Here is a 72,089-nt window from a genome sequence, read left to right as displayed (position 1 = left end):
CTTAAGGTCTTTTTAATATCTCTGCCTTGTTTTTTTTTTTTCTCTTCAATAAAATGAGAAGCTGAAGTAAATTTATCTCTAGAAAAATTAGATCTTAACACTCTAACTTAATTCTAGATTAATTACCATTAAAGTACTAATATTCAATGATTTATTTTTTGGTATTTAATAAAATGACAATGTCAGTTGAGCTATCCATTTAATACTCTTAAAAAACAGAATTATCTGTCAGATGAGGGAGTTGGAAAAAATGGCTTTGGAGTTTCCTTCAAATTCTAAATCTATGATCTTCAACTCTCATTAATATGATCCCAGTCACAATTCAAGTATGGCCTACAATCTACTAACATAATATCCTTCTATTTATCAAAATCTGTTGGTTTATATTGAACAACTACTATTCAGCATGTCATGGCAGGAAATACAGGGGTTATACAGAAATTGAACAAGGAGTTTGTGCTCTAAAGGGAAAGAAAATGTAAAAATATGTGAAGAGCTAGATTTAGATAACTTTTCAGACAATAATAGAAGGTCTGACAAGGGGCTATGGTGCAGTAGAAAGAGAGCTCTGCATCCTAAGGAGTTTGGTGTTTGAATCCCAGCTTTACTACATAATTCCTGTAAGAAATTGGTCAAATCATTTGACTTCTCCAGATCTTAGTTTTCCCTTCTGTAATAAGAGAGTTTGCACTAAATGGTTACTATGATCTTTTGATTCCACATCTTATGACATGACCTATTTACTCCAAAATATTGTGAGGAAAGGGATTTATAAAACCACAAAGTCATAAAAAATGAATTACTATGAATACAATTTTTTTTTATTATTGTTGTTTATACTTCATTTTCAGAGACCCATGACATCTGGCCATGACATGGAAATTAATTGGACTTAAGTGAGGGACAACTGTACAAGGTTACTTGTCTTACTTTCCCTTCCACACTCATGTGGGTCCAGTGGACAGATATAGATCAGCACAGCTGGAGATGGTGCTAGATGAAATGAGAAATCATGGTCATTTTAAGTTAAGGTCTTCAACAGGTCAGTTTGAATGAGGCAGCACCTTTCAGTGCTTGAGGATATATAAAAATTGAGGCAAATAATGGCTGCTTTCACTTAGTCCAAAAAAAAAAAAAGTCTAAAAATAGACAAATAAATACATAAATAAATCTGGAATGGGGAAACCCTCAAGGTTTCTGGCTAATACAGAAATGACTGCTATTTGCATCCACTCTGAATCAATTATATTGCCCAATGAATATTATCCAGGCAGTAAAATCTGGTGAATTTAGAAAAGAAAATATTGAATGATCTGGGAAGACTTTACAAAGAAGTTGTGTTATAAAGTGTGTGAGGGTAGCCGATGAAAGTGGGGGAAAATAACTTATTATAACCTGAAGGAAGTAAACTGGTTTGCCTAAAGAAAAGAATCCCTGAGGAAAATAAGGCTGGTAACAGGAAATTATGATAGAATACTGAGAGATTTGAATCCCAGGCTAAAAAATATACTGTCTATCCTATAGAGAGATAGGATCTTTGTGTAATAAGTGACATAAGCTATAAACTATGATGTGTAATACTTAGTAAAATTATAAATACATATACACAAATACACATACACATAGGCACACCTAGATATGCATTGTGTATGTATGGGTGTATATAATATGTGAGTGTATGTGTGTGTATACATGCCTGCATGTATATGCATATGTATATGTGTGTAGTATACTACATGTGTTATAACTGCTTGCAGCATATATACAGCATGCATTATGTGTATATATGTGTGGAATAAAAATATGATGTTTCCTGGCAGTGGCTTTCAAGTTCCATTGAAGAGGAAAATATCAGGAAAGGAAAACTATTAAGCACTATGCTAGCAGACACAGTATGCTCTAATAGGGACCTAAAGCTGCCTACTACTTGCTTTATGTTGCATAGTCACATTTAAACTCAAGTGCTTTATCATGATAAGCTACAAAGTTTCCAGAATTTATGGGCATTTATTTTCGAGAAGAATAAAAATATTTAAAAAATAGGATTATATCTTCCCCATATCATCCCACTTCTATATCAATATGAATTAATTCTACTAAAACTTGAGCTTTTACATTTTATTTGTCACTGACAGGTTTTCTTCATACTTGAGTAAAATAGAAAAGTCACCTGGAAGAGGAGATTGGGAGCAGCACAGCATTTGTCTTTGAAGTTTGTCAGTCCTTTTCTGTGGTTATTCTGTGAAGGAAGATAAACTCGGCTTTGGAAAAGAGGGGGAAAAAGGAACTGAGCCATTTAATCTTCTTATACTGATAATTGCAAGCTGTGATAATTCTTTACACTTGGTGCTTTTAGTGCTTTCCCATGACAAGGCTTAGACAGCTCTGAGTATTTTGGTAAAAATGAAATTTATGTGGCTACAGGAATCTATTTTATGACCAAGGGTGCATTTTGAATTTTACCTTGCAAGACACATAACATAACATCATCATTTTATTTTAGAGTATTATGTGGATACTTTGTCACAATACAAACTTGAAGCATGCAATCCCTACAGATCAGAATTTTTGATTTTTTTATTATCTATTTTTCAAACTTTGTGCTTGGCAATTTTTATATCCAGATAAATTTATGGTGAAGGTTGTAAAGATTTTCTTTTCATTGATTCTAAACAGCAGAGATCAAAAATCAAGCTGCCTGGTAAAGAATGGGAATAGTAGCCTGAGATTATCCTTAGCTTCTTTCCAGGATAAGTTCAAATAGCATTCCCTAAAATTGGTTTTTCTTGATTCTACTGAATAACTAATGTTTTTTATCCCCAAAATAATTTCCATATATTTTATATTTAATTATTTTGAATATATTATTTCCCTTTAAAAAAGGTAAGTTTCTTATTTTATTTTGAGTTGTGTGTGTGTATGTGTGTGTGTGTGTGTGTGTGTGTGTGTGTGTATACATTACGGTTATTTTACAGAGGATATATATGAAGCCTGTAAAGATTCAGTGACTTGGTTGCAATTACATGTGCCTTAAGCAGTAGAACTAGAATTTGGATTTAGACTTTTTTACTCTAATTCTAGTGTTCTTTCAGTTAACCAATTTGACTTTATGTTATGTGATCTACTGTACTTTCACAATACACCTGTTTATTCTATATGGCCAATAATAATCATAACAGTAATTACATAATTTATTATTTAATAATTCTAACTTTTTAGAATTCATAAGTATAAAATCCTTTGATACTTCATTGTGAAATCCTCTGGGTATAAAGCCACTAATCATGAATTCACCAAATGTTTGAAGTGTATTTCAAGAGAAGTAATATAATACCGTCTATAGAGATTGATATTGGATCCAGGAAAATCTGGGGTCAAGTCTATACCACTTTCTAAATTGATGTGAAACCTTGGTTTCAGCCATTGAACTAAATTAGAGGTATATATCCATTGTTGATACTTTATAAAGATGAATCTTGGAATACTACAATTTCAAGGTTAAATCTACACCATTTATATAACACTTGAGATTTTCAAAATCTAAACATTATATATATATATATAGATATAGATGTATATATATATATATACACACACAAACACATGTTCTTATACAATATTACCTTTTAAATATGTTCACATATGAATTCACATATGAATTATAGATTATATTTACATATATTTATATATGGTGTACATTCTATAAATACAAATTGCTGCATGTATATAATATATAAGTATGTATTTGTCTATATAGAGAGGTAGATAAACCTCTCTTTTTATATATATGTAAATATATAAATATATATATATATATATATATATATATATATATATAAACATATATATCCATAATTTCATTTGTTCTGCAGAAAAAATTGGTAGCTGTTATTATTATCCCTATTTTAAAAATGAGAAAACTGAGACTGAGAGAGATTAAGTGAAATTGCTCATGATCATACAGTTAGTAAATAAATAAGGCAGAATTTAAGGACAGCTCTTTCCAGTTCAGTTTTGACAGTCTATCCAGAATGCCATTTAGTCTCCAGGTTAAGTAATTCTTTATGGCTCTGCTGGGGACAATATATGTTGAACCGAATCAAATTTACCGAATGAATTACAAAACTAAATGGTCTTTTTTTAGTATTCAACCTCTGTTGTTATCTCAAATTCCACAAGTCTCAATTCAAGGTTACTGGAGCCAGCTAGATAGTTGAGTGTATACAATGGTGGTCTTTAAATAGGAAGGCCTGAGTTCAAATCCTATCTCAGACACTTAGGGAGGCCTGAGTTCAAATCCTTCTTCAGACACTAACTAGTTATGTGACATTAGGCAGATCACAATTTCTGTTGGCCTCAGTTTCTACATTCACCATTTTTGCTAGGGATACAATCATTTACTTTTCTCTTGAAGAAATCCCTGCATCCCCTCTTTTTAGTAGGAATGAGTGAGCTTTATTGGAGTGAATTTCCCTTATAGTTTCCCTGAGTAGAGACAAAACTAAGTTTGGAGATATATATAGTCTAGTTGAGCCAACATAATTATCAATTGAAATAGAGGAGGAGCAGGGATTATGGAGAAACAGGATACATATTTATGGGCAAAGAATGCCATGCCAAGAGAAGAAAATCACATTTTTTATTCAAAGATTTCAATATGTAATGCATGTGTATATGTATATAGCATGCAATACAAAGTATTCCAGTGTAAGCAATCATTTAATGGTATCAAAGATGGATTTCCCTTCAACTTCACTATTATCTGAAGCTTTAGAAATTTGGCCATCACAAAAATTTAAGTTTTCCCATGTAGTTAAATTCATTCCATATTAAAACATTCTGTGTTGAATAAGAATTTTAAGATAGATATAATATAATAATAATAATAATAGTATTTAAAGTTTGATATTTTGAATTTGCTTTTATTATTATTAACAATTATGTACTGAAAATATTTATCTTCAACACATAAAGTTTGAATAGCTATTATTGTTATTGTTATTATTATTATTTGCATTATTTGCATATTATTTGCAATATATGCATATTGACATGCATATATTATCTCAGATGACATTATTATTTTTCAAAACATATTGCCTTATATTTAAGACAATTTTGAGATCTAATATAATACAAGGAATGAGATTCCAACCCTGAAATAAGACCTGAACTCAAATCCTTCTTTTGTCACATAGTAACTGCAAATTTATTTATATTTCAGTACCTGAGAAAAATCATTAAGAGTATAGATTATAGACAAATTGTAAAATGAGTTACCTCACCAAGAATTCCCATATTGATGAAATCACAATTTGCTACCATAAAAAGGAAATTAAATAAAAACAATAAAGTTATATAATCATAAGACTATATGCAGTTTATCCATAAACCAAGGTTTGTTAAATGCAGTGCTACTGTTAAAAACAATGAATATGGAACACTTAATAAAAAAGGCTAGTTATAATGTTCCATTAATATGATTCAGTAAAAGTCATTATCATTTAGTAAGCACTTGATTATATATAATTTTCTTACAATGCTTTTAAATGCATTATCTAGGAAGCAACAACTCCTTCCCCCCCCCCCCCCCTCGCCCCCCCCCCCCCTTCATGGCTCCTGTGCAATTACAATAAATTTCATTTTCTTTATGTTGGTTTCTACCTACTTTATTTTGTTCCATTTATATGTAATATAAATTCCTCTTCAAGAAATGAATTAAACCAGATTTATTCTGCAGCCAGATATTCTGAACACAAGATAGCTTAAGGGGCACTTAGAGACTTCTGTCTTGTCTCTCAATGGTTTTCAGTTTTCTGCATAACAACTTGTCTAGCGCGGCTCTCTTCAACAATGAGATGATTCAAAGCAGTTCCAATTGCTTAGTGGTGAAGAGAGCCATCTACACCCAGAGATAGGATTGTGGGAATTGAGTGTGGTTGATAACATTTTCACTCTTTTTGTTGTTTGCTTGCATTTTACTTTGCTTTTTTTTTATTGGTTTGATTTGATTTTTCTTGGCCAGCACAATAATTGTATAAATATGTATGCATACATTAGATTTAACATGTATTTCTACCATGCTCAACATATATTGAACTACTTGCCATCTAGGGGAGGGAGTGGGGGAAGGAGAGTTTTTTGCAAGGGCTAATGTTGAAGAATGGTCCATACATATATTTTGAAAAATAAAAGCCTAAAAAAAAAAAAAAACAACAACAACAACAACAAACCCAAAACTTGTCTAGGTATCCATTCATGTATACTACTCAAGGGATTTTATAGAGCTCAGAAGGAAATTCCCCTTCCTATCTCTAACTTGTCAAGTGCCCTAAGCTCTATGGTAATATAAACAAGGACAAATGACAGAATGCATTTTCATTGTCTCATTTTTCAAAATTTTATCTTTCTTACTTTTGATCTTTGCCTTAACCAACCTATGATCTGGTTTGTGCAAAGACAACTAAAACTCTTCCACATTGGAAAGCTATTATTCCCTATATGTTAAGATGTAATAAATTTCTTTTTTTGAGTATGTATGTAATTCTCACCACTGTTCAGCATCTGTGATGATCGCGTTTAGCACCCAGAGTATATTAAAATCAGCCGGAATCAGAATAAGGGAAAATCCTTGATCTTTATTCTTTGCAGAGGTGAAGGGGAATGGCAATACGAAGTGAGAGCAGTTGAGACACCAATGCAGCCAGCAGTGCCTCTGCCTCTCTCACTCCACCCACCAAATCATCTGCAATCTCCTATATAACACAGCCAACTTGCACAGAGTGGGCGGGGCCATTCTTTCTCCAAGTTTATATTAATTGTCCAATTGCTAATCAGCCTCAAGTGCTTGGGACCTCAGTGCAAGGAAAGCTTCAAGAGTTTCAGCCCATTACAAGCACCTCCAAATTATCTTCTTGAAGAAATCACACATACCATGAGGCTTTTTTAAGTTCTAAAAGCCTTTAGATTTTTTGGCTTCTTAATCATAAACCAAATTTATGTCTTATTCTATGTCTGTCTTTGCTTTAATTTTATGGATGTTTTCAAGTTCTTCATAAAATTTCTGTATCTCTTCATCTTTTGTTGGTGATATTTTGATGTTGATGAATAAATAAATAAATTTTATAAAAATATAATTAAATTTCAAAATAGTATCAATATAAATTCTCATCCAGAACTTCAATGCAAACTTAAATATACTACCTATATCATATATAAGCCCAAACAACTGATCTATCTCAGTCAGTCCATGATATATCATGGATATTGGCATTAATCATATTTTAGTGTTTTCAATATATCAGGCATTATACTAGATTAGGAATATAAAACACATACACACATACCTGCACAATCCAATAATTTGTGCCTTCAAGGAAAGCTGGTATTAGGACAATTATCTGGCATATGTTATAAAGGAAAGACTATTCATAAATCTATTTTATCTAAATATACCTGTCAGATTGGCTAAACAAAGAATATGGAAAAATTGATACACAAATTATGAACAGATGGTAATCTGGAATTATATCCGAAGAGTTATTAAACTTGCTATATTTTTTTTTAATCCAACAAAACCATTACTAGGTCTATTTCTCAAGGTGACTAGTTAAAAAAAAAAAAAAAGAAGAAGCAACTCTCTATGGTACCAAAGAAGTAGAAATTTAGGAGATGGTCAATTAGGAATAGCTACACAATATTTGATTGTGATGGAATATTATGCTATAAGAAAGGACAAGATATTTGATTTTGGGAAAAAAAACATGGAAAGAGCTGCATGAAATACTAAAAAAGTAAAATAAGCAGAACTTAGAAAATGTTATATATATAGACATCAATATTGTTTGAGAAATAATTGTGAACACCCAAGTTATTATTCTGAATATTAAAAAATAATCAAATCAACTACAAAGGACTTATGGAGGAAAATCTTATCCATTTCCAGAGAAAGAACTCATAAAAAACCATGCATAGTGTATATGTGTATGTATATGTATCAGTGTCAAATGATGACCTTCTCTAGTAGGGAATAAAGAGGAAAAGAGACATTTTGGAATTTAAAATGTAACTAAAACAAATTAAGTCAATTTATTTTAAAGAAAGGAGTATTTGCAGGAGCCAGCTCAAACATGGCCCCAGTTCCCAAAGTCAGTTGTTAAAATCTCAGTGTGAGAATTTACACCTCCTCAGTCAGCAAAAACTAAAAATCAGGTTTAATTTATTGTTTTGTTGATTGTTTAAAATTTATCCTTAAGAAAGTAGTACCTGTATATGCAAGAATGTTTGTGGCAGCCCTCTTTGCAGTGGCCAGAAACTGGAAACTGAGTGGATGCCCATCAATTGGAGAATGACTGAATAAATTGTGGTAGATGAATATTATGGAATATTATTGTTCGGTAAGAAATGACCAACAGGATGATTTCAGAAAGGCCTGGAGAGACTTACATGAACTGATGCTGAGTGAAATGAGTGAAATTTGCTGTACAAAATAACAGTTTGGACATGTATAAAAAAAAAAGAAAGAAAGTAGTGGGAAATGTTAATAATAGAGATTAAACTTAATAGTATTAGTACTAGGCTGCCAAAGTAGGAGCAAAATTAACTAGGCTAAGTCTTGCTCTTGCCATCTTTCATTTAGTGTAGACCTTTTTAGATATCAAAAGGCAGCTTGGATTTCCTACCCTCTTTCCAACATATACCTTTTATAGGCAATCAAATAGCAGAGCATTTGCTTTTAAAACAGTTTTATCAGAAATAGTGGCAGATGGAGGGATGTTACATTTTTTATTTATTAAAGCATCCCAATAAAGAAGATGTGTTACTATTGATGCTTTAGTAGAACCTATCATATAAAAGTGGGTTTTTTGGGTTTCTACCAGAGAGAGTGACAGCACTACTTTTGTGGATAGCACTGCCAGTCTGGGAGTAGTCAATTGAAAGGTTAGCTGAATGATCAGATTGGAACCACAGATAAGAGGGAACCAGTAAGGAAGAAAAATATAAAAAGTAAAGTAATTTGGCAAGAGAATGCAGGACACACAGCATTTCTCTTGACATTGCTTTAGGTTTAAATTTCTTTCTTCCTTCCTCCCTCCCTCCTTCCCTTCCTTCTTTCCTTCCTTCCTTCCTTCCTTCCTTCCTTCCTTCCTTCCTGCCTGCCTGCCTGCCTGCCTTTTTTTCTTTTCTTTCTTCTTTCTTTCCTTCTCTTTCTTTCTTTCTTTCTTTTTCTTTCTTTCTCTTTCTTTCCTTTCTTTTTCATTTTTCTTCCTTCCTTTCTTTCTCTTTCCTTTTTCTTCCTTCCTTTCTATTTCTTCTTTCTTTCTCTCACTTTTCTCTCTCTTTCTTCTTTCTTTCCTTCCTCCTTCCTTCTTTCCTTCCTTCCTTCCTTCCTTCCTTTCTTTCGTAGAGAACACTCACCATAGAATGCCAGAATTTGAATTATTTTAGAATTAATCTAGCTTAAATCTTTCATTTTCTGAAAGAGGAAATTGAAATTCACAGAAGTGAAAAAGGTTAGTCACTATTAAATAATTAATTAATGAAAACTAAAATTGTAATCCATGTTTTCTTATTGCTAGAATTATTTTATATACCTCTTTGAAGATAGTTCCACTATCTCCATATTCATACATTATCTCTCTCCTTAGCTTCAGTCCTCCTTCAGCTGCCTGCCATGTATATATACATACATACATATACACATATATACATACATACATATACATACACACATACACACACATATATATATGTGTATACATACTTTCCCATAGGAATATTAAATTCAAAATTCTTTAAGCAGAAATTATTATTCCCCTATCTAAACCTACGTCTCCTTTTAACTTCCCTGCTTCAGTCAAGGATAAAACTGCTCTTCTAATAACATAGGTTAACAACCTAAATGATATTTTTGATAATTGATTTTTATTAAATATCCTCTACTACTCTTTAACCCCACAAAATAGGTTCTTAATAAATGTCTTTTGATTAATAAATGTCTATATTTGTTCATTTGCTAATTTTTATTAATAAAACTCAGATAATTAATGAAAGAAGACATCATCCTGTGGCATGATTATGAATTTATTTATGAAATCTTTGTTATGCGTGTCTCTAACCTTCATGAGCAAAACTATAAAAGCAGAACAGTTCTTAAACCTAACTTTCAGGTTTAGAAACGTGGACACCAAAGTTCTTATAAAGAGTAACCTACACTTAATTGGAGTACTTAACTTATGTGTTTCTCTCTGGGTCAAAGTCTTTTTTTTTTAATCAAAAATGTTTATAATTTTTTTTCAGAAATTGAGTTATCAAGGTATAATCACAGTCAAAAAGATGATTTTGGAAACATTTTTATAACTTTGTAGCTCCTCCAGATTTCTTTCTCAGAACTGTATTAGAATTGTCAGAACAAAATGTAATTAAATTCACTTTCAAATGTAATTTTTTTCATTTTTTATTTATTTTTGACATACATTGCTTTATAAATCATGTTGGGAGAGAAAAAGCAGAGTAAAAGGGAAAAACTCTTACAGACTTGCTTAGATTACTGAGAAACTAAGTGCAATGACTCCCATTTCATTACTCTGACTTTAAGGTGAAATATTCAACTGGAAGTAGTCTCACAATTTACTCTTGAATTTATTTGTTGACATCAATGTGCTGGCTGTACATAATTGCTCTAATTTCTTTCTATACATTTCTAATACTCTGTTGGACTATATTAAAATTAAATTATTTCATCTGCAAGTAGTATTGCTTTATTAACAAAACTGCTTTGATACTTTTGGTGCCTTATATATATATTTTCCCATAGGTTCTTTGTTTTCTTGGATTTATTTGAATGTTTTATCTATTTGACTTGAAAAAAATTACTTATTTGAAAAGGATTTTTTATCTCTAATTACTAATTAAAACAATGGATATCAATATCATGCTTTTAAATTTCTTGATGTTTTAGAATCCACTTTCCAGTACTACTTTTAATTTAATTTCTTTTTTAATGAAATAATTTTCTTGGTCTGGGATGGGAGAGTGATAGATGAAGACTAAATTAAGGTTTCCTTTTCTATTGTGATAGAGGCTGAATAATCATCCATTGGTGGATAGGTTGTATTGCCATTTATCTGAAACAAATATTGCTTTCAGGTGCTTTTACTTTTGATACCATCAATTACCATATTCAATTCAACAGTGATTTAACAATTATCTATTAAGCCTCCACTTCTTACAAGGGATCATGCTATACTGCTTAATAATTAACTTTTACTGTCATAATGGTGTATTACTCTTGCTCCAAATATGTATTCAGGCTAACAGGAGGCTGCAGGAAAGCAAGAACTAAAGGTCCTTTTATGAAATAAAGTTTAGTTATGAGGAAAGAGCTTTCTTTAAATAAAGACAATTATTTCCCCAGAGCCCAGAGAAATCATGATTGACAGACTGGAAAGAGTAGGGGAGAAGAATGGGGAATAGAGAGAAGGAGGGAGAGAAGGGAAGAACACAGAGATGGAGAAAGAGAAAGGGACAGAGAGATAAAGAGAAGGAGAGGGAGAATACAGAAACAGAAATAAATAGAGAGGGAGCAAGAAAGAAAGAGATAGAGAAACAAAGAGGTAGAGATGGAGAGAGACAGAGAGAGTTTAATATTTGGAATTAGTCTGATTGGTGAGTGCAGTAATTTTGCATAAAGAAAATAGGTGGTTGTTCAGTTTCTGCTGGGGCAGATTTCACAGTGTGGCTTTCTTATTTTTGCTTGATATATTGTGGATTCTTAATACATCAAACATACCCATAGTGAAATGTAAGCCATAATAACATGCAAATAGGTCGCTTTCCACTCACCTATGGCAGAATGTATATTGGATAAAAGGAGATTAGGTTGATTTTATTAAGTTATTTCTCATAAGGATGGAAGGATCGAATGATGTGAAATTTTCCATCTTTTACAATAAAAAGCAATTGTTTAAAACATGTTTGAAACATATTAAACATTTTTTGGATATAGAGAAAATACATAGGGCATTATTTTTAAAATTTAAAATAACTACCTATTTGCCTTAGTACACATATTTGTAGAGGTAGAACTAGAATGGTTTTTGGAATTTATGTAGTCCAATTCCTTTATTCTACAGATAAGGAAACTGAGGCCTGGGAAAATTAAATAGTTTACTTAAGCTTATAAAATTAAGATGTGACAAAATGGAAATTTAATTCTTCTGACTACAGAGCCAGTAGTTTTCTGTATCTGGTTGCCTTGAAATGAAAATACTGTGATGGATCTATTATCTTGACAATATATTTATTTCTTCTGCTGATGAAGTCAGCAAATTATGTCTCCTTTCTTTTTAAATTGTCACCTATGGGCTCATGCATTTATTACACAATGAGGCCACTTATCTTGATGAGAGATTTCCTATCTTCTGACACTATGTAAATACCAGTAGAATATCCAGCCTATCCATTACTTATACCTCTATTTTTCATCTGTGACCACATTTTTTTCCTCTTAAGTGATAATTCTTCTGCTGTTCTGTTCATTAAATTAAGCAAAATCTAATATATATAATGAGCAAATAGGCTAAAAAAAATTCTGATGTTTCTGAAAAGTGATGAAGAGTGAAATTAGATAATGATATTTGAACATAGAGAGAGGGGAAAAATTATTGGTGTTCCTATGAATATTTTCATGGTATTCCCATGAATTAAAAAAGCTCCCTATAGTCTATAAACAAAATGGAAATTTTTTTCAAATAATATTTTTATTGATTTATCCCTTTTACTATTCCTTACTGAAAATATATATATATAAAATATGTATATACATATGTATAATCCATACACACATATAAATATGTATATATCTATACACAAATAAGTGTGTGCAATATTATATAATTAGATTATATGTTTGTATACATATGTATATAAAATATGTATGTGTATATATATGTATATATATATATATGTATATATGTGATTGTGTCAAGATAAAAAACCCACATTAGCCACAACAGAAAATGACTGTCTATTTCTTCATTTTAAGTTACCTCTCTATCAGTAGGTGAGTGGAATGTTCCATCTTTCATTCTTTTGAACTCTCGCTTTAATCAGTACCTAGTTTCCAAAGTTGCCTTTTTCTATATTATCATCATTACATAAAATTTCCCCCTCTTTCTATTCACTACTATTTGTATCAGTTCATAGAAATTTTCCCACCTTCCTCTGAAACTGTCCATTTCATCATTTTTATGCTACATAATATTTTATTATATTCATATGCCATTTATTTTACCTGTTTCTCATTGCTTTAGTTTCCATTTTGGGATTCCATGAAAACAACTATTATAGATATTTCTGTAGATAAAGAGACTTTTCTTTATTTTCTTTCTTTTGGGTATTTATTAGTGTAGCTAAATCAGTGAGTGGAACATTTATTAATTATCTGGGCAATGTTCCAAACAGCTTTTTAGCGTGGCTAGATGAATCCACAGCACCATCAAGAGTGAACTATGCGCCTGTTTTCCCATAGCCTTATTAATTTTGTCTTTTTTAAATGGCCATTTTGCCAGTCTTATAGGTGTGAGATATAAATTTAGTTCTGCTATAATTATCCAGGTAATTAGCCATTATTTTTCCTAATTATCAGTGACAGTGATTTTTTTCTCCATGATTATTGATAGCTTGAATTTCTTCTTTTGAAAATTGCCTTTTTGTGGACAGTAATTTTTAGCCTTATAATTTTAAATTATTATTATTTCATTGATATGATATTTGACAGAGGAGTGTATTACAACTATTTTTCCTAGTAATTTAGTTTTTTATGTTTTATATGCTATTTTAATTTATATAATAATATAAGCACTTCCAAACATAGTAAATTTAATAAAAACATGATTGTACATGAAATTTCAAATATACTATACATAATTTGCTATTTCTTTTAAATATATAATAAAGTCATCATGTAATTTTTTTATCCTTCCTTTCTTTCAGCCCCATCCTAGAGATGCCTATTACTAGACACAAATATGGATATATGGATGTATGAATACACAAACACATATATACACACACAAAATCATTCTGTACATACTGCTTCTAATTTGTTGTTTATCGATGCTGAAAGTATCTTCCTTCATAAATCCTTTATAGTTAATTTGGATATTTATATTAGTCAAAATGGCTTAGTCTACAAAATACTTGGGAAGAAACCTGCTAAAATAAACCCAGGAACTATACAAACAATATTATTTTAACATAAACTATTTATATAAATAAAATTTAATTAAATGAAGAAATATTGTTCATGAGTAAGCAAGGTGAATATAATAAAGATGACAATTTTACCTAAACTAATTTGTTTATTCAATGATATACCAATTAATTTATCAAAAACTGGTCTATAATTATCTTTCTCTATTTTTGCTCTATTTACTTTAGTTTAGATACTTATCAGTGTCATATTTTTTTTCATAAAAAGAGTTTGGTAGGATCCCTTATTTGCCTATTATGCCATATAAGTTATTTTACTGGAATTAATTGATCTTGAAATGTGTAATAAAATTAATTTGTAAATTTGTAGAGGACCTCAAATAGTGGGTGAGGTATAAGACCCTTCAGCCCAGAGGGAACCTGCTGAAATGTCTGGTTTGGCTCTCCATCTCCTCTAAGGGCTCTCACTTTTTCTGAGAAGTCAAAGAGGGTGTAACCACCTGTGTTCTACTTGAAGCAAGGGAAACTTACTGTAAGAGGAATTTACATATCAATAATAGGGTGCTTATAGTTAACACTTGCTCAGTGTGCTGTGGTGATGTGGTAATGTAATGGTTCTATAGCTAGCACATGCTCAGTGTGCGGTAGTGATATGTAATCATACTAAAGTATTTAGGGGCTGAGACCATCCTCTTGGGTCTCCTGCCTCCTTCACTTCTCCACTAAGACCAAAGACTCGGGCTGGTCCCAAGATCCTCCAGAGAGCTAATCCAGATGGAATATTTTGGCACCCCAGTGTGGGGGCTCTAGAAAGTATAATACATTTTGGCACCTCAATTTGGGGGCTCTAGAAAGCACACTACATAAATTTGTAAACTGTTTCTTAGAAATCTCACTCATGGCTTTTTTCTAAATAGTTCTACTGCATGAACTGATGCTAAGTGAAGTGATCACAACCAGGAGAACATTGTACAACAGCAAGATTATGTGATGATCAACTGTGATGAACTTGTGTTTTCTAAGCAATGCTTTCAATTCAGTTCAAGGCAGTTCCAATAGACTTGGGAATAAAAATGTCAGTCACATGCAGAGAAAGAATTATGGAGAGTAAATGAGGATAGAGGTATAGTATTTTCATCTTTTTTTTGGTTGTGCTTTTCTTTCTCCTCTTTTCCCCTTTTGATCTGATTTTTCTTGTATAACAATTCAAATATGGAAATATGTTTAAAAGGATTACACATATTTAACCTATATCAGATTGCTTGTTGTATTCGGGAAGGGACAGCTAAGAGATGTAGAGAGAACAATTGAGAACACAAAGTTCTACAAAATGAATGTTGAAAACTATCTTTACATGATTTTGGAAAAGTAAAATAATTATGAAAAATAAAATAGGTCTAGTTAGATATTCTATCTTCTCCTAATCTGGGTAATTTTTATAAATATTTCTTCATTTTATTTAAATTATTATTTTTTGGCACATCATTGGACAAAGTAATTCCCTTAAGTTGTTAATTTCATATCTATTAATTGTATATTTACTCTTTTAATTTTTGACACTAGTGTTTTGGTTGTTCTCTCCTTTTTAATAAAATTAATCAGAGGTTTTTCCTACATTAATGATTTTTCATAAAGCCAACTGCTCATTTTATTTATTAAATGTTTTACATATAGTTTTATTAAATTCATGCTCAATTTTTAATATTTTCAGTTTAGTGTTTAGTTGGGAATTTTTAGTAAGCTCTTTTTCAAGGTTTTTTAAAACTGTATACCCAATTCATTGATCTGCTCTTTCTCTATTTTATTGATGTAACCTTTTAAAGAAATAAAATTTCCTCTGACCAGTGCTTTTGATGTATCTCAGAGTTTTGATATGGTGTTTCTTTATAATAATTAACTGATAAAATTATTGTTTTCATGACTAGTTCTTTTTTATTTTTAATGAAGTATTTTTATTTTCAAAATATATTCAAGGATAATTTTTTTGACATTGACCCTTGAAAAATCTCGTGTTCTAATTTTCTCTCTCTTCCCCCCATCCTATTGCCTAGATGGCATGCAATCCAATATAAGTTAAATATGGTAAAAATATATCTTAAATCAAAAATAGGTATGCATGTTTATACAATTATCTTGCTGCATGAGAAAAATAGGATACAATATGAGAAAGAAAATAAAATTCAAGCAAACAACAACAAAAAGAGTGAAATCCTATGTTATAATCCACTCTCAGTTGCCACAGTCCTCTCTCTGGATGTAGATGGCTCTCACTATCACAAGATCATTGGAACTGGCCTGTATGATTTGTTCTTTAACAGATTCATTCATTATGTTTAGGTTTTTAACTGTGTACCAAGATAAGAGGGAAATGGGTACATAATTTAGATATGAATAATGATCTTAAAAGTAAATTAAGGGAGCAAAGAATAGTTATCTGTCAAATCTTTGGAGAAGGGAGGAATTTATGAATAAATAAGAAATACAGAACACTACTAAATGAAAAATGGATAATTTTGATTACATTAAATTAAAAAGGTTTTCCAGGAACAAAATCATGCCACTAAATTAGAAGGGAAGAAGAAAGCTGAGAAACAATCTTTACAGCCAGTGTTTCTGATAAAGGATTCATTTTACATATGCATATATATATATAATATCTGAACATATTATATATGTAATAAAACAGTCAAACTGAAAATACATGTCATTACCTAATTGGTACAAAATATATGAATAGGCAGTTTTCATAGGAAGAAATTATAGCTATTTGTTACCATGTGAAAAAATGCTCTAAATCACTATTGAATAGATTAATAAAAATTAAAACAATTCTGATGTACCACCTCAGATCTATCAGATTGTCCAATAAAACATAAAAGGAAAATGAAATGTTTTAGAGAGGATATAGGAAACCTGGGACACTAATACTTTATTGGTGAAGTTGCAAATTGATCCAAACATTCTAGAAAGCAATATGGAACTATGTCCAAAGGGCTATGAAACTGTGCTTACCCTTTGACCTAGCAGTGCCATTACTAGGTCTGTATCCCAAGAAAATAATTAAGGAAAAAAAAGAATACACGTATAAAAATATTTATAGCAATTCTTTTTGTGGTGGCAAAGAATTAGAAATTGAGTGAATGTCCATCAAATTGGGAATGGTGGAATAAACTGTGGTATATTAAAGTAATGGAATATTCTAAAGAAACAATGAATAGGCAAATTTCCAAAACATCTAAAAAGACTTACATAACTGATACTTAGTGAAGTGAGCTCAATCAGGAGAACATTGTGTGACAGCCAACTATGATAGAGCTACCTCTTCACAGCAATGCAATGATACAACAATTCCAAAAGACTTGTGATGGAAAATGCCATTCCCATCCACAGAAAGAAATATTGAGTGCTAATGCAGATCAGAGTATATAATTTTCACTTTTTAAAATGTTTTTTTTTTCTTTTTCATGGTCTTTCCCTTTTGTTTTGATTTTTTCCACAACATGACTAAAATGATTTTACATGTATAACACCCAAAAGATTAGGTTATTTAAAGTACAATTTGCATTTAATTTTACATTTCTGTGGCTCCCTATTATATATTACTTTTATTTCACTGTGATCTGATAAAACACTTTTTCAGTATTTCTGCCTTAACTATGAATTTTTATATCCTATGGTCAACCTTTGTAAAGATAACATGAAGCTCTAGAGGAAATATTTCTTTTTATTCAAATTTCTCCCAATATCTATCTACCATATCTATCTTTTCTAAAATTATATTTACTTATTTACCTTATTATTTATTTATCTAGTTCTGAGAAGGGAAGATTAAATTCCCTCAGTATTATAGTACTACTATCTATCACGATCTGTAATTTATTTAACTTTTCTTTTAAAAATGCAGATGCTATAATTTCGTGCATATGGGTTCAATATGGATGTTGTCCCCTCACTCTTGCAACTTAGTTTAGAATACAATTATTTATCTACTTAAAGAGACTGAGTGACTTGTTCTAGTTTGGGGAAAGGGGATATGGATCCCAGAGGCTAACATGTCCTTTTTTTTCCCCCCCATAATGTGCAAAGTACCCATGAGAATAGCTAAATAACAATTTATCAATATAGTTTTGCCACTGCTTTCCCAAAATATTCAACCATGGTCATATCATTCCATTTGTCATCTATAAAAAAATAAATATTTTTTTTATTTCAACTTTTTTCATTGATTTTTTTTTTACAAACTAAGCAGTATTGTAAAATTTTGAATGAAATTTTAAATATTTATGAATCCATTCATAAACTGCTACATCTGTAACAGGAATTTTATATAAAAATATATGTGTAGTTGAAGTCTATTATGTAAATACATATAGTTATAAAATATATTTATATTTCTATGCATCTAGGCAAATAGTTAACAAAAGAGCTTCATAAACATAAAAAAATTAGTTAAATGCCTTTAACTTCATTTATTTTCATCATTCCAAATATTTTTTTCTTCTCTAGTATGCACAGCTGTTTATGATATTAACATTTGCTTCAATAATTTCCTTCAAGGTTCAAGAACTACATATTGTTCTGCCAATGTATTTCCAAAGGGCACAAAAACTCCTTTTGCTAATTCCATTTTTACTTTGACAAAAAATGTTGTGTATGAGTTCAGTCAAGAACCTATGAGTCTATCCTCATTTGACAATTGCTATATTTAAGGCATATGCCAAATTGTGTTTTATTATACATACACACATATATAATTGGGATCATGCATAGCCTTACACAATAAAAATGCATTCGAAATATTTGCATAACATGACTTAAATAAGGTTATTATTTTGAAAGAGAAATCACTTTTACAAGTAAGAAGAAGGGAGGAAATGTTTCCACTGAGTAATTTTTAAAATGTTAAAAAATATTCCTGGGATAGTACAATTGAATTCTGAGTTGTCACGGATTTGGGTGATTTCATGTCAGCGTTAGAAAAATTAATCCAAAATAAATTTCGTTTTGCTCAAAAAATTCACAATTGTCTTCTCAATAATGATCCATGTTATTCCCTCTAGATTATTCCTATTATTCCTCCTCAAATCACCAAGTTGCAATCACAGAACACCAGAATAATCTATCAATAAATAAAATCAACACCTGTTCACTCACCCACTCTCCTTCTTCTCCCCCCTCCCAAAAAAGGATTGTATTGCCTTCAAAAATCAAAGAGCATAGAGAAAAAAAAATGGGCAGCATTTTTCACATTTGTTAAAGTCCAACATCTAATTTTCACTGAGACTTCCTTGGGCTAACACTTATTTTCACAGTCGTTTTAAAGATGATAATATCGTAGCATTGTTAGTGTGCTGGTATGTCCACATGAAAAAAAAAACAAATAAATATTTTTTAAACATTCTTTTCATCTGATGAGATCAAATCTTCTTAAATAAAGAAAGGACAAAGAACAGATGGTACACAGAAAATAGAATCATTCATATGAATGTATCAAACTGCAGATGGGGAGGTGGAGGTGGATAACTTCCATTCAACTAATATTAGGACAGGGACCCCACCCACCAGAAAGTTTTAAGTCTCTATGCCACTCTAAAAAAGGCCACTGACATTTTTCAGCTGTAACATTTTTGTTATAACTCATCCAGACATAGAGCCTCAACAGAGAAAACCTGTTACACCCATTCAACTTTGAAGAATTCAATTTTTAATAAAAAGTGATATTTCACAGCTGAAAATGAGGGGGAATGAAAGCCAAAGGATATGGCTAATTTATTAGATCTGTCACTTACATTTCCACTCCCACTATGACACTGTTTTAAGTGTCAGTGAAGCTTCAGGATGAAAGACTTTTTGGAATGTATCAAAGAAAAGAAAGTTCTTTGACACATAATGAAAGAACCTTCATTTCACGTTTTTCTCAGCACTGACTTTGAAAATGAGGTATATTTAGCATCTTATTAATTACATTTATATTATTAGTGGCCATCTTTTGAATTACTAAATAATTTTCTAAACTGTCCATTTATTTATTTACATATATTTAAGAAATATATTAGTAGCCAAAGTAAATGTATCTAAAATGTCAAATATGAAAAAAATCATATAATTGAAACCTGCATACTATAAACAAACTGAAAATATGCACAATGTGGTATTTTAATTCTTTTTGAAATGTCAATATACAAATATTAGCTCATTTAACTTTAAATTATACTGAAATTGGTGTCTTTTTTGGAGGATGGGGATTGATATTTGTTTGGGTTCTTCTTCTATGAAGAATTGTGTAAAAAAATCCTTTGCAATCAGAATGAACTTTTCAACTCAACCATGGCTCATCATTTGGCATTCTACAAACCACTTCATTCTTTGTGCCTGTATTCTCTCACTTGTAAAGTGATGGAATTGGAAAATGTAATCAAGCAAGCCCCTTCCTAAACTAGAATTCCATGCTTCTAAGGGTTAATGATACAAAATAATCACACAACTATTTTACAAAGGCATTATATTAAAGTGATAATTACTCAACCAACTCATTCTACTTCTCTTCCTATTCCATAGCTTTCCTTTGATAATTTGCTCTATTTTTTACTCCCTAATTAATGCATGTTATATGTCTAAATAATGTTTATTGTAAGGATAAGCACATGGAGAAAAATTTTTTTACTTGGTTAATTTCATCACCATCATCATCATCCTCATTATTGTCATCATTCACTTTGAGTTTCACAGTGTACAAATGGTTTTATATATTATTTTTTGAATTTATCAATAATACAATGATTTAAGTAGAAAAATATAATTATCTCAATTTTATATTAATAATTCCATGAATCTAAAACATTAAAGTTTTATCCAAGGCTACATAATAATTAACAGAGGTAAACCAGCTGTATGTTCATCTATAAAATTACACAAATACATACACACATACATAAACACATCTCACTTTTTCTTTCAACAAAGATAAATAAAATTTAATGAAAGCATTTCACAATTTGAGAGCTGAGTCATAAATGCCTACATGTGGCATCATTTGGTGTAAAAATAAAATCATGTAAGTTAGCTTTTGTTTTCATCAAGTTTACTAATTTGATATAGTTAAAAAAAAAGGTACTAGAAAAATTACTGAAAAAATAAGAAGCCATATTTTGAAATCTTTAAGTGCTATAACTAACTAGTTTTAACATACTTCTATACTTACAATCTCTTTGGCTAAATGCTAAGAATATAATTTTTAAATGTAGACAGATTGTATATCTTGTTGAGATATATATATAGATAGATAGGTTGAGAATATATAGATATATATTCAATAATACCAACTCAATCCAAATGATATGTTGTTTCATCAATGTTATCAATTTCATTGGTGCAGATTGAAACTCGTTATCATACACTTTTAACCTGTTTAATTCTCATTTATATCCATTCATAGGCCTCATACCAAAGCTTTATTCTAAGTCTTTTTATGTTGCATGAAGCTCCCATGCAGCCTGGATTTTTCCCCTCAAATTTATCAGTTTACTGGGCAACTTATTTTTTTAATTGTGAAAGTTCTCAACCATACTTCTTATATCATTTCTTGCACACAGATAGGCCATTATTGAAAATATGCTGCAACCTCTGTGCATCTATCATAAATCTACATTATTCTTCAGATCTTATGCAAACCTTTTTCTCAGAGATTATTGTGTTAAGACTTCCACAATATTAGTACTACCAAGGAAACAATCTGTTAAAAAGTTTGTTTGATGTAAAGGGAAGAGCTAAGGATTATTTGGATTGACAACCACACTAGTTTACATGAATTAATTCATAATAATTCAACACAATTCATTTAATTATTCTATATATAATCATATATAACATATATAGATATTATATATTGTACAAATTGTATATAATGTGTATGATTATACACATATACAATGTACAATATAATTGCATATAGCATATTTATTCAATTAATATAAATTATAGAATAAAATGCAATTCTAGTACTTTGAGTTATATATAATGCCTCTAAGATGGCAAAAATTTTCTTATAGAAAATGATTTTATTTATTTATTTCTAATCCAATTAAAATATACATTAAGCATTGCTAGGGAACCTAGCAACAAGAATGCTAGGGAACAGAATAACAAGAGTCTGCATTAATCTTGAGACCCTTCATCACGTATCTTGCACACAATGCCTCATTTGCATAGGCAACAAGTCTGTGCAAATACAAGTTTTGTGCAAACTTGACCTTTGTGGTCTTTGGCTAGTTGGATCTCAGGCAGCTCACTCTTGGGAATGGATGTTGAGGCCTCGGGTGTGAGTTTTGCCTCACTGCCAAAGGTCCAGGGTACACACGCCAGGACAGCATCCAGCACACACCAGATTGAGATCGCCCCCACCATTTCAGGAGATCGCCCCCACCATCCAGGCTCCTGGATACACAAGCTAAACACATACTTGTTGCTGGGGCACGTTGGCAGGGCAGATGGGAGGAGTATAAGAACAGGACAGCAGAGGGAGAGAGAGGAAGCAGGAGGAGAGACAAGATGATGTAACCAAGCAATAAAGCTTCTCTAACTGCATAAGAGGTGTCAGAACTGCCCTGTCATATCCAGAGATGTCCCAAGGTCATAGAGGCGATGATAATTGTGGGTAAGTGCTCAGACTCCAGCTGGTATCAGTAGGTCTGTACTAGCTGAGGACCCCAACAAAGCATCTACCATATGCAATGTGTATGCTAGTCATAAATGAATAAATGAAATGGCATAATTAATGAATATTTCACATTTTGCATAATACCTGAAGACATTTGATAAAAGAGTTAGTTCATTTAAAAAATTCTCCAGGAAATTTGTTTTCTATATTTGTGTTCTCTGAAGTGTTAAATTTTTAATCAGCATTTATTAATTGTCTATTATATATCAAGCACTGTATTTTCAGAAATAAAAAAAAATATGATGGTCCCTTTCTTCAAAGAGCTAATACTTTTAGGGAAAGATAGCCCATACCATTTCCAAGTCAACTCAATGTTAGTAAACTTTTGTTACATTATTCAGAAATAATATTATAAAGAAATAACACCAACAGCAAAAAAAAAAAAAAAAAAAAAAATCTAGAAATATGGATTACCAAGTGGAACTTTTGGGGTTTTTTTTCTGTTTTTTGTTTCCTTTTTAAACTTGAAAAAAAATTTACAAATCTTTGTTTTCACCTTTTTTTTGGCAAAATTAAAAGATTCTTATTGTAACTGGAGTATCAGTTAAAGGGCAGAACACACACTTCTGGGAAACCTTCTAGCAATGGTAACAAGTAATTTTTGCCAATATTATTAATAGTGTTAGAATCAGACTGGATTTCAGGTTAGTCTACATCTAGATAATACCTATGACATTCTTTGATGAATGGATATGTTTCATTAGTAGACTATTTTTGGCATCATCATTTGTAAACAACAACTGGTATTTCACATAAGATCTTGACAACATAAATCCATTGAAGAGAAGAAAACAATAATAGGTTTTATTTATCATGGTTTTGGAAACAATGTTGTTGTTGTTGTCCTTTATTAAAAATAGAAATGAAAATAGCTGAATAAGTATGAGATATAACTTTTTTTTTTAAAAAATGTTACTAAAATAAGGGTAAGCTGCATGGAATTATTTCCCAATAGTAATCATTAACCTTAAACATCTAAAAACTAGGTATACAATTTTGGGGGGGAAGTGAGACTTAATTTATTGTTTGCCAGTTGGAAATAATGTTTAAAAGAAAATCACCATATCTAGAAGGTTTAAGTGCTCTGAAGCTACAATATAGCATATGTACAAAGCTAAAATCAATATAAATTTGAATTATGTGATGAAATTCATTTGGAACTAGAAATAAAAACAAAACTAGATATGATCAATTAAAATTTGGTTGAGTGGTTAAAAAATCAATAATTGTGAAAAAAGACTCTTTGGCTGGTGTGTGTGTGTGTGTCTGTGAGTGTGTGTGTACATATATATGTGTGTGTATATGTGTGTACATATATATGTATGTATATATGTGTGTGTATGTGTATGTGTGTATAAAGGGCTGAAACTCTTAAAAGGTGTGCTTGAATCAGACAACCGAGCATTTAAGGCTAATTACCTATTGGAAATATGATTCTATTAGCATATGTTTGGAAAAATGACCCTTCTCACTGTTCCTTGCTGGCTCAATGTTTGGTGTATACAGATAATTGTAGTAAGGATAGGGGCTGGAGTGAGAGAGGCAAGAGAGCTTTACTTGGCCACAGGATGAGGAGGAGAAAAGTGTGGAGATTCTGTACTCTAGAATCAAGGAGGGATCCTTGGCATAACTCCTTGAAGTTTTGTCGATTTCCTTCACTTCTCCCCCTAAAGACCAAGGACTTTTACTTATCCTGACTCTGGCTGATCCTGAGATCTCCAGGGAGCTAGCTTGGACTTTACATTTTGGCACCCAACATGTGAACCTAATTTCACTGAAGAAGTCCTTGTGCCCAGGAGAAAGGATGAGTATTTTAATAGACAAACAGGAAACTTACTTTGTTAAGTAACTTACTAGTTACTAAACTAATAACCTTTTCTAGCTGAAATGAGGCAGGTATTAGGAAAAGATCTCCCCACCCCGAAACTCCACCCGATCCCCGCTCCAAGGGTGCTCTATAGAAAGCATACTTAGATTGATCAAGAGACAAGATTTGCTTGTAACTTAGGAGCACATTGTTGGACTCTTGGATACATTAGAATTCATGTCCCCTTGGTTCTTAAAGGAAGAAAATATAGAGGTAGATAATTGGAAACTAGTAGGAGATCAACTATGTGAATATTACAGTGATAAAGGTCCTGATTCAATTTCCAAGGAAACATTCTATATATATACAACATAATACAATTGGCCTTAAATAATACCACAAGTTATAGACAAAAGAAAAATTTTAAGAATGGCCAGATGAGGAAGTGTAAGGAAAAAGAGGAAGATAAAGGACAGATTAATGGCAAGAGGGCATGGGGAATTAAGTGAACTTGAAGTGATTCTCACTGTCAAAGACTAGCTTCAATTCTGCCTAAACCACAGCAGGTCCTTGACAGCTCCCCATCAATTTCACCTTCAGGGACAGAGGGAGGAGGAGGAGTGGGAAGGGCAGTGATATCACCAGTACCCCCCCAGCAATTACCCCCTCTTATGACTAGATTACAAAGGGCACTACTTAAAGCCACAGAAGAAGGGCAGAATACAGCTGATTTGAGAATAGAAATGTATCCTGTTATTCAACAGTTTAACTCTTCAGGTCAAGAAAGTAGAAGATACCCTCCTTTTGATCTAGAAATTCTTAAAGACCTGAAAAAGGCTTGTACTCTTTATGGGGCTACATCAGCTTATGTTAAGATGCTATTACAGAATTTGGCTTATGAAGTCTTAAACACTAGGGACTGGAAATCTATAGCAAGGACATGCTTAGTACCTGGACAAAACTTGTTGTGGCTTTCTGAATAGAGTGAGCTCTGTAAGATACAAGCCCAACGAAATAGTCAAAGTGGAATCACCTGTGACCTACTAACAGGTGTAGGTTCTTTTTTTTTTCTTTTTTTAAATTTAATAGCCTTTTATTTACAGGTTATATGTATGGGTAACTTTACAGCATTAACAATTGCCAAACCTCTTGTTCCAATTTTTCACCTCTTACCCCCCACCCCCTCCCCCAGATGGCAGGATGACCAGTAGATGTTAAATATATTAAAATATAAATTAGATACACAATAAGTATACATGACCAAACCGTTATTTTGCTGTACAAAAAGAATCAGACTCTGAAATATTGTACAATTAGCTTGTGAAGGAAATCAAAAATGCAGGTGGGCATAAATATAGGGATTGGGAATTCAATGTAATGGTTTTTAGTCATCTCCCAGAGTTCTTTCTCTGGGCATAGCTGGTTCAGTTCATTACTGCTCCATTGGAAATGATTTGGTTGATCTCATTGCTGAGGATGGCCAGGTCCATCAGAACTGGTCATCATATAGTATTGTTGTTGAAGTATATAATGATCTCCTGGTCCTGCTCATTTCACTCAGCATCAGTTCGTGTAAGTCTCTCCAGGCCTTTCTGAAATCATCCTGTTGGTCATTTCTTACAGAACAATAATATTCCATAATATTCATATACCATAATTTATTCAGCCATTCTCCAATTGATTGGGCATCCACTCAGTTTCCAGTTTCAGGTGTAGGTTCTTATGCAGACACTTCAATACAGATTAATTATCCCTTAGCAGCATATGAGCAAATTGCTTCTGCTACTATCAAAGCATGGGCTTTTCTCCCCAGTAAAAATGACAAGAGTGAGGACTTTACAAAACTTGCACAAGGACCAAATAAACACTTTGCTGATTTTGAGGGACATTTGCAGACAGCTATAATATGAACTATTGGTAAAAATGCAACAACAGAAATTTTCATAAGGCAACTTGCTAAAGAAAATGCTAATGAGGTTTGTAAAAGAATTATACTAGGACTATACAAGGATGCTTCTTTAGAGGAGATCATAAGATGATGTGCCACAGTGGGCACAAATACTTTTTATAACCAGGCTATGATGCAGACTTCTCAAGATCTGAACAGGGTCCCTTCTGGCAAGGGACTTCCAGAGAAACTTGTCAATGCTTTCATTGTGGTAAAGTAGGGCATCTGAAAGCTCAATGTTGGCATAGAGACAGAGTGAGAAAACAGGGTGGGAGAACAAGACCCAAAACTTCATGTCCAAAATGCAACAGAGGCTTCCATTAGGCATCAGAGTGTAATCTGATTCAGGGAAACATGATGAGGGGCCCAGCCTCAGGCCCAAGGCAAAAAATACTTGGGGCATGATGGCACCCAATGCTCCACCCAGAGAGCCTTTAGAAGTTCAATACCCAGACATGACCAATAAGCCAGGAATCTATCTGATGGGAGAAAGGGATTACAATTGGGGAGAATAGAATTGTATGCAGCTGGGACAACTGAGATACCCCCCTGGAAAGGTGAAATCTGTTCCTCTCCAGCTTATGGGTCCTTTGCTTCCAGGCACAGTAGGCTTGGACCATTTCACATCCTGAGAGTACTTACAAAACAGTGTCCATCCATACACTGATGTGGGAAACTGGGGAATGTATAGATAATATCCCACTCACTAATACAGGTAGACAATGTGTGACTTATCAACCAGATATTCTCCTAATCACTTGATAAAGACTTAAGTAAACCCAAACTAGATCCAAAGACTTAGCTCCTTTCCCACCAAACACAAGTCACACAAAGCATATTACCTTTCTCTGTAAACAGACAGCATTTGTCACCACAACTCCTTAAGAGGAGTCATAGACCATTTTATTGCTGATGACAACAAAGTGGTTTTAAACCCATAACATTGCTGATCATTCCACAACATTGCTATTACTCTGTATATGGTATTTTCACTTTACTTGAATTCATGGAGGACTTTTCAGGTTTTTCTGAGACCATCCTGCTCATTATTTCTCAAAAACCCCTACAATTCCATTATAATTACATACCACAAGTTGGTTAGTCATTCTCCAATTCATGGGCATCCCCTAAATTTCCAATTATTTGCTCTGGGAAGAGAGCTGCCATAAATATTTTTGTATATATACCTACTTTTCATTTTTAAAAATCATTTCAAAATTCATGTTTAATAGTGACATTGGTAGATAAAAGAATGTGCATGATTTTATAACCCCTTGGGCATGGTTAATAGTTCACAGTTTGATCATTTATCAATTGGGGAATGGCTCTTATTTTTTTTAAATTTGTTTTATTCACTATACATTTGAGAAATGAGTCCATCGGAAAAACTTCAATCTATACTTAAGAGAACCTAGAGATTCTACTAAAAAGCTATTAGAAGTAATCCTCACCTTTAGCAAAGTTGCAGGATACAAAATAAACCTACATAAATAATCAGCATTCTTATATACCACTAACAAAATCCAACAGTTAGAGTCACAAAGAGAAATTCCATTTAAAGTAACTGCAAATAGTATAAAATATTTGGAAATCTATCTGCCAAGGGAAAGTCAGGAACTATATGAGCAAAACTATAAAACACTTTCCACACAAATAATTTCAGATCTAACCAACTGGAAAACTATTAAATGCTCTTGGATAGGGCGAGCAAAATAATAAAGATGACAATACTACCTAAACTAATCTATGTATTTAATGGTATACCAATCAGATTCCCAAAAAAACTATTTTAATTACCTAGAAAAATAACAACAAAGTTCATCTGGAAGATCAAAAGGTCAAGACTTTCAAGGGAACTAATGAAAAAAAATCAAATTAAGGTGGCCTAGCTGTACCAGATCTAAAATTATATTATAAAGCAGAGGTAACCAAAACCATTTAGTATTAGCTAAGAAATAGACTAGTTGATCAGTGTAATAGGTTAAGTTCAAAGGACAAAATAGTCAATAACTTCAATAATCTAGTGTTTGACAAACCCAAAGACCCCAGCTTTTGAGATAAGAATTCACTATTTGACAAAAATTGCTGGGAAAACTGGAAATTAGTATGGCAGAAACTAGGCATTGACCCACACTTAATACCATAGACCAAAATAAAGTCAAAATGGGTCCACAATTTAGGCATAAAGAATGAGATTATAAATAAATTATGAGAACATAAGATAGTTTGCCTCTCAGACCTGTGGAGGAGGAAGGAATTTGTGACCAAAGAAGAATTGGAGATCATTATTGATCACAAAATAGAAAATTTTGATTATATCAAAGTGAAAAGCTTTTGTACAAACAAAACCAATGCAGACAAGATTAGAAGGGAAGCAATAAACTGGGAAAATATCTTTTCAGTCAGAGGTTCTGATAAAGGCCTCATTTCCAAAATATATAGAGAATTGACTCTAATTTATAAGACATCAAGTCATTCTCTAATTGATAAATGGTCAAAGGATATGAATAGACAATTCTCAGATGAAGAAATTGAAACTATTTCCACTCATATGAAAGAGTGTTCCAAATCACTATTGATCAGAGAAATGCAAATTAAGACAAATCTGAGATACCACTACATACCTCAGATTGGCTAGAATGACAGGGAAAGATAATGCGGAATGTTGGAGGGGATGTGGGAAAACAGGGACACTGATACATTGTTGGTGGGAATTGTGAATACATCCAGCCATTCTGGAGAGCAATTTGGAACTATACTCAAAAAGCTATCAAATTGTGCATACACTTTGATCCAGCAGTGATATTACTGGGTTTATATCCCAAAGAGATACTAAAGAAGGGAAAGGGACCTATATGTACAAGAATGTTTGTGGCAGGTCTTTTTGTAGTGGCCAGAAACTGGAAACTGAGTGGATGCCCATCAATTGGAGAATGGCTGAATAAACTATGGTATCTGGGTGTTATGGAATATTATTCTTCTGTAAGAAATGACCAGCAGGATGATTTCAGAAAGGCCTGGAGAGACTTATATGAACTGATAATGAGTGAAATGAGCAGGACCAGGAGATCATATACTTCATACATCATATATTTCAACAACAGTACTATATGATGATCAATTCTGATGGACATAGCTCTCTTCAACAATGAGATGAACCAAATCAGCACCATTTGTTCAATAATTAATAGAATCAGCTACACCCAGTGAAAGAACCCTGGGAAATAAGTCTGAACCACTACATAGCATTCCCAATCCCTCTATTTTTGTCTGCCTTTTATTTCCTTCACAGGTTAATTGTACACTATTACAAAGTCTGATTCTTCTTGTGCAGCAAAATAACTGTATGGATATGTATACATATATTGTATTTAATATATACTTTAACATATTTAACATGTATTGTTCTACCTGCCATCTGGGGAAGGAGGGGAAAAATTGGAACAAAAAGTTTTGTAATTGTCAATGCTGAAAAAGTACCCATGCATATATCTTGTAAATAAAAAGGTATAATAAAAATTTTTTTTAAATCTTCCATCAAAATTTTCTCAATTATTATTAATATTTATCTCCCTGTTTATTCTATTTTTTCACCTCTCAACCTGATCCTTCTCAAAAGTGTTTTGCTTCTGACCACTCCCTCCTCCAATATGCCCTCTCTTTTATTACCCTCCCTCCTTGCTGTATTCCATTTCTTTCCTGCTTTCCTGCAGATATGGTTGATCTCTACACTCATAATTAATGTGCATGTTACTTCCTCTTTGAGGGAATTATGATGAAAGTAATGTTGATTTACTCCTCTGCCTCTCTCTCTTCCCCTTTATTTTAATTTTTTTCTTGCCTTTTTTTATAGCAGATAATTTACACTACTCAACCTTTCCCTATCAGTTTCTCTGAGTACATTGCTCTTTTACCCGTTAATTTTATTTTTAGATATTATGCCTTCATATTGAGCTCACATCTGTGCTGTTTGTCTTTACATACTATTTTTAATTGCCATAATAATAAAAAAATTCTTATAAGTTACAAGTATAATTCTCCCATGTTGGAACGTAAACACACAAACTTTATTAGATCCCTTATAATATCTTTCCTGATTTCTGTCTTCTTTTCTCCTGAGTTCTGTATTTGAAAATGAAATTTTCTTTTTTTCCTCATTTTCTTTATTTCTTTTTTGTCATTTTTATGCAACAATAATATTACATTATATTTTTATCACAATAAATTAAACTGTCCCCAACTACTAACCACATAAGTTACATATGAGATTTTGACATTACAAAAATCCTTTCAATAGATTTTGTTGTACAAATGATTCTCTTTTCTTCCAACAATATCCTTAGGAAATTAGCTTTGTGTATTTTTTATTGTACTATATTTATTTATTTTTAATATACATTGCTTTTTGAATCATGTTGAGAGAGAAAAATCAGAGCAAAAGGGAAAAACCATGGGACAGAGAAAAAAAAAAAAAACAAAAAAAATGAACATAGTATGTGTTGATTTGCATTCAGTGTCGTTAGTTCTTTTTTTGGTGCAGATGGCATTTTCTATCCAAATTCCATTGGGATTTGTTTTGTATCACTGAACCACTGAGAAGAACCAAATCTTTCATAGTTGATCATCACACATTCTTGCTGTTACCATGTACAATGTATTCTTAGTTCTGCTTGTTACACTCAGTATCATTCATGTAGATCTTTCCAGGTCTTTCTAAAATCAGAAAAAGAAATTTTCTATCTAGTTCTGGTCTTTTCATCATGAATGCTTGTAAATCCTCTATTTGTTTGAATACTCACCTTTTCTCCAAAGCATTACACTCAGTTTGCTGGGTAGGTGATTCTTGATTATAATCCTAGCTCCCTTGCTCTCTGGAATATCATATTCAAAGCCCTCCATTCTTTTAATGTGGTAGCTGCTATATCTTGTGTTATCCTGATTGTGGCTTCACTTTCTTGCTGGATGCTTACCTTATTTTTCCTTGATCTGTGATTTCCAGAATTTAACTATAATACTCTTAGAGTTTTTATTTTGAAATCTTTTTCAGGAAATGATTGATGGATTATTTCACTTTCTATTTTACCCTCTGGTTCTAGAATATCAAAAAAGTTTTCCTTGGTAATATTTGAAAAATGAGGTCTAGGCTATTTTTTTGATTATGGTTTTCAGATAGACCAATATTTTAAAAATTATTTCTCTTGTATCTATTTTTCAAGTCAATTGTTTTTCCAATGTGATATTTCACATTGTTTTATTTTTTTTTTGGTTTTGTGTTATTTTTGATGTCTCATAAAATCATTGGCTTCCATTTGCTCTATTCTATTTTTGAAGGAATTATTTCCCTAAGTGGGTTTTTTGAACATCCCTTACCATTTGGCCAATTTTGATTTTTAAGGTATTCTTCTGTTCATTAGATTTTTGGATTTCCTTTTGTACCACTCTCAATTCCCTTTCCAATTTTTCCTCTATCTCTCTTACTAGATTTTTAAAATCCCTTTTAGGCTGTTCCATAATCTGAGACCGATTCTTATTTTTCTTGGAGGCTTTGGAAGTAGAGTTTTTGACTTTATTATTTTTTTCTTACTGTGTGTTTGGATCTTTTTTGTCACCAAAATAACTTTTTAAGGTCAGAAACTTTTTTTGTTGTTTGCTCATTTCCCCAGGCTATTATCTTTTCACTATTTGTTAAAATAAAGCTCCATTTTGAGGCTGGAAGATTCAGTGTCCCAAGCTGTTTCAGAGAGCCTTCCAGATACTTGACAATCCCTCTTTTCTGCCCTAGAATTATGAGGAGTGTTTGCTCTCTTCTGTGGCTGTAGGTTCTAGTGTGGTAAAACAAAAGAGTCCTTCCTTAGTGCCAATAAAGAGACTTCCTATGATAGAGGTCCCCGGAAGCTGCTGCTGCGAATTTACACTCCTGGTTTGCTTGTTTTCCAAGGCTTTCTCACTCTACTGATAAACCTTTTCTGCTGACCTTCCAAGTCATCTCTGGTCTAAGAAGTCTAGAAACTATCAGTGCTGCCATTGATTCAGAAATCCAGAAAGTAAAAATGGGTTAAGAAAAGCGTAGACTTTATCTTTACTTGTTATAATGATAAATAACATTTAGGTAATGTTTTAAGGCTCTCAAAGAGCAGAGTAATGCTTTACAAGCCAAAGGATATGTTTAATCTGGGGACACTAACCTTCTTTGTAGTTTTATACATAGTAGAACAGTGAGCTTAAAAATTGTTTTCTACTGAAAAAAAACAATTGTGTAAAATTAGAGCCCTTTTAATATCTGAGATTGGAAATATTTTTTAAAAAATTGCATTTATGTGGAACTATGCCCAAAGGACTAAAAAGCTATGCATATCCTTTTATCTAGCAATACTACTACTAGTTTGTAACCCCAAAAGGTCATAAAAAAAGAAAAGAACCCACATGTACAAAACTATTTTTGTGGGAGCTCTTTTTGTAGTGGCAAAAATAAAAATTGTGGAAATGAGCATCAATTGGGAAATGGGTGACTAAGTTGTGGTATATGTATATAATGAAATATTATTGTTCTATAAAAAATGATAGGCAGATGGATTTCAGAAAAAAACTTGGAAAAACTTAAGTAAACTGATGCTGAGTGAAATGAGCTGAACCTGGAGAACATTGTATACAGAAACAGTAATGATCAATTTATGATAACTTATTTCTTCTCAGCAACACAATGACCCAAGACAACTTCAAAAAACTCATGCTGGACGTTATCCACATCCAGAAAAGAACTATGGTGTCTGAATACAGATCAAAACACACAATTTTTATTTTTTTGTTATTTTTTTTCTTTCTCATGTTTCTTTTTTTCTTTTTGTTCTGATTCTTCTTTTACAAAATGACTAAATATGTTCAACAGGATTGTACAAGTATAACTTTTATCAGATTGCTTGCCATCTTGGAGAAGGAGGAAAGAAGGGAGAAAAAGAGAACAAATGAATCTTACAAAAATAAATGTTGAGAACTATCTTTACATGTAATTGGGAAAAAATAAAATTGAGTGCAAAACAAAAAAAATTTGCACTTAAATTTGTATAACTTATACTTAGAGATTTCGAGTACTATTTACAGATATTGAAGTTTCGATATTTTTATTGTAAACAATTTAGTTTAACAAAACTATATTATAATAGATCCATTAACAGAATGTTTCAAATGAGCTTCCAATCTATTAATAACTTGGGATCCTTGTTTCTCTGTTTCACGTTCCCTTTTTCTCTTTTATATAATGTGTTATATGATGTTATAAAATATGAGTTTTAGATTTTATTTCTTATATCAGTTGTAACTAACTCCCTTTTAATTTTTTTTATTCTTTGATTCCTCCTTTTTTTTTTTGTGAGAACCAACTTCCTTTCCAGCAAGACTGACATAAATTCCACGTCTTCTGAGTGTTGTGGCTGAATACAAATGATTTGAGGTCAACAGCAGACCCAGTTCTGAGATATATGAGTTTTAAGCATAATTTTCCCTCTTTCACTAGCAAGTGCCTGTTTTAATATATTTTATTTATACCCTTTGTGACTATGTGAATTATAGCCCTCTGATCCCTCCCAGTCAGTTGTTTCCATTACCATAGAGACACCTGGAGAAGTTCAGCTACATGCTCGAGTTGAAGGCAGTCTTCAATGAGGAATGAATGTCAATGACATTTGCTGTCTTTCCTACAAGTCTCTGAAGGGCAAAATGACCTTTCTACCCTAACAGCAACAAACAGCCCTGGAGTTGTAGAGGGCATCGTGGACAAGTGCATATGCCTCTAAAGTTCGAGCTTGGGTTTTAAGACAACCTTTTACAATTCCACTGTATGCGATTTTACTGCAAGTCATGACAAACTCCACAGAGGCATCCAGGGTAACTAACTGCTGCAGCCCTGGAGCAGGAAGCAAAAGAGACTAAAGTGGAGTATCAGATGCAAGGAAAGAACTAGAAGCCAGAGGTAAACAATAAACTAAGCACTCCCTATCAAGAGTTCTAGTTTTTAACACTGTTGTCCTTGACTTGGAGTACACACAACTGAAAAAAAAAATATAAAAAATGTGGCTTTCCTGCAAACCAATGCAGAATAATGTCTCCAAAGTAATTTCAAAGTGAAAAGAAGAAAGCAATAAGCACAGTAGGTTGGTGGATTGGAGACTATGGGAATACTGTGTTCAAAGCCTTCTTATCCAAATGAAGAGAAATGAGGGAACAGCAGTCAAGACAGAAGTGCCATAGTGTAGCCAGATCTGTTTTGGCTCAGCTTATTTTCCCCATCACTGAGAAGGGGAAGCTAGGCCATCAATCATAATCAGATCATTTTTTCTCTGTTAAATAGACAAGTTGTCAGGTAGGTAACTAAATGTATGTTATGCTCCAACAATGTCACTTAGGGAAAGAATCAACACTCTAAGTGTGACTTTCACAATACAACATTTCATTACTGAGGCTGTAGCTCTTTCAAATGAAGCTCTGAGGGCAATTTCCCAGCAGCCATTCACTGAAGTCAACATCAGTTGAACTTAGCCAAAAGGAAAAGTGTGTTACTTCAACAAAAAGTCTGAGGTGATTGAAAGTGCAGGTTTCCCCAGCAGCCTACTTATTCACAAATAATTCATTTATACATAGAGATTTTTTCAAAACATTAATATTATAGATAAATTCAATAGCTGGATATCCAAGCCTTATAAACATTATTTCATAAGTTGAGCAAATGCAAATGTACATGAAATAAACCCTAAAAACTGACTAATAATTATGAAGCTTTAAGACATTTCTTTGTAATGTTTGGATCAGGACCTAGGCAGTTGGCCTTATTACAATCACCTGAGAAATTTTCATTTGATTTATTTAATGTGTGATTAAATGAAATTAATAGAGAAAAACTACTCCATATTTTAGCTTATCTAAAGTAAATACTGAGGAAGTCTCTGAAGATTAGAAGACTTTTTATTTTTATTTTCCTCATCAAGGATCCTTCCCTGGGCTATTGCCCAAGGGTTGTTGTGTGTACCTTTCCCTTGCTAACTTCTTTACTAGTGACAGGAATTGGTAATGGTGGAAGGAGGCCAATTTCAAAGTTCTAACACCATTTCTAGTCTTATCCCAAATCTGGTGTAAAGGATCAAGATGGTTTATCAACCCAGACCCCAATGTGCATGAGGGTCCTTTCGAAAGTTCAACATCTAGCAATCATCACTAGGTTGAAAGACTAGTTGATCCTGATCTCCAAAAAGTTCTACTAGGTGTAATTTCTACTCACACACACACACACACACACACACACACACACGTACTATATATGATTCTTGCAACTGCTCCTAAAACAATGATGTCAACTTCTGCTTACAACTGTGCTGTCAACTGTGGTGCTTCCAGCCACAGCATTTTTCCAGTCTATAACACCTAGTAAAATTTCTGGAGATCATGATCAAATAGTCTGTCAACTTAGTGGTGATTGCTAGTTGTAATGTATATATCTGTAGATATAGACATAGATATACACACATATAATGTGTGTATATATATATATATATATATACACATATACATTATATATATATATTACAACAACCAGTCATATGTATAATATGCATATACTGTGCGTATATATAATATATATGTGTATATATTTATACTTATAAATATATATGTATAAGTATATATATATACATATATATATATATGTGTGTGTGTGTGTGTGTGTGTGCTTCAGCAAGAAACTTCAAGTAGAGAGGTAAAAACTGAATGTACAGTCATGTCTGGATGTCTTGCTATGAATGTTGAAAACAATGTCAAGTCTTTCTTAGACTTCTATATTATTCTTGCCTTGCTGTAAGGATTGCTATCAAAAGATTTAAAGTTCATTAAAACTTGCCTTAGATAACTTTATAACGTTTTACCAGTGCAATCACCCCAAATAAGCTACTTTATACAGATGTTCCAGTTATTCCCCACTTCATAGCACTGGTCAGTAGATTTCATTATACACAATCATACATTTGACAGATCTTCTCTCATTGCTACAAAGCCCCAAATTATTAAACAATTTTATTTAATCATGGGGCAATATAGAACATTGCTCATCTGCTAATTCCAGTGTCATACAAAGTTCAAATGCATGCACTTAAATGCTTCTAAATTCCAGCCTTTGAAAACCCCCATGGATCCATAAGTCTCATAAATGTTTTGGTTGATGGAGAATTATTACCCCAGGTTTTTGTGAAGATGTTTGAGAGAGATAAATCTTTGAAATAAAGCTCACACTAGCAAAATGCTCAACATATATGTTCAGTGCTGGAGCAATGTGGATAGATGACAACTGTATTGTATTAAAGACTTTTCCTTATTTTGGTTCACATGTGCAGTAAAAAAAGATTGCTATAGGAGCAAGCTGAAGGAGTTGAAACACATGTCCATCTGATTGAACCAGATGTTGAATTACAAAGAATTGCTAACATAACAGATCACCGAATTGCCTGATTATTTCAGTTCAGTGTTTGTAGATACTGATCACAAAAGGCTTGACCATGATTTAAAGCATGTTTGTGAACTTCATCAGGCTTTACATCCTTTCCCTTTCAAGCTTTACATCTCTCTTAGAACCAATAATGAAGTCATCAGGAAGAAGGTAAGCTTGGAGAGGGACATCCCCTATCCTGACAGCTCCCAAGCAGGGAGTGACATCTTCATGAGAGGCATGGTTAACGGCTCTGACAGTGATTGTTGGACCATAATAAAACAGAGGGATTGAAAGCATAATTGAAGAATTTGTTTTGTTTTGTTTTTAGAAACATTGTGTGGAGTGAACTTGTTGGAATGACAAATAACCAGTATGCTTTTAGGTGAACTTAATATGACTTCTTATGTTACATAACTTTTGCATGTGTTCTAGTAAAATCTATTTTAGTGTTATGGAACTTTAGACACCTTTAAAAACATAACACTAAAATTGTAAATAGTATTTATGGAAATACCTTCTTTTTGATATCATTGAGGAATTCAAGTTTTCTACTGAACATTATTCATTGATATATGGTACTTTTAATTTTTGTTTGTTTTGGTTTGGTTTGGTTTTGGTTATTGTGAGAGCTTTATTTGAATAAAAGTTTTGTGGGAATTTAAAAAAGGGGGAGAAGGATATGCAGCTAGATGACACAGTGGATAGAGCACCTGTTCTGGAATCATGACCACATGAGTTGAATTGTGGGATCAGATACTTGCTAATTATGTGACTCTGAGGAAGTCACTTAAATTACTTGTATTCCTGTATAAACAAATAATTAAAAAAATGTAAACTGAGTTTGGTTCTGACAAGTTTAAAACAAGAATGTCACTGTTTTTTGCTTCCTTTGCTCTTCCTTTTTTCCTTCTCTTTCCCTTTCCCTTATTTTCCCTTCCCTTTCTACTTTTTCCCCTTCCACGTTTCTCATTTTTTCTTCTCCCTTTCTCTGTTCATCATATGTGTGAATTTAAAATTGGGCTTTAAAGCCAAGAGACTCTTCAAAGCTAAATCAGAAAATGATAGTGACTATAGTTGCTCTAGTATAGTCCTTAAAAAAAGAACAATTAGAATACCAAAAATAATTAAGAGACTTATAAAACTCCAAAGAAGACTAAAATTACCCAAGTGCATAAATGTTTCCAGGCAGGAACTCTGGAAGTATTCATTGTAAAATGTCTACAGAAACATTTACTTCATTGCTCTTAATGTTCATCTCAATAGTAAGGGAGATCTATTTTTCACTATTATTGTTTTTTCTTCTTTTACCATTTGATTAATAATCCTTGGTAATTATATCTATGATATAAATTGCATTATTCAAAGATTTCTTTCAGGAAGAGTGAATCTGTGTAAGTTTTATAAATTAATTATTAAGATAGTGGAACATTTCATGTTTTTTGATTATAACAATTTATCTCCCTTTCACTGGCTGCCCTCATGATTGGAATGCTCTCCCCTTTTTGTTCCCTTGTTACTTTCTTTTCTTTCTTTTTTATAAAGCTATTCATGTTCCAAACATAGGCATAGATAGTTTTCAATATTCATCCCTTGCAAAATCTTATGTTACAATTTTTTTCCTTTCCCCTCTCCCCTAGACAGAAAGTAATCTGATATGTTAAACATGTGTGATTCTTCTATACATATTTCCACAATTATCAAGCCGCACAAGAAAAAGCAGATCAAAAAGGAAAAGAATAGAAAAACAAAATGCAAACAACCACAACAAAAAATGAAAATGCAATGCTGTATTCCACATTCAGTCCCCACAATCCTCACTTTGAGTACAGATGGCTTTCTCCATCACAAAATCATTGGAACTGGCCTGAATCATCTCATTATTGAGGAGAGTCACATCCATCAGAATTGATCATTGTATAGTCTTCTTGTTTGACATTTATAATGATCTCCTGGTTTTGCTCATTTCACTCAGCATCAGTTCATGTAAGTCTCCTCAGATCTCTTTGAAATCATCCTGTTGGTTGTTTCTTGCAGAACAATAATATTCCATAACATTCACATACCATAATTAATCAGTCATTTCCCAACAGATGGGCATCCATTCAGTTTCCAGTTTCTTGCAAGTATAAAAAGGACTGCCACAAACATTTTTTGCACATGTGGTTCCCTTTCTCTCCTTTAAGATCTCTTTGGTATATAAGGTCAATAGAAACACCACTGGATCAAAGGGCATAGTTCCAAATTGTTCTCCAGAATGGTAGAATCAGTTCAAAACTCTACCAACAATGCATGTGTCCCAGTTTTTCCACATGCCATCCAATATTCATCATTATCCTTTCCTGTCATCTTAGCCAATTTGAGAGGCATGTAGTGGTATCTCAGAGTGTTCTTAATTTGCATTTCTCTGAACAATAGTGATTTAGAGAATATTTTCATATGACCAGAAATGGTTTTACTTTCAACATCTGAAAATTGTTTGTTCACCTGAAAAGTTATTAATTGGAGAATGGCTTGAATTCTTATAAATTTGAGTCAATTCTCTATATATTTTGGAAATGAGGCCTTTATCAGAACCCTTAGATATAAAAATGTTTTCCCAGTTTACTGCTTCTCTTCTCATCTTGTCTGCAATAACTTAACATAATCAAAATTATCCATTTTGCATGCCTTAGTGTACTCTAGTTCATCTTTAGTCACAAATCCCTTTTTCCTTCACTGATCTGGAAGGTAAACTTTCCTATGTTCTTCTAAATTGCTTATAATATAACTCTTTATGTCTAAATGATGAACCCATTTCAACCTCATCTTGGTACATGATGTTAGCTGTGGTTCAATGTCTAGTTTCTGCCATACTAGTTTCCAATTTTCCCAGAAGTTTTTGTCAAATAGTGAGTTCTTATCCCAGAAACTGGGATCTTTGGGTTTATCAAACACTAGATTATTACAGTATTAATTATTTTGTCCTCTGAGCCTAACCTATTCTACAGATTGACAACTCTATTTCTTAGTCAGTACCAGATGATTTTGATGACTGCTGCTTTATAATATAGTTTTGGGTCTGGTACAGGTTGGCCACCTTCATTTGCATTTTTTCCCATTAATTCATTCCAAATTCTTGACTTTTTGTTATTCCAGATGGACTTTGTTATTAATTTTTCTAGCTCTATAAAGTAATTTCATGGGAGTTTGGTTGGTATGGCACTAAAAAAGAAGATTAACTTAGGTAAAATTGCCATTTTTATTATATAGGTCTACATACCCATGAGCACTTGATATGCTTCTAATTGATTAGATCTGACATCATTTGTGTGGAAAGTGTTTTGTAATTGTGTTCATATAGTTCTTGACTTACCTTGGCAGGTAAATTCCCAAATATTTTATATTATCTACAGTTATTTTAAATGAAATTTGTCCTTGTATCTCTTGCTGCTGGACTTTGTTGGTAATATAAAGAAATGCTGATGATTTGTGTGGATTTATTTTATATCCTGCAACTTTGCTAAAGTTGTGAATTGTTTGTAGTAGTTTTTTAGTTGATTCTCTAGGATTCTCTAATGATAATTTTATTTCCTCAATACCTATTATAATTCCTTTAATTTCTTTTTCTTGTCATATCTAAAGATAATATTTCTAATCCAATATTGAATAGTAATGGTGATGGGGACAACTTTGTTTCACCACTGTTTTTCCTGGGAATGGTTCTAGTTTATCCCCATTACATGTGGTACATGCTGATGATTTAAAACAGATGCTACTGATCATTTTAAGAAAAACTCCATTATTTCCCATACTCTCTACTATATAGAGTATATTTTTACTTTCAAATTCACTTCAAATCTAAGCTTCTGAAAGAGATCATTCTTGCCCACTTCTTTTCCCCACCCCAATCTGCTACATTAAATCCCATTGATTCAGTATATCTTATCTAGTCATTTAAACATTGTCTCCCCATCAGACCACAAACTCCTATATACCTCTCCTCATAATTCTTAGATGCAAAAAAAGATAAAAAAGAAAAATTATAAATGCTGGAATACCTGGGAAATCAGGTACTGCTAATATAACAGTGAACTTGTATAATCATTCTGGAAAGCACTTTGGAACCAAGCCCCCAAATTGATTAAACTCTACAAACCCTTTGATGTAGCAATGCCACTACTAAATTTATACCATTTGAGGAATTAAAGGAAGAGAAAAACCTCTCTCTATATAAAGCATTTATAACAGTTTTTGTGGGCTTATTTTTTTGTGGTAGCAAAAATATTGGAAACCAATGGGTAACTCATCAGTTGGCATATGACTGAACAAGTTATGCTACATGCCTGTGCTAGAATAAAGTAAGAAATTTAAGAATTGATATAATGCTGTTAGAAATTATGTAAAAATTAGCTGGTTTCAGAGAAAAGTAAGAGGATGAAAGAACTGCTGAAAAGTAAAGTAAACAAAACCAGGAGAACAATTTGTACAATAAAGATAATATGATAAAGACAAACATTTTGAAAAACTCAAAAACTCTGATCAATCCATTAACACACAATTCCAAAGGACTAGTAATGATACGTGATACTCATCATTATACAAAGGTGATGGACTCAGAATGAATATTAAAACAATATTTTGTTTTGGATATGAGTTTTCAAGATTGTTTAGTTTAACCATCCATGTTTATAATATTTTGTGATTTTTTTTCTCAATGGAGGTAAGAGTAGGGAGAGAGAGGTAGAAGGGAAAGTTCTGCCTTGAAAATAAAACTGAATTATTTTTTAGGAGCTCTATATAAAAGTGTATAAACTTAACTTTTTTAAAAAATACAATCTTCTGGCTAGGAGAATCTGTTCTTTTCTTTGTTTTCCCAATACTTAGAATAGTTCCTGGCATATAATAAAAACTAAATAAATACCTACTGACACAACTATTGCAGTTGAGAAATAAAGCCAAATGCTTAAAGCTTCAATTCCTTTGAAAGTTACCATCTTGTTATAATTGTTTTTAGGAACTTGTGAGAACGAAATTTTTCAACAAAGTACATAAAATGAATCAGGGTTTTAAATGGTAAGAAATATTGATGCATACTGATGACCTACCATAACCTAAAGGTGAGTTGATCAATGAGGGCTCATGGTTGAAAGTAAATTCTCATCTCACAAAATCCATAATGGATTGACACCAGACAAAGCTTATTGAAAAATGTATGATTGGACCATCTTTCATATTAGGTGGTAATAGTATATGGTTCTTAAAGCCATCAATGAAGTGGTGTTTAGCTTATGTTATATATTATATGTAAATGTATTTCTACCAGTAGTAAAACTACAGATTTTTCCATATTATCAGCACCAGTATAAAAGACCACATTAAAAAAAATCCAGAATTCTGGATTATGAATGTTGGAAATGTTACAAAATATAATGGAATTATACATTTTATATTCCTTATTTTTTTCAATTAAAAGTTTATGATTAATTTTCTAAATGTATTTGGAATAGTAGAAAAAGTCCTATGCTTAGAGTCACAGGGCAAGAGTTAACATTCAGGCTCTGTCATTTACTCCTCACAAGTAAGTTACTTAAATTCTCCTGTCTTGGTTTCCCTATCTGAAAAATCAAAATATTCTATAATAGAGTACTTCTCAGTTCCCTTCTAGTCTGAAAACTTTAATCCTAGGTATTCCATCCTATGATAATTTTAATTGCCATAAAAACATACAAAAATGTCCTGTTATATGTAATAGTAGGTCTTAATATTTTTTTAAACCTGAAAATTTTACCATGTTTTTCAAGAAGGAATTTATTAACATTAATTTTATTCTTATTTTTGAAAAGATAAAATGGAATTTTTCTTTGTTGTACACTCATGATGTATTGTTATTATTAAATAACTTTTAAAAGAACTCTATTCATTGTTAGATAAACTGAAATATCACTTACCAATAATATGTCATCTATATCTTAGCATTTATTGTGTCTTGCTGTTAGTCAAATTATTTCTGTAAAGTTGACACTGAAAACAATGAATTAGAGAGTGGAGTATTAGAGGCTGATTTCTTACATTGGTTTATTTAAATTTTAATCAATACAGTTCCCAGAGAGTTCTGCCTCTTAAAAGTTTCAAAACTGAACACTTTTTTTCCCTCCAGTGCCTTCTGTATCATCTATAAGTATAGTAAAGGCTGAATCTTTACTTAGTTAATCTCACACCTAGCATCAATCATTTAGAACAAGGAAAGTATGGCTTTCAGGATAATGGGCTGTTACTAATTTCTTAACACTAAAGCTACAGTCTATGAAATAACCATAGATATAATAATATATCTCTTAAAACATTCCTAAAGTACCATTAGCGAGTTAAAGTAGGCAATTTATATGCAGGAAAACACACATCATACACACACACAAAAACTAAGAAGCTTATTGTTGCAAATCTTTACACCAAAGCAAGTTACAGGTTTGCCCTGTATTTAGTTTCCAATGGGAACTGTTTAATAATGTATAAATATGCATTTTCAAGCTCATACCATGGAGACTAATTCCTCTTTTTAACATAGTAGTTATTGTATGCAGTAAGACATTCTCTGTCACTTGGAGTCACACTGATATGAACTTCATTAATTAATGACATTTTTGGTGTACCCTTGAAGAATATATAGGCTCTTCTGGTTCCCAGATTCCTGAGAGACCCTTTACTTAGTGCATTGGAACAGTGAAAATGGTTTATAGTCTAAGTCTGATTTCTTGAAGCCATTGCCACGTCCTAGTCTGATTCCTACTTGTTTATACTTTAAATCTGAAGCCTATGCCAAATTTACCTAGGTGAAAAGGCTTTAAGTTATTGGCTAGGCAATGAAATTAGTATCTGTGGTCTGTTCAAGAAATATCTAAGCTAAAGAGATTCATCAGATGAGGACTGTCCAAGGGATGATTGTATTTTATCTATTTGTTTTAGCCAGAGTGAATAAATAGCAATGAGTGAAATAAATAATAATTTTTTTTTAAAATGAGTGAAATAAATAGCAATAATAAGATTAAAGAGTAGGAGCAGCCTCAGAACAGCACATAGTAATACCACTGAAATCATGGATTTCTTTTTGAACTTGGAGAATAGAAACGTGTCACTCTTGGGTGAATGATATTAGAAGAATATGAATCTACCCAGTGAATAGATTGCCTAATCATGACATAAGATTTGCAGTGTTACTTCTGTGTTATTAAGAAAAAGGATAAATTGCCCTCTTCTGTTTAGCTTTTAAAGGATTTTTTTTATTAGTTTTGATTTAAAACCAAAAAGAAGATTGAGTTTAGAAAAGTGCCTTGATGATTCAAATACTTTTAAAAATATTTCTCAAAAATGTTAGTAGATGATGGGAAAATATAAATAAAGCTGTTTGGGTTGATATACATTTGTACACTTCTGTATATAGTTCTCAACTTGATAAGAAGGAAAAGCTATTGGGAATGACAACTTGGGTCAATTGCTTTTTTAATAAGTTTAAGACTGTGCCTTGATTCAGTTGAAATTCACTATTATTGCTACAAGGTACTGTTATCAGGTTTACAAAGGATGCATCTAGCTGCCTTTTCCAGTTTGAGGAAATCATATGTGATATAACAAAGTGATGTTTTCTTACCACAGATGTCTTTGATAATTTTTAGTTATATAAAACTTAAATTTAAAAAGATATGTAGATATGTAACAATAATAATCAACTAAGAATCAATTCAATTTAATAAATATTTATTAAATGTCTGTTAAGCACAAGGCATTGAGCTAGGTACTAGAGATACAGATAAAAATAGTCTCAGTTTAAAGGAGTTATATTGAAATGAAGGGGACACGGGTAAATTCAAAGGTTTTATAAAATAAAACAAATTAACTTTAAGAAGGGGTGACCAAAAATATAGGGTATAAGGAAGAAATTTATAAAGGCCTTTGCCTTTGTGTATTAAAAGAGATTTTAAGAAGTTGAAGTAAAAAGAAAGTATATTCCAAATGTGAGTGAAAGATATCCTGGGCAAAGACAAGAGTGGTGGGAAATGCATTGTCATCTATGTCATATAGCGACCAATTTAGTCTAGAAAATAAAATAAGCTAAGGGGAAGTATTATGAAACATGACTGGCAAGACAGATAGAAGCCAAATTATGTATGTTCTTATATGTTAGACTGATTATCATTTATTTAAAACCAGTAAAGAGTCCTTCAAATCCTCTAATATACATTTTTAAGTACTTACTATGTGCCAGACGCTGTGCTGAGCAATGGGATACAGAAAGAGACAAAGCCCTGTCTTCAAAGGGCTTATAATCAAATGTAAGATGTAGCAATAAATAAATTTATTTACAAAGAAAATTATATAAAGGATAAATAGGAATTAATAAAGAGAGGAAAGAAGGCAGCATCAAATAAATGGATATGCAAAAGATTATATAAAGGATAATAGGAATTAATTGAGAGAGGAAAGGCACTAGAATTACCAAAGGTTAGAAAAGGATTCTTGTAGATGAGATTTTAATTGAGATTTAAAGGAAACCGGGGAGGTCAGCAGAAGTGAAGGGAAGGGATCATTCCAGACCTAAGGGACAACCACATTTATTTATTTATAGTCTAAATCTATGAAATGGTCACATCTATGCTAGAGGAATTTCAATTTGGCAGCTGTTTGTGGAGGATGGATTGGAGAGAAAAGAAGAGACAAGGGGATTATTTAGAAGACTATTGCAATACAGATTGCCATTTTCCCCTTTGTTACAAACTTTTTCTTTCATGGTGACAGCAAACCATTCTGAAAAATTTCATGCTGATTTTGATGCCACTTTTATTTTGATTATGCTTTCTCAAATCTACAGAAGGTCTTTATTGTATCTTACTAAGCAACTTTACTTTTGTACTATTTCACATCTGTTATTATATACATCTTGCAGATCCTAAGTTATATTTCCAAATGAGTGTTACAGATGCATTTATAAGATTTCATGATTTTAATTATCTTTGTGAGCATAAACCACTCTCAGGCAATAGCTGTGATTCAACAGATTTTAGCTAGAGTGCAATTAAGTAGTTCTTGAGGGCAAAAATAAAATGAGTTATTTTAAACTGCAAGTTACAACTTCATCCACTTGAATTATCTTTACAATATAGAAAAAATAATATATTGTAAAGACAGCTAAAGAAATTGCTAAAAATCCCTGTAGGTCCCTCAGAATTTACTTGTGATATTATATCCAAATGACTAGATCATAAAATACAGTGAAAGAAAAATACATTTCAATACTAAGTCTGACATAGTTATCTTCCAAGTTAGCTACTTAGTGATATATTTCTCATTTTTCTTAGAACATGCTTAGTTCTATCAGACTAAAGGAAAGCTCTCAATATGTCTTAGATTTTCAGGTAAATAGGTTAATTTGGCTAACTTCATAAATAATTAACATTTTTTTTCTAGCCTAAAGTATCTAACATCTAGCATTGACAAAAGTGCATAATAAGAGATTACTAAATGAATGAAAGCAAAGTAAAAACAATAAAAATAAACAAAACATTTGTCTCAAGCAACTGCTTTACTTCAGGACTCCAGGACTCATGGCAAATAGGGAGGCTAATGCAAGCTTTTTATTCCCTAGAGGCTTAAATTTCAGAAAGAAAGGTGGCTACCTAAAATATTCTTGAGACAATCATATATAAATCTTCAAAGCTACCCATTACTTTGTGAAACTCAATAACAAGGATTATAAAATCCCCAAATATTTTATTTAATGTATTTCCAAATATTTGGGAGTCTCTCCTATCAAGATACACATAAGAATTATATCAACACAATTATAAAACACTTTTCACATGAATAAAAACAGATCTGAATAATTAGAGAAGTATTCATTGATTATTTGAGGGTTGAGCTGATGCAAGAAAAATAACTATCTACATCAATTTACTTGTTCATAGCCATACCAATCAAACTACTAAAGAATTATCTTATAGAATTTTTTTTAAAAGTAGTAAGATTCATTTGGAGAAAAAATATCAAGAATACCAAAGGAATTTATGAAAAAAATATGTGAATGGAGGGGACCCGGAACTACCAGATTTCAATTTGTACTAACAAAGATATAATTATTAAAATAATTTAGTATTGAATAAGAAACAAAGTAGCTAATAAAAGGAAGAGCATAGATACATCATAAACAAAAGCAAATGAGTACAATAATCTAGTATTTGATAAACCCCTAAATCCTAGCTATGAGATCAAGGATTCATTATTTTTTTTTAAAATGGCTATACAACTGGAACATAATCTGTCAGGAATGAAACATATGCCAATATCTCACACTATGTATCAAAACAAGTACATGAAGTGAATACATGATTCAGGTAAAAAGAATATTATAATAAATTAGAGAAGCCTGGAAGAAATCACTTGTCATATTTGTAGATAGGGGAAGTATTGATGTCCAAATAAAGGAGAGAGTGATTCATGAGAGGTAAACTGCAAAATTTGTATTGCTTAAATTAAAAAGATTTTGCATATACAAAACCAATACAGCCAAAATTAGAAAAAAAAATCAAAAAACTAAGAAAGTTTTACAGAAAGCTTTTCTGATAAAGATTTATTTTTTTTTCAAATATATAAGGGACTGAGCCAAATTTACAAAATAAAGACTCTAACTGATAAATGATTAAGGGATATGTAGGAGGTTTCAAGAAGAAGAACTCAAGGCTATCAAAAATAGTATAATGCCTTATGTCACAAATTGAGAAATGCAAATTGAAACAACTTTGAGGAAATAGTAGATATCCACGGATTAAGATGAAAGAAAAGAAAAATTACAAATGCTGTTTGGAATGTGAGAAAATAGATATACTCTTTGTGGATCTGTGACCACATTGGAGAACAATTTGGAACTATATCCTCCAAACTACAAAACTATACATACCTAGATGTACCATTCACTAAATAGTTCATTCTCTTTGGTAACATAGCCATTCCCTCTCATGAGATTAGATCCAAATCCTGAGTCAGCTATCCTCCCCACCAGACTGGTCCACCACTTGATAGATTCATATTTAAAATACCTTCAGCGAAATTCACAGATCTAATTGACTATTTTCTTGTTAATCCAGTCATGGAGTTCCACAGGTCATAAAGAGGTCTCAAAGTATAAATATATTTTTAATCAAGATCTAACAATGATTACATTAACTCAAATGGTATGAGGAAAGCAGAATTACTCATTACTTACAAGTAACATGTTAGTATATTTGACAGCATTACTCCATAAAGTGTTTACCTTTATCCTTATTTTTAAAGTTCTTTTTTGAGTATTTCTACCAACAAATAGCAACCAATTTTGGGAGAACCAAGTGGCACAAAGTGTTTATAAATAGCAATATAATTGCACTCTATTGTAGAATTAGGGATGAATTGAAAAGCTAAATTGAAAAGTAAATATATACTAAAGAGTAGGATCTTCCTTAAATGATAGCTATAACATTTGGTATATTATATAGCTCCTTTCTAGTGACAAGCCAAGAACACAATGATAAACTCATTCTTGATTATTAACAATTAATCCAAACCATGACATCTAAGAAAGGGTTATGATAATTTAAATAAGCTATAAAGGTAACTATCACCTATATAACATGAAAATGGAGAGGACTTGGGATTATTTCCCACATTGATGATTCCAAATCTTATTTCTTTATTACATCACATTCTTTCAAAATTTTAAAAATAGAGTTAAGGAGTATTTTTAAAGTCTTTTTTGTATTTATTCCTCCCAAGTTTTCAAAGTCACCTCAGGATTTTAGCTTCTATTAACTTTCAGCAGTCACATAGTTGAAAAATCTCTGGAATTCTTTCAAAGTTTACAATTGAATGATCATCCTTAACCAATGCTAATTGCTTCTGTTGAACTGAGCAAAAAATACATTGAATCCATTAAAGAATGAAAGTACACTTTGAGGCATATAGGTTTATAAACCCCAATTTTTTCATCTTTACCCACGGAGAACCCCTAATGAAGTTAGCATATGTTTTGTAGGGTTAAAGGACAAAAGCTATGCTATCTGCTGCATATACCGTTGTTTGTATGGGATGAGAATTTGTCTTTAAGGTAGATGTCACTAACAATTGTTCAAAAGGAAAATGACTGTAATAACAAACCCAAATGAAGTATTTCATGGTCGGCAGTAGCAACTGCAAGCATGCCTTGCCTAAAGCAAAGACTCTTTTATAAATTGTGGAGTTGGAAAAAGTACTTTGCTTATCTTTTTTCAGTTTGTATAAACTTATTTTTTTTCTTCTAAAAGAATCACTTAGTTTTGTCAGTTGTTCAAACTTCTGTGAGAGAAGGCTGCTGTGCCAGAAGATCGTGTCAGCATGTGTAAAATGTCCTATTTAACAGATGGAACAAATCTTTTCACAATGACTTTCAATTGCACTTTGCTCACATGTTATTTAAATGGGACTTTATGCAAAATGTAAAATACAGTATTTACATTATTAGCTAACCCAGTTGATAGCTGCTTTAAATATGCAAAGAACATTTGAGCAAATCTTTATTAATCTCTTTTTAAAAAATAATTATTAAAATAGAATAAGAAAAAAAACAGGAAAGGAATAAAAAAAATAAAAATAAAAAAATAAAAGCAAACATTGTCATGTGCCCAGCAAAACATCTGGGAGGATTCCAAATATATGACAGTATGACAGTGAATTACCAGGTAGGGAAAGTATATATATATATATATATATATATATATATATATATATATATATAGAGAGAGAGAGATAGAAAGATAGATAGATATTAATATATTAGTAGAAGAAATTATATTCATTAATGTCTATCTTTACTTCCTTGTAAATTGATCTTTTGTTCTCTGCTTCACATCTTTTTACTTCATTATTTTTTCCTCCTTTCATCCCCATCACCACTCCCCAGCAAGCTAGTTAACCTGTTGTGCTATTACTTAACCTTCCCCCAACCCATTGATACCTGCCTTGTCTTTCCTCACCCTTTGTCTTCCCATTTGCTCCTACATATACCCTTATTTCTTTTTTTTTTTTTTTTTTTTTATTTAATAGCCTTTTATTTACAGGATATATACATGGGTAACTTTACAGCATTAACAATTGCCAAACCTCTTTTCCAATTTTTCACCTCTTACCCCCCCCTCCTAAATGGCAGGATGACAGTAGATGTTAAATATATTAAAATATAACTTAGATACCAATAGTATACATGACAAACCTTATTTTGCTGTACAAAAGAATCAGACTCTGAATTATTGAATGTTTGAAGGAAATCAAAAATCGGTGTGCATAAATATAGGGATTAGAATTCAATGTAATGTTTTTAGTCATCTCCCAGAGTTCTTTCTGGGTATAGCTAGTTCAGTTCATTACTGCTCCATTAGAAATGATTTGGTTGATCTCGTTGCTGAGGATGGCCTGATCCATCAGAACTGGTCATCATCTAGTATTGTTGAAGTATATAATGATCTCTGGTCCTGCTCATTTCACTCAGCATCAGTTCTTAAGTCTCTCCAGGCCTTTCTGAAATCATCCTGTTGGTCATTTCTTACAGAACAGTAATATTCCATAATTTTCATATACCACAATTTATTCAGCATTCTCAACTGATGGACATCCATTCAGTTTCAGTTTCTAGCCACTACAAAAGGGCTGCCACAAACATTCGTACATACAGGTCCTTTCCTTCTTATAATCTCTTTGGGATATAATCCCAGTAGTAACACTGCTGGATCAAAGGGTATGCACAGTTTGATAACTTTTTGAGCATAGTTCAAGCTACTCTCAAAATGGTTGGATTCATTCACAACTCCACCAACAATGAATCAATGTCCCAGTTTCCCATCCCTCAACAATCATCATTATTTTTCCTGTTATCTTAGCCAATCTGACAGGTGTGTAGTGGTATCTTAGAGTTGTCTTAATTTGCATTTCTCTGATTAATAATGACTTGGAGCATCTTTTCATATGACTAGAAATAGTTTCAATTTCTTCATCTGAGAATTGTCTGTTCATATCCTGACCATTTTTCAATTAAGAATGGCTTGATTTTTATAAATTAGAGTTAATTCTCTATATATTTTGGAAATGAGGCCTTTATCAGAACCTTTGACAGTAAAAATATTTTCCCAGTTTATTGCTTCCCTTCTAATCTTGTCTGCATTACTTTTATTTGTACAAAAAAATTTCAGTTTGGTATAATCGAAATTTTCTATTTTGTGATCAGTAATGATCTCTAGTTCTGCTTTGGTCATAAAAACCTTCCCCTTCCACAGGTCTGAGAGGTAAACTATCCTATGTTCCTCTAATTTATTAATAATTTCATTCTTATGCCTGGTCATGAACCCATTTGACCTTATCTTGGTGTACGGCGTTAGTATGGATCAATGCCTAGTTTCTGCCATATTAGTTTCAATTTTCCCAGCAATTTTTATCAAACAGTAAGTTCTTATCCCAAAAGCTGGGATCTTTGGTTTATCAAAGACTAGGTTGCTATATTTGTTGACTGTTTATCCCTTGAACCTAATCTATTCACTGATCAACTAATCTATTCCTTAGCCAATACCAAATAGTTTTGGTAACTGCTGCTCTATAGTATAGTTTTAGATCTGGTACAGCTAAGCCACCATCATTTGATTTTTTTCATTAATTCCTTGAAATTCTTCACCTTTTGTTTTCCATATGAACTTTGTTGTTATTTTTCTAGGTCATTAAAATAGTTTTTGGGAGTCTGATTGGTATAGCGCTAAATAAATAGATTAGTTTAGGTAATATTGTCATCTTTATTATATTTGCTCGCCCTATCCAAGAGCATTTAATATTTTCAATTGGTTAGATCGGACTTAATTTGTGTGAAAAGTGGTCTGTAATTTTGCTCATAAAGTTTCTGAATTTCCTTAGAGATAGATTCCTAAATATTTTATATTATCAGTAGTTACTTTAAATGGAATTTCTCTTTGTAACTCTGACTGTTGGATTTTGTTAGTGTGATATATAAGAATGCTGATGACTTATGTGGTTTATTTATAACCACAACTTTGCTAAAGTTGTGGATTATTTCTAATAACTTTTTAGCGAATCTTGGGGTTCTCTAAGTATACCATCATGTCATCAGCAAGAATGATAATTGGCTTCCTCATTGCCTATTCTTATTCCTTTAATCTCTTTCTCAGCTCTTATTGCTATAGCTAGCGTTTCTAATACAATATTAAATAGTAACGTGATAGTGGGCAACCTTGTTTCCTCAGATCTTATTGGAATGGTTGCAGTTTGTCTCCATTACATATGATGCTTACTGATGGTTTTAAATAGATGCTGCTGATTATTTTAAGGAAAAGTCCATTATTCCTATACTCTCAAGTGTTTTAATAGGAATGGATGTTGGATTTTATCAAATGCTTTTCTGCATCGATTGAGATGATCATATGGTTTTGTTAATTTGGTTATTAACATGGCCAATTATATTGATAGTTTTCTAATATTGAACCAGCCCTGCATTTCCTGGTATAAATCCTACTTGATCATAGTGTATTATCTTGGAGATGATTTTCTGTAGTCTTTTGCTAATATCTATTTAAGATTTTAGCATCAATATTCGATAGGGAGATTGGTCTATAATTTTCTTTCTCTGTTTCAGCCTACCTGGTTTAGGTATCAGTACCATGTCTGTGTCATAGAAGGAATTTGGTAGGACTCCTTCATTCCCTATTTATCAAATAATTTATATAGATTAGGACCATTGTTCTTTAAATGTTTGGTAAAATTCACATTAAATCCATCTGGTCTAGGATTTTTTCTTAGGGAGTTGTTTAATTGCCTGTTCTATTTCTTTTCTGAAATGGACTATTCAACAATTTAATTCCTCCTCTGTTAGTCTGAGAAGTCTGTATTTTTGAGTAGTCATCCATTTCACTTAGGTTATCAAATTTATTGGCATAAGTTGAGCAAAATAACTCCTTATTATTTCTCTAATTTCCTCTTCATTGGTGGAAAGTTCTCCTTTTCATTTTAAGACTACTAATTTCTATTTTCCTCCCTCCTTTTCTAATCAGATTTACCAAGGCTTATCTATTTATTGGCTTTTCATAGAACCAACTCTTAGTTTTATTAATTAGTTCAATAGATTTTTACTTTCAATATTTTAATTTCTCCTTTTAATTTTAGAATTTCCAATTTAGTATTTGATTGGGGTTTTAATTTGGTCTTTTAGTTTTTTAGTTGCAAGCCCAATTCATTAATCTTTTCTTTCTCTGTTTTATTCAAGTAAGCCTCTAAGGATATAAAATTCCCTCTTATTACCGCTTTGGCTGCATCCCAAAATTTTTGGTATGATGTCTCATCATTGTCATTATCTTGAGTGAAATTATTAATTGTATCTATAATTTTGCTTCACCCAATCATTCTTAAGATGAGATTGTTTAGTTTCAATTACTTTTGGTCTATTTCCCTAATTTTGTGAATGTAGTTTTTATTGCATCATGATCTGAAGAGAAGCATTTACTTTTCTGCTTTCTTGCATTTAATTTTGAGGTCTTTATTCCTAATATGGTCAATTTTGAATAGGGTTCCATGAACTGCTGAGAAGAAAGTATATTCTTCTATCTCATTCAATTTTCTCCAAAGATCCAACATACCTAATTTTTCTAATATTCTATTTACTTCTTTAATTTCTTTCTTATTTGTTTGTGGTTTGATTTGTCTAATTCTGAGAGTGCAAGGTTGAGATCTCCTACTATTACAGTTTTGTTGTCTATTTCTTCTTGCACTCTCTTAGCTTCTCCTCTAGGAAGTTGAGTGCCATACCACTTGGTGCATATATGTTTAATATTGATATTGCTTCGTTGTTTATGCTACCCTTTGCAGGATGTAGTTACCTTCTATCTCTTTTAATTAGATCAATTTTTTCTTTTGCTTGATCTGAGATAGGATGGCTACCCTCTTTTTTGACTCACCTGAAGCATAATAGATTTTGCTCCAGCCTTTTACCTTTACTCTATGCATCCCCTGCTTTAAATGTGTTTCTTGTAAACAACATATTGTAGGGTTCTGACTTTGATCCAGTCTGCTATTCTGCCTCCTCTTTGGGGAGTTCATCCATTTACATTTACGGTTAGAATTACTAAATCTCTTTTCCTGCCATCCTATAACCCAGATTGTGCTTTACTTATTCTTGCCTCCCCAACCCTCTTTCCCCTTTTAAACTTATGTACCCTCTTGTATCCGATACTTATCCTCTTTATAATCCCTCCTCCCCTTTGAGTGTTTCCCCTTCCTTCCCTTATTACTCTTTTTCTTTTCCTTTTCCTCTCCCCCGTTTTTAATGAGGCGAGAGAGAATTTTCTCTAAACAAATGTCAATTATTTTTTCTTTGAGCAACTCTGATGGAGTAAGATTCACACAATGTTCCTCCCTCTCTAAATTCCCTCAGATATGATAAGTTTCCTTAGCCTCTTTGTGGGATGTGGTTTCCCTCTTTATCCCTCCTTCCCACCTTATTCTGCCATCATCCCTTTTCCATATCTCTTCCTTTTTATGTTATATCAGTACAATCAAATTATACATGTATTCTTTTTGTATATCCACAACAGAAATACAATTCTCAAGAGTTATTTTTACCTTTTCTGCATCTCTTGAGTTCTATTCTTGGAGATCAAATTTTTTGTTTAGTTCTGGTTTTCTTCAGAAACAAATGGAATTCATTTGTTTCATTAAATGTCCATCTTCTTCCTGGAAGAAAATGCTCAGCTTAGCTGGGTAGTTTATTCTTGGCTGCATCTCCAAGTTCTTGTGCCTTTCGGAATATCATATTCAGGGCCCTTCTTTCCTTTAATGTAGTGGCAGCAGATCTTAGGTGATCCTTATTGTGGCACCTCGGTATTTAAATGGTTTTTTGGCTGCTTGTAAAATTTTTCCTTAATCTTAGTTCTGAAATTTTGCCCAATATTCCTTGGGGTTTTATTTTAGGGTTTCTTTCAGAAGGTGTTCGATGAATTCTTTCAATGCCTATTTTACCTTCTGATTCTTATTACATCTGGGCAGTTCTCTTTGATGATTTTTGTAAAATATATCTAGGCTCTTTTGTTCATCATAGTTTTCAGAAGAGTCCAATAATCCTCAGATTATCTCTCTAGATCTATTTTCCAAGTCTGTCGTTTTGCAAGTAGATAATTCGTGGTTTTCAGTTTGTCATTTTTTGTTTTTTGCTTGACTGATTCTTGCTGTCTCAATGAATCATTAGTTTCAATTTGTTCAGTTCTAATTTTTTAAGAATTATTTTCTTCAATAGCTTTTTACTTCTTTCTGTATATGTCCAATTGAGTTTTTGAATGTATTGTTTTGGTCTGTGGATTTTTCCATTTCACTAATTTTTTTTTAGTGAATTATTTTCTTTTCAATTCACAGATCCTACTTTCTTGTGAGTTCTTTATTTTTCCAATTCACCAATTTTGTTTCCCTGCACTTCCTGAGAATTTTTAACTTTTCCAATTCGTATTTCAGGAAGTTGTTGCTCTCTTAGTAAGCTTCTCTTTCCTTTCCCATTTATCTTCTAACTCTCTTTTGAGACTTTTAATGGTCTCTTCTATGAGAGCATTATGTAAGGAGGACAGTCTGATGCATTTTGCTGTTTGAGGTCTCTTCAGGTTTGCTGACCTGCTCTTTTTCTGCATAAAGCTGTTGATTGTTCTTTTCATCTTTTTTATTCATGTTTTAAAGCCTTTGGGTGGTCTCCTAGGCAAGGGGTTACCAGCTTCCTCTGCAGAATAGGGAGAGATGTAAACCGATTTCCGCCTCTGAGGTATGGGAGTGCTCTGTGTGAGAGTTTTCCCTTCCCCCAACAGGAGGTGGATTCAGCACTGGCCTAGCTATCAAACTGCTTAGTAGGGATGGGTGGTTTATCAATTGCCCTAGGCTAGAGACTAAGTGGTGAAAGTGTCACCGCCCAGGCCGAGCCTCTTGTGGGACTGTAGTGGTAGGCTGACTGCAGACCGCCACAAACTCTGCCCAGTGTCTGCCTGATGCAAATCGGCCCTGGAAAAGCTCTATGGCCCCAGCTGGCTCCCCATTGCGAGATTGAGGCTAACAGGCTCGTCCTCCTGCCTTGCAGGATCACACTGCCCAAGGAAAGCCCTGTACTGTGGGTTGGGGCTGTGGCTTGTGCTGAGATCTGTGCCTTCACCTGGGTTTGAGACTCTCCTCAGAACCCAATTTCTCTCACGTATGCCGATCTCCCTGGCCCTTGGAACCAACCTTTTTGGCGAGGACTGCGATTTTCTTCAGCTGGTGAGGATTGTTCTGCTTCTTATCTTTACGAATTGTAGCAGTCAAGACTATTTTTGAGGCTCGATATAATATTGATAAAGAGGGTAAGAGAAGAGCTTAGAAAGTCGGGTGTGTCTTCTCCGCCATCTTGGCTCCGCCCCTGCCCTTATTTCTTTATAGATTTTGGAGGTTGCTATATTCTTCAAGGTATACGTGTTATGTTGCCTAATTAACCCATTCCTGATGTGAATAGGTTTTCAGAACTACAAGCCCTCCTCCCCAATCGAATGCCTCTGTGTCTATTCTTCCTATGCACCTCGTTTGTATAACATAATTATTATTTTTACCTTAACTTTGACCCAAACTTTTCTTTAAGCTACCCTATTGCTGATGTCAGTCTTAAACATACAATATACATGTGCCATGTAAAAAACATATACAATTTGTCTATATTAAGGTCCTTGAAATTGATCTTTGATATTGACTCTTATATGCTAAATATTCTATTGAGCTTTGGGTTAGTTTCGTTGATAAAAAAAATCCTGGAAATATACAAGTTTGTTAAATGTCCATTTTTCTCATTTAATATTATGGATAATTGTGTTTAATATGATATTTTTGGCAGCAGACCATGTTTTTTTTGATTGTTAGTAGATATGGTAGTCCCTTTTGACATTTCCAATGGCATAATAATAGTTAATTATGCTTCAGTAACATACATTTACCCATAATTTATCAATCAATGCATATTTACTTTGTTTCTAGGTCTTTGTTACAACAAAATTTAAATTTATTTTTTCCAAGCAGAGTTCCTCTCTTTTCTTGAGTCATGGATTATCTTATCTAGTAGTGTTTTTGCTAGATCATCTTATGTGTTTTCCTCAAAAGATCTCTTTGAGGTACTGATTGGTGGATTTTTCTAATTCTATTTTCCCCTCATGTTGTACAACCCAAGATAATTTTTTTGGATTATTTTTGCATTATTGTGTGAAGGTTCTTTTTTTGGTTACAACTTTGAGGTACTCCAATTATTCTTATATTTTCTCTTCTTGATCTGTGGATCTTCTCATAAGATTTTATAAGATGTTTCACATTCTGTTCTATTTTTTTCATTCTTTATAATCTGTTTTATTTCTTTTCCGCTCATAACTTCACTAGCTTGTTAGAGTTACAAAGAGAAATTCCATTTAAAGTAACTGCCAATAGTATAAAATATTTGGGAATCTACCTGCCAAGGGAAAGTCAGGAACTATATGAGCAAAACTATAAAACACTTTCCACACAAATTAAGTCTGATCTAACCAACTGGAAAACTATTAAATGCTCTTGGATAGGGCGAGCAAATATAATAAGGATGACAATACTACCTAAACTAATCTATGTATTTAATGCTATACCAATCAGATTCCCAAAAAACCATTTTAATGACCTAGAAAAAATAACAACAAAGTTCATATGGAAAAACAAAAGGTCAAGAATTTCAAGGAAATTAATAAAAAAAATCAAATGAAGGTGGCCTAGCAGTACCAGATCTAAAATTATATTATAAAGCAGTGGTTATCAAAATCATTTGGTATTGGCTAAGAAATAGACTAGTTGATCAAAGGAATACGTTAGGTTCAAAGGACAAAACAGCCAATAACTTTAATAATCTAGTGTTTGACAAACCCAAAGACCCCAATTTTTGCGATAAGAACTCACTATTTGACAAAAATTGCTGGGAAAATTGGAAATTAGTATGGAAGAAACTAGGCATTGACTCACACTTAACACCGTACAACAAGATAACGTCAAAATGGGTTCATGACCTAGGCATAAAGAATGAGATTAGAAGAAGAAGGAATTTATGACCAAAGAAGAACTAGAGATCATTACTTATCACCAAATAGAAAATTTTGATTATATCAAATTGAAAAGTTTTTGACAAACAAAACTAATGCAGACAAGATTAGAAGGGAAGCAATGAATTGGGGAAAAAATTTACAGTCAAAGGTTCTGATAAAGGTCTCATTTCCAAAATATATGGAGAATTGACTTTAATTTATAAGAAATCATGCTATTCTCCAATTGATAAATGGTCAAAGGATATGAACAGACAATTCTCAGATGAAGAAATTGAAACTATTTCTAGTCATATGAAAAGATGCTCTAAGTCATTATTAATCAGAGAAATGCAAATTAAGACAACTCTGAGATACCACTACACACTTGTCAGATTGGCTAGAATGACAGGGAAATATAATATGGAATGTTGGAGAGGATGTGGGAAAACAGGGATGTTCCTGTAGCTGGACTTCAGCCCTCCCCTCTGATGAGGAGCCCCAAATCAAGAACTCCCCTATTTTGCAAGTGCCCATAGCCAGCATGATCCCTGCTCATTGTCTTTGCCCTCACCAGGTGCTGGTTCCTTCTCACCTAGGGCTGTGTCTCAGTAGCACATCTGGGTCTGGTGTTCCTGATCAGCTGATGTTCCCTCAGGTCTTTCTGGAACTCAGACCCCAGAATGTGGTTTTTGCTGAGTTTTCAGCCAAATCCAACTCCAGGGTCCCCACTTGGTGAGCTAGCCAAGGTGTTTGCACATCACATGGGTTAATCCCCAGCCTGGGATCTTTCTTTAGATCTTGTCAAGTTGTCCCAGGAGTACCCCTTTTCTGCTTGAAGTCTTTTTAATTTTTCATCAATCTATGTTCTCCCTGAGGCACATCTGGGGAGCTTGAAATTTGCCAACCTACTAGTCCATTTTTCCAGAATCCTTCCCACACTCTTTATTACTGACAGTGGAAATTAGTTATTAAAATCAAAGACAATTCCAATGAGGCAAACTGTTGTTTTGGTAGAATTCAGAACCCCTAGCTATATTCTACTTTTTAGCTACACACAGATCCCTATTTCTATAGAAGGATTTGTCTAAATTTTTTACATTTGTCTTAATTTCATTAATTTTATTCATTAATTAATGTTCATTAACAAAAATTCATTAAATTTGTCTTTCTTTGGTTCTCTTTTTACTGGATCACACCAGGTAGCAAGGAATTCGAAGTAAATTCATTTAATAAAAAAGACAGCAATTATTTAATAGAATAACTAGGCAAAAATAGATAACTGAACTTGATATTAAGTGCTCTAATATTAATTGCCAAATCAACTAGGGAGAATTCATCTGTCCTATAAACCAACTATACTATCTCTCCATACCCCATATTGGAGGAAGGGAATACATCAATTATTGATGGAAATCTGCTAGGGAAACTCACTACAGCTCTAGGAAATGATTTGCTTCAATGAAGAGAAAACAGAAGATTACTGAAGACCTGAGCAAATATTTAATTTGAAGAATTTCTTAATATGTGAATAAGTATGAATGGGACTGATGGGATGAAGTTTTCTCAAGTTTATGATACAAAGCTTAAGTCACATGACTCCTATTTCCAGGTATTGAACCCTGGAATGCAGAAAGTTAGTGAAGTTACAAAAAGTATTGTGACCCACAGGAAGCAAAAAACATTGGTGACCATTGGTCAAGGATGGTTATATTCTTTTAGTCTATCCAATGAAAAGACTCAGGTCTTTTGCTTTTTAAATCCTGGACAAGGAGGAAGTTGGCAAGGTTCAGGAGCACAGGTGGGAGCTGGGCTGGCTTCCAGGTGTGTCTGGGCCTCTCCCTGCAGGGATTAAATAAGTGCTTTTTCTTTGTACCTGATGATGTCTCTGATTAGTTAATTTGGGAAAGAGGGTCGAGTACCTATCCCACACAAGTCTAGAAACACAGTGGGTAGAGAGTCAGGAAAACCAGAGTTGCAATTCAGGCTCTTGATAATTAGCAATTTGTGATCTTGGGAAAATCATTTAACATCCATTTGTCTCAACTTCCTCAATTGTAAAATGGACATAAACAACATTCTTGTTCTGAGGATCAATTGATATTATAGGTACAAAAAGCCAACCTTAGCACAGTGAGTAGCACATTTGTAGGTGCTTAATAATTTTTTATTCCTTCCTTTTCAAACAAGATTTTGGAAGTAGGTGATAACAGATACTTCCTCCTTTGCCTTTGTCTAATGTCTTGCTTCTCCTCTCTATCTTCTCTATTTTTTACAAAACTTCCTGCCTGAGGTTTTACTTTAAAATTTCCATGTTATGACTTTATTTTTTTAGCATTGTGGTTTATATACACAATTTAATCCCTGGGTTTGTTTGTCTTTGAATGAATTTGTAAAGATTTACTCAACCTATGTGTTATCAAATAAAAGCATCCTTATTAGTAAGTGTATTTCTTTAGAAAAGGGTACTACAATGGACAAGGCCTAAGGTTAAAATCTGAGGAGATCTTGACACTTTCTAAACACAAAATGCACTTTCCCTTTAAGTTATTGTGACCTTTGAATACTGGTTGAGTTTCTAGAAGAACAAAGGGATTCAATTATATTGAAGACAGTTAATTACCTTTTTTTTTTTTTTAATCACTTAAGGTGCATTTCTTATATGTAGGACTTTATTGGGGAGGATGTGATTTATATATTCAAATATTGGAAGAGATATGCAAAATAGGTAACTGAAAACTTAATAAAGTAATTGGTAGATTTGGTTTTCTTTCATGTATAAGAAGACAATAAAAATGTTATCTCATGGGAAAGTTAGACACTTCACCTTGCTGTACTAGAAAAAGTCTTAATCAAAGAGTATTCCTTGAAAATAATTGCATCCTTTGTGCTAACATTCATTTATGAGGATGAAACATTAAGTTCCAAAAAATACCCTTCACAAATATTTCAAATTAATTCAATTCATGCATGCATATTTGATGATAGTAATACAAAGGACAACATAGAAGAAAATAGCACAAATACTGTAAAATATAATTTAGGATAAAGAAAGAGACCAAATCACTAATTAATACATAGGAATCTTGGACTAATATTGTTGAAATATTTTTATGCCATAGAGTAGGAAAGTAATATACAAAGCAAGTACTGGATCACACAAAAAATAAACACACATACATAGATACAGACACACACATTATGTCAGAAGCAGGAATTGAACTTATGTCTTCCTAATTCCAAGGTCAAATCTCTATGTATTATACATCAACATTATATTAGATCTTTATATATTATATCAAATCTCTCTGTCCATAAGAATGCTTATATGTATATGTATTTCTATAATAAATTAAAATATTATGTACATATTTTAATCATCTCTATTTAGAATCCAATCAATTTGTTAAAGTATCAAAGTAAATATCAAGTTGGAGAATAAATAAATTTGAAAATAAGACATTGGCTTCATTGAAGGAAATCAAATGCATTCTGCTTACCTACCAAAATAGAAAATTATACTGATGAAAAGATGTTAACATTTATATTTCTTAGAATTATAACCAAAACAAAGAAGTTATCACAATGAAAAAAGTTGAAACGATATAAAGCAGTTTCAGTCAGCAAACATATAATCATCTTGCCTTGGTATAACATAGAAATTCCTAAAGGAGAAGTTAAGAAATCTGCAAAAAGAAATAGACAGAAAAACTATGATAGTGGGAGATCTCAACCTTGCACTCTCAGAATTAGATAAATAGCACCTCAAAATAAATAAGAAAGAAGTTAAACAGGTAAATAGAACACTAGAAAAGTTAGGTATGATAGATCTTTGGAGAAAACTGAATGAAGACAGAAAGGGGTACTCTTTCTTCTCAGCAGGTCATGGAACCTATATAAAAATTGACCATATATTAGAACACAAAGACCTAAAATCAAATGCAGAAAGCCAGAAATAGTAAATGCAGAAAATGATGCATTTAAAATCACATTCAATAAAAGGCCAGGGGAAAATAGACCAAAATGTAATTGGAAACTAAATAATCTCGTTCTAACAAATGAGTAGGTGAATCATCAAATCATAGAAAAACTTAATAATTTCATCCAAACGAATGACAATGATGAGACAACATACCAAAATTTGTAGGATACAGCAAAAGTGGTAATAAGGGGAAATTTGATATCTCTAGATGCTTACTTGCATAAAATAGAGGAAAAAGAAGATCAATGAATTGGGTTTGCAACTAATAAAGCTAGAAAAAAGAACAAATTAAAAAAACCCCAATCAAATACCAAATTTGAAATTCAAAAATAAAAGGAGAGATTAATAAATCTAAAAGCAAAAAAAAACCCATTGAATGAATAAATAAAACTAAGAGTTATGTTTTATGAAAAAATCAACAAAATAGATAAACCTTTGGTTAATTTTCTTAGAAAAAAAGCAAAGAGGAAAATCAAATTGTTAGTCTCAAAAATGAAAAGGAAGAACTTTCCACCAATGAAGAAAAAATTAGAGTAATAATTAGGACTTATTTTGCATAACTTTATGCCAATAAATTTGATAAACTAAGTGAAATGGAGGAATACCTACAAAAATATAGATTACCTAGGTTTAACAGAAGAGGAAATAAATTACTTAAATAGTCCCATTTTGTGGAAAAAAAAAAGAACAAGCTTTTATCAACTCCCTAAGAAAAAAATCTCCAGGGCCAGTGAGATTTACATGTGAATTATACCAAACATTTAAAGAACAATTGCAATACTACACAAACTATTTGAAAAAAAAATAGTGAAAGGAGTCCTATGAAATTCCTTTTATGACACAGTCATGGTACTGATACATAAACCAGGAAGGATGAAAAGAGAGAAAGAAAATTATATTCCAATTTCCCTAATGAATATTGATGCAAAAATCTTAAATAAAATATTAGCAAAGAAATTACAGAAAGTCATCCCCTGGATAATACACCACCATCACCAAGTAGGATTTATATCAGAAATGCAGGGCTGGTTCAATATTAGTGAAATTATTAGCATAATTGATTATATCAATAAGCAAGCTAACAAAAACATATGATTATCGCAATAAATGCCTAAAAAGCCTTTAATAAAATCCAACACCCAGTCCTATGAAAAACACTAGAGAATATAGGAATCAATGGACATTTCTTTAAAATAGTCAGTAGCAGCTATTTAAAACCATCAGCAAGCATCATATGTAATGGGGATAAACTGAAACCATTCCCAATAAGAACAAAGGTGAAACAAGGTTGCCCACTAAAACCATTACTAGTCAATATTATATTAGAAATGCTAGCTTCAGCAATAAGAGGAGAAAAAGAGATTAAAGGAATTAGAGCAGGTAATGAAGAAACCAAATTATCACTCTTTGCAGATGATATGATGATATGTATACTTAGAGAATGCCAGAGAATCAACTAAAAAATTATTAGATATAATCCACAACTTTAGCAAAGTTACAGGATACAAAATAAATCCACTTAAATAATTAGCATTTATATATATATATATATATATATATATATATCACTATATATATATATATATATATATATCACTATATATATATATCACATAACTAAATTCAACAGCGAGAGAAATTCCAATTAAAATAACTGTTGATAATACAAAATATTTGGGAATCTATCTGCAAAGGGAAAGTCAGGAACTATATGAGCAAAACTACAAAACACTTTCCACACAAATAAAGTCAGATCTGGACAATTGGAAAAATATCAATTGCTCTTGGATAGAGTGAATAAAATAAAGATGACAATACTATCTAAACTGATCTATTTATTTATTGCTATACCAACCAAACTCCTAAGAAACTATTTTACTGCCCTAGAAAAAAATAACAAAATTAATCTGGAAGAACAAAAGGTCAAGAATTTCAAGGAAATTAGTGAAAAAAATGCATGTGAAGGTGGCCCAGCTGTACCAGATCTAAAACTATATTATAAAGTATTGGTCATCAAAACCATTTGATACTGGCTAAATAGAGTAGTCAATCAGTGGAACAAGTTAGTTTAACAGGACAAAATAGTTGATGACTATGGTAATTTACTGTTTGACAAACCCAAAGACTCCAGCTTTTGAGATAAGAATAAATGGAGTTTTCCTTAAAATGATAAAGGAAGGATTTGGAAGGAGAGTTAAGATCTTGGTATGAAAAGCACAAAACTACTTAAGCAAAAAAAAAAAAAAAAAAAAAAAAGTTTTTTAGAAGTTGGTAACTTCACAAGACAACAAAAAATCCTTAAACAAAGTTAAAAGTATGAAAAATGGAAAACAAATGAAAAATAGTATCAAATACTATATGTTCATTTAAAAGTGACCTGTCTGGAGCAGAGCCAAGATGGCTGAGAAGGCACACACGACTTTCTAAGCACCTCTCCTACCCTCAAGACCAACATTAAATTCAGCCTCAAAATAGCACTCAAGTGGTAAGACCCACGAAACCTAAAATACAACAACTCACCAGCCAAAGAAAATCTGGAATTTCGTCAGAAAAGCTTTGTCCTGAGGGGCCGGGGAGAAGATCAGCGCAGGCAGGGAGAAAACTAGAGGTGAGCATATAGTGCAGATGGGGCAGGAGTGTGTACACACCCAAAATCGGAAGTGACAGCACAGATTGCAACACAAGCTGGCAGCCCCAACCCGCAGTACAGGGCTTTTCCTTAGGGCAGTTTGGGAACCTGGGCAGAGGGGCACGGCCCAGGGCAGCCTTTAATCTGCACAGTGGAGGGCTTGGCCTAGGACTTCCACAGTGTGACTTACTTCCAGTCAGAGACACAACCAATCTGAATGGGGCTCTTCTCTGGTCAGCCACTAATACCTACAACCCTAGAGAGGACTTTGGCCTCGGGTAGTGACACTTTCACTGCTTAGTCTCTAGCCTTAGGGCAGTCACTAAACCATACAGCAGGGTTCTCCACTGGGCACTTCTGTAGCTCGACTGTGCTAAATCACTTCCGTTTGGGGGGGGAGGAGCTTTTGCCCAGATCTCTCCCATTCCTTGCTTCTTTCAGCCTGTTTACATCTTTCCCTGCATTGTAGAGGAAGCTGGTAACCTCCTTGCCCTGAAGGCAGACCCTAAAAGCTTTAAAAAATGAGTGAAAAAATTAAAAGGACGATTGATAGCTTCTATACAGAAAAAGAGCAGGTTTGTAGCCCCAAGGAGACTAATGGCAAACAGTCTCCAGACAATATTCCAAAGGGGAATGTTACTTGTCCCCTTTTACATAACACTCTCCTAGAAGAGACCATTAAAAGTCTCAAAAGAGAGTTAGACACAGCCAGCCATTCTGGAGAGTAGTTTGGAACTATGCTCAAAAAGTTATCAAACTGTGCATACCATTTGATCCAGCAGTGTTTCTATTGGGCTTATACCCCAAGAAGATATTAAAGGAGGGAAAGGGACCTGTATGTGCAAGAATGTTTGTGGCAGCCCTGTTTGTAGTGGCTAGAAGCTGAAAAAGGAATGGATGCCCATCAATTGGAGAATGGTTGAGTAAGTTGTGGTATATGAATGTTATGGAATATCATTGTTCTGTAAGAAATGACCAGCAGGATGAATACAGAGAGGATGGTCAAGACTTACATGAACTGATGCTGAGTGAAATGAGCAGAACCAGGAGATCATTATATACCTCAACAACAATACTGTATGAGGATATATTCTGATGGAAGTGGATATCTTTGACAAAGAGAAGATCTTACTCAGTTTCAATTGATCAAGGATGGACAGAAGCAGCTACACTCAAAGAAAGAACACTGGGAACTGAATGTAAACTGCTTGCATTTTTGTTTTTCTTCCCAGGTTATTTATACCTTCTGAATCCAATTCTCCCTATGCAACAAGAGAACTGTTCAGTTCTGCACACATATATTATATCTAAGATATACTGTAACCTATTTAACATGTATAAAACTGCTTGCCATCTGGGGAGGAGGTGGAGGGAGGGAGGGGAAAAATAGGAACAGAAGTGAGTACAAGGGATAATGTTGTAAAAAATTACCCTGGTATAGGGAGAGAGAGAGAGAGAAGAAAAATGGGGAAAGGAAAGAGAAGCTTTGCAAGAAAGTAAAAACTTGCTGAAATATGAATTGGAAAAGGTAAAAATTCCCAGGAAGTGCAGGGAAACAGAATTTGTGAATTGGAAAAAGTAAAAAAAAAAGTTCAGGAAAGTAAGAATTGTGATTTGGAAAAAATAAAGAATTCACTAGAAAGTAGCATTTATGAATTGCAAAAGACAAAGAATTCAAAAGAAAGTAGGATTTTTTAATTGCAAAAGGAAAATAATTCCCTAAAAAAAATTTACTGAAATGGGAAAAAATTCCATGGAGCAAAACAACTCATTCAAAAACTCAATTGGACATATACAAAAAGAAGTAAAAAAAAAAAAAAAGATAATGAAGAAAATAATTCATTAAAAATCAGAACTGAACAAATAGAAACTAGTGATCCATTGAGACAGCAAGAATCAGTCAAGCAAAATCAAAAAAAAATCACAATGCAATAAAAACTACATTCAACAAAAAGTTAGGTGTAAATAAATCAAAAAGTAATTGGAAACTAAATAATCTCATCTTAAAGAATGATTGGGTGAAACAGCAAATTATAGACACAATTAATAATTTCACTCAAGATAATGACAATGATGAGACATCATACCAAAATTTGTGGGATGCAGCCAAAGCGGTAATAAGAGGAAATTTTAGATCCTTAGAGGCTTACTTGAATAAAATAGAGAAAGAGAAGATGAATGAATTGGGCTTGCAACTAAAAAAAAGCTAGAAAAAGACCAAATTAAAAACCCTAATCAAATATTAATTTGAAATTCTAAAATTAAAAGGAGAAATTAATAATATTGAAAGTAAAAAAACTATTAAACTAATAAATAAAACTAAGAGTTGGTTCTATGAAAAAACCAATAAAATAGATAAGCCTTTGGTAAATCTGATTAGAAAAAGAAGGGATGAAAATCAAATTAGTAGTCTTAAAAATGAAAAGGGAGAACTTTCCACCAATGAAGAGGAAATTAGAGAAATAATAAGGAGTTACTTTGCCCAACTTTATGCCAATAAATTTGATAACCTAACTGAAATGGATGACTACGATGACTACCTCCAAAAATATAGACTTCCCAGATTAACAGAGGAGGAAATAAATTGCTTGAATAGTCCCATTTCAGAAAAAGAAATAGAACAAGCTATTAATCACCTCCCTAAAAAAATCCCCAGGACCAGATGGATTTACATGTGAATTCTACCAAACATTCAAAGAACAATTAGTCCCAATGCTTTATAAACTATTTGGAAAAATAGGGAATGAAGGAGTCCTACCAAATTGCTTTTATGTATGACACAGACATAGTACTGATACCTAAACCAGGTAGGTTGAAAACAGAGAAAGAAAATTATAGACCAATTTCCCTAATGAAAGTTGATGCTAAAATCTTAAATAAGATATTAGAAAAAAGACTCCAGAAAATTATTCCCAGGATAATACACCATGACCAAGTAGGATTTGTATCAGGTATGCAGGGCTGATTCAATATTTGGAAAACTATTAGTATAATTGACCATATCAATAATCAAAGTAACAAAAACCATATGATCATCTTAATAGATGCAGAAAAAGCATTTTATAAAATCCAACATCCATTCCTATTCAAAACACTTGAGAGTATAGGAATAAATGGACTTTTCCTTAAAATAGTCAGGAGCATCTATTTAAAACCATCAGTAAGCATCATAAGTAATGGGGATAAACTGGAAACATTCCCAATAAGATCAAGAGTGAAACAAGGTTGCCCATTATCACCATCACTATTCAATATTGTATTAGAAATGCTAGTTTTGGCAATAAGAGTTGAGAAAGAGATTAAATGGATTACTTACTGTAGGTAATGAGGAAACCAAATTATTACTCTTTGCAGATGATATGATGGTACACTTAGAGAACCCCAGAGATTCTACTAAAAAGCTATTAGAAATAATCCACACCTTTAGCAAAGTTGCAGGATACAAAATAAACCCACATAAGTCATAACCACTCTTATATATCACTAACAAAATCCAACAGAGGTACAAAGAGAATACTACTTGATAGTATGAAATATTTAGGAATTTATCTGACAAGGGAAAACTAGGAAATATATGAGCAAAACTACAAAACACTTTCTACAAATAAAGCCAGTTCTAACCAATTGGAAAAATATTAAGTTCTGTTGGATAGGATGAGAAAATATAATAAAAATGTTAATACTACCTAAACTAACATATTTATTTAGCACTATACTAATGAGACTCCCAAAAAACTATTTTGATGACCTAGAAAATATAAGAACAAATTTCATATGGGAAAACAAAAAGTCAAAAATTTAAAGGGTACTAATAAAAAAAAATCAAATGAAGGAGGCCTAGCTGTAACAGATCTAAAATTATATTACAAATCAGCAGTTACTAAAACCATTTGGTATTGCTTAAGAAATAAACTAGTTGATCAGTGGGATAGGTTAGGTTCAAAGTATAAAATAATCAATAACTTTAATAATCTAGTGTTTACAAACGCAAAGACCCCAGCTTTTGGAATAAGAACTCACTGTTTGACAAAAACTGCTGGGAAAATTGGAAATTAATTTGGCAGAAACTAGGTATTGACCCACACTTAACACAGTTCAGCAAGATAAGGTCAAAATGGGTTCATGACCTAGACATAAATTAGAAGACCATAGAATAGTTTGCCTCTCAGACCTGTGGAAGAGGAAGGAATTTATGATGAAAGAAGAACTAGAGATCATTACTGATCACAAAATAGAAAATTTTGATTATATTAAATTGAAAAGTTTTTGTACAAACAAAACTAGTGCAGACAAGATTAGAAGGGAAGCAATAAACTGAAAAAAAAACATTTTTTTACAGTCAAAGGTTCTGATAAAGACCTCATTTCCAAAATATATAGAGAATTGACTCTAATTTATAAGAAATCAAACCATTCTCCAATTGATAAGTGGTCAAAGGATATGAATAGTCTCAGCTGAAGAAATTGAAACTATTTCTAGCCATATGAAAAGGTGCTCCAAGTCATTATTAATTAGAGAAATGCAAATTAAGAAAACTCTGAGATACCACTACATACCTGTCAGATTTGCTAGAATGACAGGAAAAGATAATATAGAATGTTCGAGGGGATGTGGGAAAACTGGGACACTGATACATTGTTGGTGGAATTTTGACTACATTCAACCATTCTATAGAGTGATGAGGAACTATGCTCAAAAAGATATCAAACTGTGCATACCCTTTAATCCGGCAGTGTTACTACTGGGCTTATATCCCAAAGAGATCTTAAAGAAGGGAAAGGGACTTGTATGTGCAATAATGTTTGTGGTAGCCCTCTTTGTAGTGGCAACTGAGTGGATGCCCATCAATTGGAGAATTGCTGAATAAATTGTGGTAGATGAATATTATGGAATATTATTGTTCTATAAGGAATGACCAGCAAGATGATTTCAGAAAGGCCTTGAGAGACTTACATGAACTGATGCTGAGTGAAATGAGCAGGACCAGGAGATCATTATATACTTTAACAACAATACTATATGATGACCATTTCTGATGGACCTGGCCATCCTCAACAATGAGATGAACCAAATCAGTTCCAATAGAGCAGTAATTAATTGAACCAGTTACACTCAGCGAAAGGACTCTGAGAGATGACTATGAACCACTGCATAGAATTCCTAATCCCTCTTTTTTTGTTTGTCTGCATTTTTGATTTTCTTCACAGGTTAATTGTACACTATTTCAAAATCCGATTCTTTTTGTACAGCAAAATAAGTGTGTGGACATGTATACATATATTGTATTTAACTTATACTTTAACACATTTAACATGTATTGGTCAACCTGCCATCTGAGGGAGGGGGTGAGGGGAAGGAGGGGAAAAATCAGAACAAAAGGTTTTGCAATTGTTAAAGCTGAAAAATTACCCATGCATATATCTTTTAAATAAAAAGCTATTTTAAAAAAAGGAATCTCAGCTTTTGAAGTCTGTTCTTCTCCTTCTTCATATAAGTTTCTTTAAAAAATGATCAGAAATTTTTTTACATTTTTATTTATATTTTTTAGCAGTTGAGATCTACTCTAAAAGCAAAGAAGTAACAGCCACCTTAGTTTGCTCTGGGGGCAGTGTTGCTGACTGACTGCTGGGGCTGGGTAAACATGGCCAACCTGTGTTCTTCTGGGGCTTAGTGGTTTACAATTTGCCTTTTTTATTTGCTTTTGGGTGTCTTAATCTGATTAATCACCGGCTAACAAATAGGACAGAGTAGCCTAAGAGTTTCACAGTATATTTCCAATTGCCAACAAACTCTGGCTCTACCCCAGCTCCTTAATCTGAGGTCACTGTGCTGCAGTCTGAGTTCAGCAGGCTCTCCTCCTGCCTAATTGAAACAGACTTTTTCTGAAGTTTTTCCTCTGTATTTTATTCTGGAAATTTTTTGTTTTAAAATATTTGTGAGTCCTATCACTCCAAAACCAATTTAGAGGCTTGCTATGCTGTTAATTTGAGGGAAGTTCAGAGGATATCACTAAAAGCTCTGTCTCCTCTTCCATCCTTGGTTTTGTCCCTACTCTCTTTTTACATCTATCATTTTTATTCTTTAAAATCTTTATTTCTCTGAGGAATTCTATTTGAACCTTTGTTCAAGTTATGTTTTATTTGGAGGCTTTACTTTTAGGTATTTTAAGGTTACTATCTTCTGTGTTCATTTCTTAGGTCTCTTCCATTATACTAACTCTTTATGATGGAAGTTATTTCATTTCCCCATTGTCCCAAACTTACTTCCTAAATTGCTACTCTGTATTAGGTCAGGCTCTTCACACTTCTGCAAAAAATGTCATGGCCTTTCTTTGTCTTCTTTATGTTCTTTTGAGTCCTACTGCATCTTTCTCTTGGTATTCAGTGCTATGTTCTTTAAGTACCTCAAAAGTGACTCAACTTTCATAGGTCCTAAAGCTGAGTGATTTGTGGTGAAGAATGATTATTTCAGAGTTTCATTGTTTAGGTCTGACAAAGCACCTCTACTGACCTGCCATGGTAGGAGGTCCAATAAACTGCTGTAGGCCCAAGGTCCCATATAGTTACCTAGAAAGATCAGAAGATCCAAAAAAATGGAACTGCATGTTTTTTCTTGGTCTGAGCTCCTTTCCCTGATTCCTTGACTACAGGCTTAAAATCAGTGTGGAGGTTTGACAGGGGATGGATTTAATTTTTCTTATGTTCCGAAAAGGGGTGTAGGATGGTAAGAAGTTAGATCTTGATTGATTAAAATAAAATAATATTTTAATTCCAAAAATAATAATTTTGCAAGACAATATAAGATGTTAAGGAGTCAAGAGCAGAAACTTCAGGTGTTTCTATTGTGGTGAATGATATGAAGATGATTCGATGCTAATGAGATGGGAAGTAAAATGAAAACTGCAGAGATGGATATCATAAGCAGTTTACTAAAACAGTTCTACAGGACATCTAATGGCAAGACAGATAAAGTATTCAGGATTTAAGTTGAAAAATATGAAGAACAAAGCCACTTTCACTATGATTATTCAAGCTTATGATATTTAGATATGTCAAAGAAAAGAGTGTGTGATTCTCAAAGTTAAAATTCTTCCTCCTGGATGAAAAAGACCAGCTCAACTAAGACATTTTTATTCACTATTATAACAGGGAAAACAAAGTGATTCTCCACTAGAAAAAAGTCTGTGATTGTAAAACAATAATTCTAATAACCTTTATA

At 32.5% G+C, this 72,089-nt stretch overlaps 1 pseudogene; it reads left to right on the top strand.

Moving 5' to 3' along the window:
* Window positions 1-22,510: 22,510 nt before the first annotated feature.
* Window positions 22,511-37,385, top strand: LOC100928299 (annotated as a pseudogene).
* Window positions 37,386-72,089: the final 34,704 nt, after the last annotated feature.

This window comes from Sarcophilus harrisii, chromosome 4 (genome assembly GCF_902635505.1).
Source record: "Sarcophilus harrisii chromosome 4, mSarHar1.11, whole genome shotgun sequence".
In the NCBI taxonomy this organism is placed as follows: domain Eukaryota; kingdom Metazoa; phylum Chordata; class Mammalia; order Dasyuromorphia; family Dasyuridae; genus Sarcophilus; species Sarcophilus harrisii.
Note: the sequence above shows the minus strand (reverse complement) of the source record. Positions and strands in the feature narration are given on the sequence as shown.